This window comes from Panthera leo, chromosome F2, assembly GCF_018350215.1.
Source record: "Panthera leo isolate Ple1 chromosome F2, P.leo_Ple1_pat1.1, whole genome shotgun sequence".
NCBI classification, from domain to species: domain Eukaryota; kingdom Metazoa; phylum Chordata; class Mammalia; order Carnivora; family Felidae; genus Panthera; species Panthera leo.
Window position 1 is genome coordinate 61,065,904 of NC_056695.1, and position 72,089 is coordinate 61,137,992.

Below are 72,089 nucleotides of genomic sequence, written 5' to 3' on the forward strand. Positions count from 1 at the left end.
ATTTATTTTTTTCTGACTTATTTCACTTAGCATAATGCCCCTGAGGACCATCCACATTGTTGCAAATGGCAACATTTCCTTCTTTTTTTAATGGCTGAATAATATTTCATTATATACACATACCACAATTTCTTTACGTATTCATCCATTGGTGGACACTTGGTTTTTTTTTCATATTTTGGCTATCTTAAACAATGCTGCAAAAAGCATGGGGGTTCATATATCTTTTTGAATTAATTTTCCTATTTTCTTTGGATAAACAAATTGCTGGATCACACCATAGTTCTAGTTAAATTTCTACTTTATTCCATGGTGGCTCCACCAATTTACGTTCCCACCAACAGTGCACAAGGGTTCCCTTTTCTCTACATTCTTGCTAAATTTGATATTTCTAATCTTTTTGATAATAACCATCCTAATACGCGTGAGGCAATACCTCATTGTGGCTTTGATTTGCATTTTACTGATGATTAATGATACAGAACATCTTTTCATGTACCTATTGGCCATCTGTATATCTTCTATGGGAAAATGTCTATTAAGACCTTCTGCCCATTTTTTTTTTAATTTTTTTTAACATTTATTTATTTTTGAGACAGAGAGAGACAGAGCATGAATTGGGGAGGGTCAGAGAGAGGGAGACACAGAATCCGAAACAGGCTCCAGGCTCTGAGCTGTCATCACAGAGCCTGACGCGGGGCTCGAACTCACGGACTGCGAGATTGTGACCTGAGCCGAAGTCGGCCGCTCAACTGACTGAGCCACCCAGGCGCCCCCTTCTGCCCATTTTTTAATGATTATTATCACCGTTTTTGCTATTGAATCACATGATTTCTGTATATATTTTGGATACTAGCCCCCTGTCAGATACATGGTTTACAAATATCTTCTCCCATTCAGTAGGTTGCCTTTTCATTTTGTTAATGGTTTTCTTTGCTGTGCAGTAGGTTTTAAGTGTGATGTAGTCCTACTTGTTCATTTTTACTTTTGTTTTTTTGCTTTTGGTGTCAGATTCAAAATATCATCACTAACACCTATGTCAAGGAGCTTACTGCCTATATGTTCTTCTAGGATTTTATGGTTGCAGGTCGTTTGTTCAAGTCTTTAATCTATTTTGAATTAATTTTATATATCGAGTCAGATAGTGGTCCAGTTTCATTCTTTTGCATGTGGCTGTCCAGTTTTCTCTGCACCATTTATTGAAGAGATTGTCTTTTCTTCATTGTATATTCTTGGCTCCTTTGTGGTAAATTAATTGACCATTGTGTGTGGGTTTAATTCTGGGCTCTCTATTCTGTTCTACTCATCTATGTGTCTGTTTTTATGCTAATACCACAGTTTTAATTACTATACATTTATAACACAGTTTGAAATCTATATTAGAGTCTAATCTCTATTGGATTATGTGATGCCTCCAGCTTTGTTCTTTCTCAAAATGGCTTTAGCTACCTGGAGTCTTTTGTGGTTCCATACAGATTTTAGGACTTTTTGTTCTATTTTTGTGAAAAATGCCATTGGAATTTTGATAGGGATTATGTTGAATAGATTCACTAGGTAGTATGGACAGTTTAGCAATAGTAATTCTTCTAATCCATGAGCATGGGATATTTTTTCATTTATTTGTGTCTCCTTCAGTTAATGTCTTATAGTTTTCAATATACTGGTCTCTCACCTCCTTGGTTAAATTTATTCCTAGGTATTTTATTCTTGTTGATGCAAGAATGGGATTGTTTTTTTTACATTTAGTTTTCTGATAGTTCATTATCGCTATATAGGAATACAACAGATTTTTGTGTAGTGATTATGTATTGTACACCTTTACTGAATTTTTTTTATTAGTTCTAACAGTTTTTTGCCGGGGTCTTTAGAATTTTCTGTATATAATATCATGTTCTCGGCAAATAGTGACAGTTTTACTTCTTCCTTTACAATTTAAATGCATTTTATTTATTTTTTCTTACCTGATTGCTCTAGCTAGGACTTCCAACACTATGCTGAAAGAAGTGGCAGACTGAACATCCTTGTCTTGCCCCTGATCGTAGAGGAATAGCTTTCAGCTTTTCATCATTAACGGGCTTATAATAAATGACCTTTATTATGTTTAGATACACTCCCTCCATATCTGCTCTTTTGGGAGTTTTTAATCATAAATAGATGTTGTATTTTGTCAAATGCTTTTTCTGCATCTATTGAAATAATCATGATTTTCCCTTTCTTATTCTTTCTTGTACCTTTCTTATTCCAATGCCTTAAAATCATGGCTTGGGTCCTTGGAAGCCTCTCTTGCTTGCTAAAGTAAATAAAATAAAAAAGAGAGACATATACAGTTGTGAGAATGTGAAGCCAGAAGACAACTACTTTGGAGTTTGCAAGACAAAATAAACCATACCTATTCTGGAAAGTGCATTTAAGGGTTAATTAGTTTAAGACTGAAGAGTGCTTGTAAAAGGCATTGTGGTACATGGAGGCTAATCAATAAAATATATATTTCATAAACATTTTGACCACCTAGTCCCAGTACTCCTCTCTACCAAAACAGTGCTAGTTTATTTTTGTATTATTTACTTGCATCTATCAGGTTTAATAAAGTACTTCTTTTATTGTTTCAGTATCAATATTTTATCAAGTTTTTCTTTTTTCAGCAAATACAAATTGCATTTGCACTGAAACATTTCTATAGCTCAATCTTTTTAAAAATAAAAATGGCAAAAGAAAGAGTTATATAGTCCCAATTTATCAAGAAGAAAATAAAACTCAGATGGCTTTCAGTCTATTATCACGTAAAGTATGAAATATCAGGAAATGGCTTGTGTTTTATACATGTTTACTTTATATTAAAATGAAATTTTCACAATGTTCTTTAAAATACAATCCAATTAAATTTTCAATGTCTCTGTTTTCACATTCCTGGATGGAGCTTTTGAAAAGCCCACATTGTAGTAATAACCATAAAACCACCTTGCTAAGGAAATGCTACCAAGCTTAGAAATAATATCTTTATAGTCTGTGTGGGAATACAGAAGTCTAGAATCTTCAGCAGGTGATTACACTGATTGAGTTCTCATTTCCTTCCTGTTGTGTCCTTTTTTATGGAGGACACATTCGGAATTGCACTTGGCTGCTAAGTGGGTAGAATGAGGGAGGCATGAATCTATTTGAGAAATCACAAATCACAGATTATTTGAGAATATTGAGCCTAGAGAGTTTGAGGGATTTTCCCCAAATCGTAGAGCTGACAACAGGTTCAAGTCCCCAGGTCTTCTTTGCAATAACTTCTACTTCCTTGATGATTTCTTCTGTTCGTGAGTAATTCTTAGCCTTCTGCTAAGACTGGGGCCAGTTTTTCAGGGACAGCCAAGACATTTTACTTAGACATGGTCAAGTCCATAGCAACTCACTTCTATATGACACTGGTTATATGGCAGATATCATGCTAAGAACTTTTATAGACATTGTCTCTTTTACTCTTCATAAGCACCCTGTAAAGAGGGACTCCACTAGTGTACCATTCTACAGATGAGAAACTGAAAACCACAGAGGCCAGATAACTTGTTCAAAGTCACACATGTATGGAAGTGGTCAAACAGAAACTGAAACTAAGTCATTCTGATTTGAAAGCCCATGCATTAAACCACTTTACTACATTGCCTTTCCACACAAACAAGAACATGCCAAACAGAATGAAAATCCACATTATTATTTTAAAACAAGCACATTTTCATGTCTATTTTTAAAAGACAGGTACATGCGAACAATGGCAATATGAAGTGTTTCTGAAATATGAGTTCAAATTTTGGGAATGCACATCTCAAGAACTCAGTACTTTATTTATTAAATTTTTTTTTCTTTAATGCTTATTTATTTTTGAGACAGAGAAGGGGGGTAGAGGGAGAGAGAGAGAGAGACAGAGAGAGAGACAGAGAATTAGCAGGGGAGAGGCAGAGACAGAGGGAGACACAGAATCCAAAGCAGGCTCCAGGCTCTGAGCTGTCAGCACAGAGCCTGACAGGGGGCTTGAACTCATGAACTGTTTGAGATCATGACCTGAGCCGAGGTCAGACGCTCAATCGACTGAGCCACCCAGGTGCCCTGAGAACTCAGTACTTTAGTGTCTAGGGATGCTCATGGTGGTTTTACATAAATACACCCTTTCTGCAGGTAAAATATCAAATGATGTGTAAGACACATGTGTAGATTATTTTTGCACAGGTATTAGCTACTATTTGTAAAATCCTATTAAGAAATTGTTGCCAACAACAGCTAGCACTGGGGAGCTGAACCAGTTCTTTAGTCATGTCAGTGATGTTCTTGTAGCTGACAGAATATTTATTCCCAGAGGTAACTGCTATAAATTGCATTTTGCCCCTTCAGTTGCTACAAGCTTGAGATGGTGAGTAGGCGGAGAGGACAACCTGTAATTCAGGATGGTATGGAAGCTAGTTGCCTAGGAAACTGGGAAAAGTAACATCATGCACACCAAGACTGTCAACAGGAGAAAGGATTTTTTTTTTGATCCATGTTGCTTTCCAAATACATATTTTGTGACTTTTGTGAGTCTGATTAGGGCCATTGGTCCTTGGTGGGCAGTGCACGCCAAGTGGGACAAAGGTTAGTCAGAAAGGACGGGAAATTCTTTATAAATATTGTGCTGACAGAATACTGAGGGGGAAGAGATAATGGTGTAGTTCAAATGAGTTTATAAGATGACAAAGTTATCAACAGGTGAATATTTCACACAATGTGACATGCAAGCAATTCTTAGTCATAATTTACATCTAAATTTATAGCAGTGAAAACTTACTTTTTTTTAACATAAAAGTTTTATTTGCTGCAACCCACTCTTTGCTGCTTTTATGCTACTTACACCAGAAATTTTGGTTTACAAGGGAGTAGTTATTTTCAAGGGTAGCACTTGGAAATTCACAAATATTTGATGAAAATAATTTCTTAATATTTTAAAAATATGCATATTTAATTTTTTGTTTTTAAATGTATCACACATGTACACATATACATTTTATAAGTGTGTATATATGTGCACACTATTTAAGTAAATCATATGAAATTGCTGATTTTAGCCTATATTGGGTCTATAAAAATGACAATTTTATATATTTCAACTTATAAATAAATAGCAGAGATCACAGAAGGTATTTTTTTCTTGTCCTTCTTTTCTTGGGTCCCCATTCCCTCTTTTTTCACCTCCACCTTACCCCTACCCCATATCAGTACTACCCTACCCTTCTCATATATCCTCGCCCTATTCTTGCCTCACATGAATAACCTAGTATACATCTCTGGGCTCACAGAATCATGACCAGGTGCAAATATGCCTGTGCATCTATGTATGTGTTAGTGACAAAAACTTACGGTGTAGAATCTTAGGCTTCCAGATTAATTTTTTCCCATTGATATTTATAGCTAAATATTCTCTTTCCTGTATTTGAATACTGCTTATCTTCTCTTCCTTGCACTTATTCTTAATGAATCTCAGCCTAATTTTAAGTAGTTTCTTCACTTTTGACATTCATTCACTTGAATTCTATTTCTCTCATATGTGGTAGCAACAGCTCACAAATGACTCAAGCTGCAAAATGTGGCAACGTGTCGCACAGATGGATTAGTAATTATTTTCTGGTTTCCGGCTTTGCATCCACAGAATAACCTATTACTTTGTAAAGTAAAGAGTAAGGAAAAATGAAAAAGAAATACTTTGGATTATTCAACTGACCCTAGACCCAGAATTTCTCCTGCAAGGAAAAATGTCTTCCTCCAGCCATTTATCTGGTTTCCATCTGTCAGAACCAAGTTAATGATTGGTTAGGCAATGGAGTCATATGAAAAGACCTTAGAATTTATGTTATGGATGACACTGTTTGAAATCTTAAAGATGTACAGCTTCACTGAAGATGTGATAGGAGACCTGATGCTCTCACTGTCAGCCAAAGATGACTCTCCCTCCCTGCTACTGCAACTGCCATTGAATCCCATGTTCGTCTTCAGAGACAATATTTATTTTATTAGGCCATTGTGGCAGATTTCTGCTCGGTATGGTGGGCAGATTCCCAAGATGCTGGGCAACTGGGCTATTCCATGACTACCCTACTCTGAGTTTTCTTACTAGAAAGTGAGTGTTGACAGAAGGAGAAGGAAATGAAGACTCAGTGGTTGGAGTTTTATGCCCTCTTCTCCAGTCTGCACTCACCCTCACCCCTCACGTGCATCTGTTCCGGTCCAGGATGTTCTTTGGCCTCCACACAAATGCTACCACAAAGGCCTATTGCCCTTGGGCTACAGTCACTTCTCTTACTTGGAAAGGAAAGTGCTGTATAATGAAATAAAATGTGAATTCCTAGGAGTTTGGGGGTTGAAGTTCTCTTGGGATTAACTCAGAAGATGCCATTCCTGAGTTGTCATTTGTTTGCCTGATAGAGTTTCTTGAGTGAGTCTTTTATCCTTAGCAGAGGATACCCTGGCCAGGGAGAATACGGATCATTCCAGTTCTTGTAGGTATGATTGAGGGCTGTTACGTATTTAGAAGCTGAGTCTGCCCTTTACCTGCCTGTCAAAAGGGCTTCAAAGCTGCTGCACCAGGAACTGTTTCAGATTACAGACTTCGGTAACTAATGACCCATGTCCTCCCTTCAGTCGTAAAATCCCAAAATGGTCCTAGGAGAGGAGAAGTAAATCCTGATGGCTGCTGAGAGGTCATCTTAGAACTAAATCTCAGGAGAAATGCTTTTAGGTTGAGAGAGAGAGGGCCCCCTCAAAAAAAGGAAAGGAAAAGAAAGGGGAAACATGAGACTAGTATACAGAAAGGCGTTTGCGGTTCACCCAGGTGTATTCTAAAGACCAAACCCCCACATCAGCAATTAGCAGGAAACCTTTGAGCTCTTCTACCTCTGAGGAAGCACGATGGAATCAGATAGCATGGGAAGCGTGGGCACACACACACACAAACACACACACACACTTCACCTGATTCTACCTGCCTGTCTCCATAGGAAAGGAGTTTCTGGGGGAGAGAGAATGAGACCAGCTGACAGTCCAAGGAGGCCGTAATTTTAGCAGACCTACCAAGAACATTGATGTAGGAGGCTTGTTATTCTAAATCCCGGAAGCCTTTTTATTTTTTCTTTGGAAAGTACGTGAAGGGTTGTAATGCTGCTTTGCCCCCCAAACTGGACAGCGAGGTAAACAAGAGCAGCCACAACAACAGCAAGGAGCAGAAGCTCTCATCCTGACCACCATGGAGTTTCTTGAAAGAACTTATCTTGTGAATGACAAAGCCACTAAGATGTATGCCTTCACCCTAGACAGGTAACAGACATCTGTTTCTGCTTCACAATTTTCTGTCTTGACTAATCAGTAAACCCTTGGGTCCTACTGCTTCAAAATTGAGAACTTTTGCTGTGCAACTCAGAGGCATTTTGTAAAATTTGGTAAACTTTTGACTGACTTGTATAATTCAAATCCTGAAGAATTCATGATTTAATTCCTTAAATATCCTAAGTGCACAAAGGATACATTTTATTAATATATTTTTCATCTGTAGTTTATCTTCCAGAAAATAGGCATATATACGATCCAATGTGTTTACCTTTCTTTTCTTCAAGTTATTCCATTTTTAAAGTCCTAGGTAAATTTTACTAAATTACATTTAGAAAAAAATTAAGGCTTTTAAACTATGTGACTGAATTGTGATTATACTGATCTTTAAATTAATTGCTATTTTCTTAATCACAAAATAACATAATCAAATATATACAACTATAATAAATATAGCTGAATTTAATGTGATATATAGTTCTGGTTCCATTTAATATCTCCACATTACTACATGCAATATATTCATTCATTTTCCCCTTATTTAACTACTATTGATTAAATACACCTGGATATATAAGAGAAAGAAGATATTCCTACTCTCAGATCTCTGTCCTCTTGAAATTTTGAGTCTAATGTGGAACCTATATAGGGAATAGGCAATTACAAAACATCATGCAAGTGTCATTCTGGTGGTGTTTAATGAGAATATCTCAAAGAAAAGGTATTAGCTAGGCTTTAAGGGTCAGAGAAAGCTTTTCAGAAGTGCTAGAGTAAGAACTGAAAAATAAAAAGGAGTTAGAGAGTAAGGTTAGGAAAACTCCACAGAGAAAATAGGGTTAGAGAGAGGGAGGCAAACCATAAGAAACTTTTAACTATAGAGAACAAACTGAGGGTTACTGGAGGGGAGGTGGGTGGGGGATGGGCTAAATGGGTGATGGGTATTAAGAAAGGCACTTGTGATGAGCACTGGGTGTTATATGTATGTGATGAATCACTAAATTCTACTCCTAAGACCAGTCTTATAGTATTTGCTAACCAGCTAGAATTTAAATAAAAATTTGAAACACACACAAACACAAAAGAGAGAGAGAGAGAGAGAGAGAGAGAGAGAGAAAATAAGGTTAGGGGACATTTTCCAGACTGAGATAATTGCCTGGAAAAAAACAGAGACATATAAGAATAAGAGTTTGGTGTGTTTGAGGAGTTCAACCTGAATGAAGAGCAAAGAGAAACATGCTTAGTACATATGGATGAATGAATGGAAATATGAAATGAATTCATGTTAGGAGCAGAGCTTAAGAGAATACATACCCACTAATAATATGTATAATGTTTTTGTTTGTTTCGTGGAACCAAATTAATATTCTGAAGAGTAATAACATTGTGTTTGAGAGCATCAAATGTTTGAACAACAGTAAAGGGACTTTTTATAGGACATTTATAATTTTGGTTTAAAAATACATGATAGATTCTAGCACATCTATTATCTCACATTATAAAAATTATTTTTCTTAGAAAAATAATATTAGATGTGATTTATTAAGACCATAAATAACCAAACCTCATTTTAGGTCAGGCAGAAATTAAATTTTTTTTAACTTTATTCATTTTTGAGAGACAGAGAGAGACAGAGCATGAGCAGGGAAGGGGAAGAAAGAGAGGGAGACACAGAATCCGAAGCAGGCCCCAGGCTCCAAGCTGTCAGCACAGAGCCCAACGCAGGGCTTGAACTCATGAACTGTGAGATCATGACCTGAGCCAAAGTTGGACGCTCAACTGACTGAGCCACCCAGGCACCCAGGCAGAAATTTTAGACAACCAATTGTTAACACTATGGACACTATTAATAAAGCATCTCTATGTTATTAAAATAACACTATTTCCCTTCTCATTAAAATAGACCATTAACACTCTGTTACACAAATAAAGCCAATCATTTATAGTTACAGGGTCTCTTTCACTTCCTAAATGGGTATGATTTTCAGGATATGGTGATGATAAAAACTGTCAAACTCATTTTAATTTTGTTTTCATATAAAAACAGTTAAACCTGGGAGAGATGATTTATCCTGATTCCTGATTTATCAGTTAGGAACCTGAATGCCAAAGAGAAAAACTGCCTTTCTTAAGGTCAGATATCTAATTATGACAGAGTTGGGGTCTGGATCCATGCCTCCTGTTTGTGAATTCAGTGTCTGCTACCTCCTCCATATCTCCTGCACACACACACTTTCATCTTGTGCCCTCCTGAATCCTTAATCTATTTCCTCCTGAGGTCACATAGACTTTGATTTCCTCAACAATCATTTTATTATTCGTAGTTCTGTGGGTCAGGATTTCCTCAAGGCCCCATATGAGGTCAGTGAGGTTTGCTCATGAGGGTGCATTCTGCTGGTGTCTGAACTGTGCCAAAAGATACAAGATGGCTTTGCTCACATGTCTGGGAGCTTTGTGTCAGCTTTTGGTTAGTCTTCATTCTCCTTCCTATGGCCTTAAATATTCCCTCCCTGTAAAGGAGCCTGCTGTGGACTGGATATTTGTATCTCCCCCCATCCCTCAAATTCATATGTTGAAGCCTGAACTCCCATGTGACTTTCCTGGAGACAGGACTTTTAAAAGGTGACTAAGGTTAAATGAAGTCATTAGGATAGAGCCCTGATATGGTAGAACTGCTGCCCTCATAAAAGAGGAAGAGACACCAGAGATCTCTCTCTCTCTCTCCACCACGTGAAGATGTAGCAAGGCAGCTATCTATAGAATAGGAAGAGAGCTTTTGTTAGAAACTGAATTTTCCAGCACTTTAATCATGGACTTTCAGACCATGAGAAAATAAATTTCTGTTGTTTAAGCTACCCAGTCTGTGTTATTTTGTTATAGCAGCTTAAGCAGACTAACAAATGGTCCAGCTTTAATTGGATGGGATTGTGGAGAGATTTATGCCTCAGGGCATTGTTGAAAACACTAATCAATAAATGATTACATAGGTCAACTGTTAGATATGATACCCATTTAAGCAGAGTATCCAGAAGCTTAACAATGAGACCATGGAAAGAGACAGTCACAGCAAACATGATTAAAAAAGATCAGCATCCCTGGGCTGGGGTGGGGGTAGGAGGTAATGATGACTGTGTGCATCCCCAAGGCTGCACCCTTTTGCAAATGATAACAGAACCTGTACATGTAGGGGATGTCAGAGGAAATAGATTCCACTTAAGTAGACAAGTCATTGCTAAACAAATAAAAAAGCAAACAAGTAAACAGCAGCAACAACAGGCCCACAGGAGATCAATATCCAGAATTGCTATAGTGTATTATCTAAAACATCCAATTTTAGGCAAAATATTTTAAGACCTGCAAAGAAACAGTGAAGAATAACCATAAAAGAGCAAGTAATAGAAACTGCCTTTGAAAGGGCCCAGAAATGGAACTTAGAATTCAAAGATTTCAGAGCAGTCATTATAAATATGAGTAAAGAACTAAATGAAATCATGTTTAAAGAATTAAAGAGAGGTATGATGCAATGTTTCATCAAGGAGAGAATGTCAATAAAGAGACAGAAATCATAAAAAAGAAAAAGAACCAAATGGAAATTCTGAAGTTGAAAAGACAGCATTACCAACAATAGCCAAATTATGGAAAGAGACCAAATGTCCATCAACTGGTGAATGGATAAAGAAGATGTGGTGTGTGAGTACAATAGAATACTACTCGGCAATGAGAAAGAATAAAATCTTTCCATATAAAACAACGTGGATGGAACTGGAGGGCATTATGTTAAATAGAATAAGTCAGTCAGAGACAGACAGATATCATATATTTTCACTCATTGAGAAACCTAACAGAAGACCATAGGGGAAGGGAAGGTGAAAAACTAATTTCAAACAGAGGGAGGCAAACCATAAGAGACTCTTAAATACAGAGAACAAACTGAAGATTGATGGAGGGGTGGGAGAGAGGGGAAAATGGGTGATGGGCATTGAGGGGGGCACTTGTTGGGATGTGCACTGGGTGTTGTACGTAGGTGATGAATCATGGGAATCTACTCCTGAAGCCAAGAGCACACTATATACACTGTTAGCTAACTTGACAATAAATTACATATTAAAAAAAATAAAAGGACAGTAAGTAGAATAAAAAAAATGTTAAAGGGGCTCAGCAGTAGATATGAGCTGGCAGAAGAATGAGTGAGCTTGAGGATAGATCAATAGATATGCAATATAAAGAACACAGAGAAAAAATAAGGAAGGAAATGTAACAGAACCTCAGGGAAATGTGGAAATCATTAAGTGCCCTAACATAAGCATAATGGGAGTACCAGAAGGAGAGGGAAAAAAAAGGAGGAGAAAAATATTTGAAGAAATAGTGGCTGGAATTTCCCAAAATTTGGTGACAATATTAATCCACACATCCACAATGGTCAACAGATTCTAAGAAGAATTAAGGAAAAATGGATCTACTCTGATATATCACAGTGAAAATGCTGAAAGGAAAACACAAAGAGAAAATCTTGAAAGCAGCAAGAGAGAAGAAAAAGATTCATCATGTTCAAGAGCATCTCAGTAAGATTCACAGCTGACTTCTAGCAGAAACAAAGGAGCTGGAAGGTGGTAGAATGTCATATTTAAAGGGCTAAAAGAAAGGGCTAAAAGAAAATGACAAAAAGGGCTGTCAACCAATCATCTTATATCCAGCAAAACTATCTTCTAAAATGAAGGTGAAATGAAGACATTCCCAGGTGAACAAAAACAGATGTTTTTTTGCTTGTAGACTTACATTTCAATAAATAGTAAAGAAAATTTTTCAAGCTGAAAATAAGACACCAGACATTAACTTGAATCAACACATAAAAACCAAATAGCATCAGTAAATGTAATTATAAAAGATAGTGTATTTACTTTTCTTTCTTCTCTTAACTGATAATAAATTGCATATATAAAATGTATATAATATTAGATGAAATGGAAAATTTATACAAAGATACAAACTACCAAACTAACTCAAGAGAAAATAGAAACTCTGTGTGGATCTATAATAAATAAAAATAATGAATTAGTAATAAGGAGATTTCATGCAAAGAAAATCCCAAACCCAGCTGTCTTCACTGGTGGTTTTTACCAACATAAAAAGTAGAATTAATACCAATTCTTCACAAATTCTTCCAACAAATAAAAAAAAATGAGCATTTTCCAATTCATTTTATATTTCAATATTTCACCAATAGCAAAACACAAAACTATCACAAGAAAATAAAACTACAGGTCAATATACCTTATAAATATAGATTCAAAAATCCCTGCTCTTACTACTAACAAACTGAACACAGCAAGATATAAAAAAATTATAAACCATGGCAAAGTCAGATTTATCCCAGTAATGAATTCTTGATTTAACATTTGAAATATAATCAAAGTAATATACCATATTAATAGAATAAAGGACAAAAACCACCATATGATTATCTCATTAGATGCAGAAAAAGCATTCAACAAAATTCAACAGCCTTTCATTACAGTGTTCACCAAACAAGGAATAGAAGGTAACTTCTTCAACTTGATAAAAAGCATCTATGGAAAATCTGAAGCTAACATTATACTTAGTGGTAAGGCCTGAAAGCTTTCCCCTAATATCAGGAACAAGACAAGGATGCCCATTATCACCATTTCTACTCAGCAATTTATTGAGTGTTCTAGCCAAGGCAAACAGGCAAGACAGAAATAAAAATGAAAATAAAAGCCATCCAGATTGGAAAGGAAGACATAAAACTTAACACCACGTGCAGATAACATCAACTAGTATATAAAAATCCTAAGGGATCCACTAAAAATCTTTAGAGCTAATGAACAGTTTCAGTAAGGCTTCAGGTAGCAAGATAATATCCAAATAATAAATTGTATTTTTATATGGTAGCAATGACTAATCTGAAAATTCAATTAAGACAACAATTCAGTTTATAATAGCATGAAAAAGAATAAAATACTTAGGAATAAATTTAACAAAGTACAAAACTTGTACACTGAAAATAACAAAACACTGAAATTAAAGAAGATTTAGATCTTTATTTAGATCAATGCAAAGATATCCCATGTTTGTGTATTGAAAGACAATTTTAAGATGGCAATATTCTCCAATGTAATGTAGAGGTTCAGTGCAATCAGTACTAAAATCTCATCTGCCTTTTGAAGAAATTGACAAGATAATCCCACAATTCATATAGAAATAAAAGGGGCCTAGAAAAAGTGAAACACACTTGAAAAAAAATATTTGAAATCATTTCCTGATTTCAAAAGTTAATATAAAGCTACAACAAATGACAGCTAAATGTAAGAACTAAAACTATAAAACTCTTAAAAGAAAACACAGGCATAAAACCTTATGACCTTGGGTTAGGCTATGGTTTCTTAATATGGCACCAAAAGCATAAGTGATAAAAAAATAGATAAATTACAGAGCATCAAAATTAAAATCTTTTGTTCTGAAAACAATACAACGAAGAAAATGAAAATACAAGCCACAAATTGAGAGGAAATATTTGCAAATTAAATATATCAGAATATATAAAGGACAATTACAACTCAATAATAAAAAGATAAATTGGCCAATTCAAAAATAGGCTTTGGATAGACACTTCTCCAAGAAAATATACAAATGTGTAATAAACACATGAAAGATGTTTAACATCATTAGCCATCAGGGGAAATGCATGTCAAGACCACAATGAGATAGTACTTCATACCCACTAGGATGGCTATAATCAAAAAACCAAAAACAAATGTTGGTGAGGGTACAGAGAAATGATAGCTCTCAAGTACTGAATGTGGGAATGTATAATAACATAGTGTTTTGAAAAACATTCTGGCAATTTCTACAAAATGTTAAATATAGAGTTTCTTTATGACCCAGGAATTCTACTGCTAGGTATTTTTTCAATAAAAATGAAAACATACTTCCAAAAAAGCTTGTATACAAATTTTCATAGCAGCATAATTCATTATTATGAATAAAGTAAAAACCCCAAATCAAAACCACCTAAATACCCATCAAATGACTAAAGAAAATGTTGTATATCCATGCAATGGAGTGTTATTTGAAAATAAAAAGCAATAAAGTACTGATGTATTGATACTTTCTAAAACATGGATAAACCTTGAAAACATTATGCTAAGTGAAAGAAGTCATTCATAAAAACCACATGCTGTATGATTCCATTTATATGAAATGTCCAGAATGGGAAAATTTATGGAGGCAGAAAGCAAATTAGTGCTTGCCTAGGGTAAGGTTGTATGTAAGGAGATTGGGACATTGGGGAAATATTGCTAACGGGTACAAGGTTTCTTTTTGGGATGATGGAAATGTTCTAACTTATGGTGATGGTCGCACAACTCTGCAAATATGCTAAAACCCATTAAGTTGTATACATAAGTGGGTAAAATGTGTGGTATATGAATTATACCTTAATAAACCTGTTTCAAAAAGGAGAGGGTAACTGAATTCCTGTTCTGGGATAAGAAATTACATCTGATGCTGCAAACATTTCTATTCTCCACTCCCTCTAGCTTTCCCCTCAAAACACTTCTTCACATCACTCATATATTTCATAAACATCGAATCAAGTATAATCTCAGCAAATATGTACTGATATTTACTGTGTTCAAGACAAGGTCCCAGGAGCTGAATACTTAGGACTCTTTCTAGTGCAGACAGAGCACAGTGGTTGATAAGGGGAAACGGGCCAGGAACAGCTAAGGGATTTATGACTGTTTTCTCCTTCTTTGACATTTATCCTCTCCTTAGGATTAGAGAATCAAGCCCCGGGGTCAATTAATACAAAACTGATGATTTGTATGATTTATTGTCATTGGAGTAGAATCTAGAATGATAGATGTGGACAAAGGGGCAACAAAAGAAAAGCCTGCTTTTTGTTTATTCAAGCTCTGTTATAAAAATGCTTAGCCTAAAAGTTATTTCACAGTAAAACTTGCTTTATTCTTTCTCAAGAACAATGACAATAATGTAGTTTGTGAAAATGGTAGACTAACTTAAAAATTCACATTTTTTGGTGCATTTACCTTGTTCCAAACACACTTTGAAATATTTATATGAATTAACTAAAATATCACAGCTGCCCTGTGAGAGAGGTGTTATCATTATCACCATTTTGCAGTGAGGAAATTGAGGCACAGAGAGGTTAAGTCATTTTCTTACAGTCATATGATTAGTGAGTGGTAAAGCTGGGAGGTGACTTAGCAATGGGATGTCAGAGCCCAAATTCGCAGCCCCCTCGCTGTGCTGCCAGTCACTCAGCCCATCTCTGCAACTGGTATTCCCTTATCCTAACTGCTGTAACCAGAAATCCATGAGCCATCCTCCGGTCCCTCCCCTTCCTCATTCCCCCTTAACTGATGCTATTGATTAGTATGTCCTGTGGATCCTACGTCCCAAATAGCACTCAAATATGGCTACTTCTTCCCATTTACTTTGTCACCGCACTGGTCCAAATCATCAGCCTCTCTGCTTCAGCCAAACGTGGTCTCCATGTTTTGCCCCTTTATACTCAAACCTTCCAAGCATCACCCAAAGTGATCATTTTAGAAATGTGAACCACCTAATGTTACTTCCCTGCTCAAAACTTGCCAACTTCCTTCCTGTAGAATTTGAAGAAAAGTAAATCCTTTTTTATTATTTTTTAATGTTTATTTTTCAGAGAGAGAGAGAGAGAGAGAGGAGAGACAGAGACAGAGCATGAGCGGGGAAGGGGCAGAGACAGAGGGAGACACAGAAACAAAAGCAGGCTCTTGGCTCTGAGCTGTCAGCACAGAGCCTGACATGGGGCTCGAACCCACTAACTGTGAGATCATGACCTGAGATGAAGTCTGGCGCTTAACTGACTGAGCCACCCAGGTGCCCAAGTGAATCCTTTTTTAATGGCTCAGAGTTGTACATGAGCTAACATCTGCCTACTTCTCTGACATCATCCAATGTTACTCTTTCTTCACACCACAGTGACCACATATGTAGTTCCCTTTCCGTCAAGCCAAGCTTTTGAACAAGACAATCTCTTTCTTGCCTTTGTGCCCTTGCCCCAGCAACACCCTCCGCTTGATGTTTCTCTTGCATGTAGGTCTACTCCCGGTTACCCTTGAACTCACCATGGCAGTATCTCTACAGAAGTGCACCCCCATTACCACTCTGTTTAAAGCAGCCCCACCTTCCCTCACCCAGTCACTGCCCATCATACCACACAGCCTCTGAAACTATCTGCTGGCTTACAGTTTGTGTCCCTCTGCTAGGATACAAGCTTCTTAGGTCAGGAGCTTAGTCTCAAAGACTATGGTGTCATTAGCACCTCTGATAGTGGAGGCATGCTGCAGGCATGCAGCACTTATCTGTTGAATGAATGAATGAATGAATGAATGAATACATGAAGTGTGGGAAATGCATGGTGGGACCCAAGCTTTCATCTCCTGTTCTAACAGTCATAGTGACTGGAGGTTCTTGGGAGAAGTGATGTGAAAGTACAAAATGGGATTGATTTTATATGGTCAACATATGAAATAAGAGGGTGAAAAGTATTACCAGCTCTATTTTTAGAGACATAGAATAAAGGAGTTTAATGTCTATCATCAAGCAAAAATGAAATACAAAAGAAAAAGAGAGGCTTCCCCAAGATTACAAAACAAAGCTCCATTTTCTAATTCATATTTTAAGAAATAAACTCAAATTTGTAGGCTATTACAAGAAAAATTTGGAATATTTCCCTATTTCTCCTGTTTTTCTCCCCCATTTTTTTTCTTTGATACTACAGTAAATTTTTTTGCTCGGGTCTACTATTCCTATCCTTCTGAGCTTCAACCATCTTTGAATTTGTGGGAATCTATGGTAATTTATTCAGAATTCGTTTTTTGATGCATCATAGCATTTGCTTTTTAGAACCTTCTTAAAATTCTTAGGATTCACATCATTTTTTATATCAAGAGCCTATTCTGCATCTATAGGTACCCAGGCCATTTTGCTCTAATGAGGTGATGAGAAATGTATTTTAATTTTGGATTTCAAGTTTGGGGAGGATTATGGACCCTTTTAGGAGCCCAGAGAAGACTGTGGGATCCTGCATCCCCTCCCCCCACCATAAAACACACACAGACACACATATGAACACATTGCATCCAATTTCAATGGACCCTCTGAAGCCCACCTTTGGATCCCCTGCTTAGTACCTCGAAGAGCAATCTCAGCTCAGAGTAAATCCATATTGGTTAATCTCAGAGTCTGGGACAACAAAGCAGGGTTTAAAAGTAAGATTGGCCAGATTCCTTGTACTTTTCTTCTTGTGGCATTGCCCAGAGGCTGCACCCTTAGTGGGATTCCTGCCTTGGTCTGCCTTCTGCACTGCTCCAGAATAAGTTCTTTCTCCTGGTCACCACCTGGTTTTCTCTGACCACAAGATTCATGAAAAGTATAAAATAAAGCAAAGCTTCCTATGGCTTCAGCAAATCATATGGTCATACGAACAGTGCCAGAACAATTGGTGACCTTGTCTCGGTCATGTTGCCTTCTCTGCACAAAGGAAGGGAAACTTCTATCATGCTTCCTTTTTAGTTCTCATGCTCCTCTGAGTTGATGGCCATTGGTGACCCACACTGCTACATGACATGTTTTTTTTATTATTATTATTCTAAGGGTATGTATCACATTACAAAGGCAAAGACTTATAGATATAAATATTCTATGTGCCTATTGCCAAATGGCTCCTATTCTAAAAAAGGAGATTATTTGGAACTGTTCAAAATCCTGAATGCTATTAACATCATCAGAATCCCAGTTCTGCTGTTTGCTGGCTATTTGGCCTCAGGCAATTACTTAACCTCTCTGAACCTTAATTACTTCAGCTAACTACAAATCAAAACCACACTGAGATATCACCTCACACCAGTCAGAGTGGCTAAAATGAACAACTCAGGAAATTTCAGATGCTGGCGAGGATGTGGAGAAATGGGAACCCTCTTGCACTGTTGGTGGGAATGCAAACTGGTGCAGTCACTCTGGAAAACAGTGTGGAGGTTCCTCAAAAAATTAAAAATAGATCTACCCTATGACCCAGCAATAGCACTGCTAGGAATTTACCCCAGGGATACAGGAGTGCTGATGCATAGGGGCATGTGTACCCCAATGTTTATAGCAGCACTTTCAACAATAGCCAAATTATGAAAAGAGCCCAAATGTCCATCAACTGATAAATGGATAAAGAAGATGTGGTTTATATATACAACGGAATACTACTTGGCAATGAGAAAGACTGAAATCCTGCCATTTGCAGCTATGTGGATGGAACTGGAAGGTGCTGAGTGAAATAAGTCAGTCAGAGAAGGACAGATATCATATGTTTTCACTCATATGTGGATCTTGAAAAACTTAACAGAAGACCATGGGGAAGGGAAAGGGAAAAAAATGATTACAGAGAGGGAGGGAGGAAAACCATAGGAGATTCTTAAATATAGAGAAGAAACTGAGGGTGGATGGGGTGTGGGGGAGAGGGGAAAATGGGTGATGGGCACTGAGGAGGGTGCTTGTTGCCCTGGGTGCAAGCGATGAGCCACGGGAATCTACCCCAAAAAACAAGAGTCCACTTTACACACTGTATGTTAGCCAGTTTGACAATAAATTGTATATATATAAAAAAAGAAACTATGGGATTGACTAAATGGTATCTATAATCTTTCCATCTATGAAATGCTAGAATTCTATTCCAGCCTGTAAATAATGCTTTATACTTGAGAAGAGCTGATATATACTGCCTGCTTTAGGAAGTGTAAGTAGGTTCAACTCACAATACAGCTTTGATAGATTGGTAGAGAGTGTGTGCAAAGCTGTGTTAAGAAGGATTCTGGGGGTCAACAGGAACTCAACAGGAGAAAGTGCTGTGATCTATTAACAGTGCTGGTGTGGAGAAGAAAGGAAGAGTTTGGGCATGTGATAGTATTTGAATCTTCAGACTGGCTCATATGCACATACCTAACATTGCTCTTCACCCCTGCTTTTTAAAATTTGTAACACAGGGTCCAAAATCCTTTCAAAGTGGAGTAATTTGTAAGGAAATGCATCAAAATGTATCTGCTTCCTTTCTCCTGTTCCTTTAACATCTCTTAATCACTGCTGGTATAGCTTGGCTGAATAAAAAAGCAAAACCTTTAGTAGTTGAGACTTCAGAAGGAAATTTCTTGCTTGTTCCTTACACTTGATATTTCTTATAGAAGGAGCTGTGAACTGTAACTTCCTATCTAGTTAGCAAATGTCCTTCTATCAGTTCTGAGAATGGGTAGGGCTGTCAGTGAGGTATTTGTTTGCAACCGTGTTCACTTCTTGCTTCTGTCAAACTCATCCATAGTGTGGAACTCCAGCAGAAATCCTTGAATAAAAATCAATGTCCTGGAGAGAAGCCAGAGGAGCTGGACTCAGGAGCCATCTATCACTGCCACAGCAACTCCAAGGCCACAGACAACAGAGCAAGTGAGCAAGTCTATGCCAAGTGGAAACTCTGTGCTGCTTCAGGAATATGCTTCGTTTTCATGATTGCAGAGGCCGTGGGTGAGTATTATTCAAAAAGACTTCTCTGATTAAACTAGCAAACAGACAAAACCCCACATCATTGCAGGAGGGTTACATAAGTTCTTCTTTTAAAGAAAGATTTCATATTTTCTGTAAGTATGGAGTAACAATATGCTCATTGTAGATAAGTTGGAAAATATTAAGAAACAAAATAAAATTCATTACCATCCCACATTCGAATACTAACCTCTAATAACATTGTGGAGTATTTTTTATACAATATATTTTTCTATTCAGAACTCAGTTTTTAAAATATAACTGAGGGCATACTGAATGCTTTTGACCACGCCATCAAATATCCTTCAAAAACATTTTTATGCCTGAACAATATTCTATAATATGCTCCACTGTAATTTACATAACCATGTCTCTACTGTTAGAAATTTAAGGAGTTTTTTTTTTTCCCCCTGCTGTGAACAATGCTGCAATGAAAACTCGTGAATAAAACTCCACCTGCCTCTCTGGTTAATCCCTTGAAAGAGATTCCTAAAAGTGGAAAAATTGATTGAAGGATATAAATATTTTTATTACTTCTTGATTCATACTGCCAAACTGCTACCCAGAAAGCTTAAAACAATTCATATGTCTGCCTGCTGTACATGAGCATTACTGTCCAAATCTTTATCAAAACTTATTTTAATCTTTTATTTATTTTTTAAGCTTATTTATTTACTTTGAGAGAGAGAGAGAGAGAGAGCACAAGCTGAGGAGGAGTAGAGAGAGGGAGAGAGGGAGAGAAAGAGAGAAAGAGAGAGAGAGAGAGAGAGAGAGAGAGAGAGAGAATATGAGAGTCCCAAGCAGGCTCCACACTGCCAATGTGAAGCCCAAGGTAGGGATCGAACTCACAAACTGTGAGGTCATGACCTGAGCTGAAACCAAGAGTCTGATGCTTCACTGACTGAGCCACCCAGGTGCCCCTTAATCTTTTATTTATTTATTTTTTAAAGTTTATTTATTTTGGGGGGGGGGGAGGAGAGAACATGCAGTAGCAGGGTTGGGGCATACAGAAAGGGAGAGAGAACCCCAAGCAGGCTCTGTGCTGTCAGCGTGGAGCCTGACATGGGGCTCAATCCTGTGAACCGTGAGATCATGACCTGAGCCAAAATGGGGTTGGATGCTTAACTGACTGAGCCACCCTGGTTCCCCATATTTTAATCTTTTAAAAATCTTTATTCACGTATAGATGAATATGCTTTATTTTAATATTCATTTCTTTGTTACTGTTAGAATATTTTTTGCAAGCTTATTAGTAATCTGTATTTCACTTTGTTGATGCATTTCCTGCTTGCCTCTTAATGTCTCCTGATCATTTGTTTTTTAGATAATTTATAATGTTCTGTTCTGATCTCTGAGAGCTCTTTATACTGTTAGGATATTGAAATTTTTATACTTGTTATAAGTACTTTTCTAGTTTTTTGTTTACTTTTTAGTTTTTGGTTTGATGTGGGTAAGTTTTAATGTTTTATGTATGTAATTGTATGAAACATTCCATTTTGAGCTGATTTCTTTTATTGCTCTCACTACTTTAGTGCTTTGGTTCCTGCCTACTGAGAAGACAAATACCATGTTGTTGTTCAATTTTTTGCATGTAATTTCAAATTATTTTGTGAGATTAAATATTCTCTAAGGACTAAAGATTCTTTTTCTAAATAGTTAACAAAGTTTTCAGCATTATTTATAGAATAATTAATCACTCCTTCCATTGATTTTTGATGTTTTTTTTCATCACTTATCAATATTTTATAAAGAACAGGGTTTGGTTCTAAGGTGGGTTTCATCAATCTGTATTGCTATTCTCTGTTAATAGTAACATATTTAAATAATGTACATTTACATGTTATAATATCTGTTCTTTCCTTATTATTCCTTGTTTAATAGAAAAAAGGAAAAGGCTACTTATTTCTGTTTATTATTCTAATTGAACACAAGAACCATTGTATTCTGTTCCCTCCAAAATCAAATTATGATTTTACTGGTATGTAAGTTGATTTGGAAACAAAGGTCTTTTAAAAATACTCAGTTTTCTCTTCTAGGAACATGGAGTTTCTCCATTTATCCAAATACTCTATGTCTCTCATCAATATCTTGCAATTTTAGTTTGCTTATTTGTTTGTTATAGTACAGGGACAGCCTGTTTCTTGCTAAGGTTATTTACATGTGTTTGTTTTATTATATTTCTCTTTTTTTCAATAAAAATATGTTTCATATTTTTACCATGTTAAATAATATCTTATGCTAAATCAAATCTTATGTTCAAATAGTTAACTGTTAAGTGAAATGCTTCCTGAGAGGTTAAGTATTTTCACTATGTTAATGAAGTGGGTTTTTTTCCCCTTAGTTTTTAAACGATAAACAAATAATCAAGGATGCTTGTTGACTTTTGTCAAGTAGCTTTTCTTTTAAACATATTCTGTTAAAAATTTTTTTGACACATTGCTGGTGTGTGTTATATTCAGAGATTTCCTAATATAGTACAATCTCTGCATTTCTGGCATTACGATGATAATAACTAATATTTATTTAATACTTACTATGTGCCAGAAACTGTGATGAATGCTTTCCATCGTGTTACTTTACTTAATCCTGTTGAAATCCCTGAGAGGTAGGTCTATTATTATTTGTACTATGTAGATGAGGAACCTGAAACACAGAGAGTAAAGGTCTCTACTGGAGTACCACAGCTCGTAAATAAGTGGGCAGGCAGTCTGAATTCTGGGGCTCATGTTCATAGGCTCTCATTACATTGCCACTCAAATGGACTGTGGTGGACCATTCTTTCAACGCATTGCTCAATCTGGGCCACTCATATTATCTTTAGGATTTTTTTTATCTTTATTGATAATTGAAATTTAACTATAGTTTTCTGTTATGGGGCTATTTTTCTAAGTTTTTGAATTAGAGTTACACATATGAAAATGAAAAGTTTAGTTTTAATGACACTTTTTATAAGAAAATGGAAACCATTTTTGTAACATTGTAACTATCTCTTCCTTTTTAAGAACTACCTGGTAAGTTGTCTAGCTTTGGAGACTTTCTTGGAAATAATTTTTAACATATGTTTGTTTGCTTCTTCCTCATTTATTGATGTACTCAAAATTTCTACTTCATGAGTAAGTTTGGGTCATTTGTGTTTTCCAAAGTCAGCCATCTCAATGAAATTTTCCATCTTATTATCATACAATGGAACATGACAATTTAATACTAAAACTCTCTAACTTATTCTACTTTCTCATTTTAATATTGTTTAAATATTTTCTTTTCCTTGATTTAACTTGGTAGATGTCTAATTTATTGATATATCTATTTATCGAATATATTATTATCTAATTTTTTTTATTTTTAATTCATAATTTTGCCTTTAAAAATATTTGTTACTTCCTCCATCTTTCTTCAATGTTGTACTCTTATTGCATGTTTTAATATCTTGAGTTATATCCTTCTCTGATTATTTTTATCCCATATTTTTTTTATAATCCCATATTTTTTTATTATCCCATATTTTTATTAATAATAAAATTATGTTTAGCTATGCAATTAGTCTAAAAGTTTTGACTTTATTATTTATTTGGCTTAATATTTATTTATTTTAAATTATTTGAATTTATATATTATTTTTGAGTTTATTTTATTTTATTTTTTAATGTAAAAGGAATACCAGAAACTACCTGGCATATAGTATCATAAGCTATGACTACCCTATTACCACTATTACCGTTATACTGTTACTAATTTTTTGCCTTCATTTTCTATTACACAAGAGGTGGACCAAATTAGTAATTATTTGAGACTGGAAGAAAACAGAACTTGCTAACTTTTTTTTGTTTGTTTGTTTTTCTCATTTTTGTTTGTTTTTTGTCTTTTGCACTATCATAGATAGCAATCAGAATTAATTGGTTTCTTTTTTTCTGCTTTTTGCATTTATATTTTTTTATATTTTTTTATATGAAATTTATTGTCAAATTGGTTTCCATACAACACCCAGTGCTCATCCCAACAGGTGCCCTCCTCAATGCCCATCACCCACCCTCCCCTCCCTCCCACCCCCCATCAACCCTCAGTTTATTTTCAGTCTTTAAGAGTCACTTATGGTTTGCCTCCCTGCCTCTCTAACTTTTTTTTTCCCTGTCCCCTCCCCCATGGTCTTCTGTTAAGTTTCTTAGGAACCACATAAGAGTGAAAATATATGGTATCTGTCTTTCTCTGTATGACTTAATTCACTAGCACAACACTCTCCAGTTCCATCCACGTTGCTACAAAAGGCCATATTTCATTCTTTCTCATTGTCAAGTAGTATTCCAGTGTATATATAAACCACAACTTCTTTATCCATTCATCAGTTGATGGACATTTAGGCTCTTTCCATAATTTGGCTATCGTTGAAAGTGCTGCTATAAACATTGGGGTACAAGTGCCCCTATGCACCAGCACTCCTGTATCCCTGGGGTAAATTCCTAGCGGTGCTATTCCTGGGTCATAGGGTAGGTCTATTTTTAATTTTTTGAGGAACCTCCACATTGTTTTCCAGAGTGGCTGAACCAGTTTGCATTCCCACCAACAGTGCAAGAGGCTTCCCCTTTCTCCACATCCTCTCCAACACCTATAGTCTCCTGTTTTGTTCATTTTAGCCACTCTGGCGTGAGGTGATATCTGAGTGTGGTGTTGATTTGTATTTCTCTGATTAGGAGTGATGTTGAGCATCTTTTCATGTGCCTGTTGGTCATCTGGATGTCTTCTTTAGAGAAGTGTCTATTCATGCCTTCTGCCCATTTCTTCACTGGATTATTCGTTTTTTGGGTGTGGAGTTTGGTGAGTTGTTTATAGATTTTGGATACTACCCCTTTATCCGATATGTCATTTGCAAATATCTTTTCCCATTCTGTCAGTTGCCTTTTAGTTTTGTTGATTGTTTCCTTTGCAGTGTATAAGCTTTTTATCTTCATGAGGTCCCAATAGTTCATTTTTTGCTTTTATTCCCTTGCCTTTGGAGATGTGTCAAGTAAGAAATTGCTGTGGCTGAGGTCAGAGAGGTTTTTTCCTGCTTTCTCCTCTAAGGTTTTGATGGTTTCCTATCTCACATTCAGGTCCTTCAACCGTTTTGAGTTTATTTTTGTGAATTGTGCAAGAAAGTGGTCTGGTTTCATCCTTCTGCATGTTGCTGTCCAGTTCTCCCAGCACCATTTGTTAAAGAGGCTGTCTTTTTTCCATTGGATGTTCTTTCCTGCTTTGTCAAAGATTAGTTGGCCATACTTTTGTGGGTCTAGTTCTGGGGTTGCTATTCTATTCCATTGGTCTATGTGTCTGTTTTTGTGCCAATACCATGCTATCTTGATGATTACAACTTTGTAGTAGAGGCTAAAGTCTGGGATTGTGATGCTTCCCACTTTGGTCTTCTTCTTCAATATTACTTTGGCTATTCGAGGTCTTTTGTGGTTCCATACAAATTTTAGGATTGCTTGTTCTAGCTTCGAGAAGAATGCTGGTGCAATTTTGATTGGGATTGCATTGAACGTGTAGATAGCTTTGGGTAGTATGGACATTTGAACCATATGTATTTTTCCAATCCAGGAGCATAAAATGTTTTTCCATTTCTTTATATCTTCTTCAATTTCCTTCATAAGCTTTCTATAGTTTTCAGCATACAGATCTTTGACATCTTTGGTTAGGTTTATTCCTAGGTATTTTATGCTTCTTGGTGCAATTGTGAATGGGATCAGTTTATTTATTTGTCTTTCTGTTGCCTCATTATTAGTGTATAAGAATGCAACTGATTTCTGCACATTGATTTTGTATCCTGCAACTTTGCTGAATTCATGTATCAGTTCTAGCAGACTTTCAGTGGAGTCTATCGGGTTTTCCATGTATATTATGTCATCTGCAAAAAGTGAAAGCTTGACTTCATCTTTGCCAATTTGGATGCCTTTGATTTCCTTCTGTTGTCTGACTGCTGATGCTAGAACTTCCAACACTATGCTAAACAACAGCGGTGAGAGTGGACATCCCTGTTGTATTTCTGATCTCAGGGAAAAAGCTCTCAGTGTTTCCCCATTGAGGATGATATTAGCTGTGGACTTTTCATAAATGGCTTTTATGATGTTTAAGTATGTTCCTTCTATCCCAACTTTCTTGAGGGTTCTTATTAAGAAAGGATGCTGAATTTTGTCAAATCCTTTTTCTGCATCGACTGACAGGATCATATGGTTCTTATCTTTTTTATTAATGTGATGTATCACATACATTGATTTGTGAATGTTGAACCAGCCCTGCAGCCCAGGAATGAATCCCACTTGATCATGGTGAATAATTCTTTTCATATGCTGTTGAATTCGATTTGCTAGTATCTTGTTGAGAATTTTTGCATCCATATTCATCAGGGATATTGGCCTGTAGTTCTCTTCTTTTGCTGGGTCTCTGTCTGGTTTAGGAATCAAAGTAATACTGGCTTCATAGAATGAGTCTGGAAGTTTTCCTTCCCTTTCTATTTTTTGGAACAGCTTGAGAAGGATAGGTATTATCTCTGCTTTAAATGTCTGGTAGAATTCCCCAGAGAAGTCATCTGGGCCTGGACTCTTATTTGTTGGGAGATTTTTGATAACTGATTCAGTTTCTTCGCTGGTTATGGGTCTGTTCAAATTTTCTATTTCTTCCTGTTTGAGTTTTGGAAGTGTGTGAGTGCTTAGGAATTTGTCCATTTCTTCCAGGTTGTCCAGTTTGTTGGCATATGATTTTTCATAGTATTCCCTGATAATTGCTTGTATTTCTGAGGGATTGGTTGTAATAATTCCCTTTTCATTCAGCACCAGGAGGAAGGCAGGCCCGTCAGAGGGATGGATCCACAGGAGCACAGTGTTGGGCGTTTGCGGGGTGCAAGCAAGTTTGGTGACAGGAACTGGTTCCCTTTGGAATTTTGGCTGGGGGATGGAAGAGGGAGATGGCACTTGCCAGTGCCTTTGTTCCCCCTTGAGCTCAGTTCTGTCTCCCGGGTCTCATCCTCTCACCCTCCCCGCTCTCCGAGAGCAGAGCTTTTGACTTGTAACATTCCAGATGTTAAGTCCTGCTGGCTGTCAGAACACACTCCGTCCAGCCCCTCAGCTTTTGCAAGCCAGACTCGTGTGCTCTGCCTTGCCAGGCGGGCTGCCCCTCCACTGCCCCAGCACCCTCCCACCAGTCCATGTAGCGCGCTCCACCTCTCTGCCCTTCCTACCCTCTTCCGTGGGCCTCTTGTCTACGTTTGGCTCCACAGAGTCCGTTCTGCTAGTCTTCTGGCAGTTTTCTGGGTTATTCAGGCAGATGTGGGTGGAATCTAAGCGATCAGCAGGACGAGGTGAGCCCAGCGTTCTCCTACGTCACCATCATCTCTCTCCCCCCAGAATTAGTTGGTTTCTTAAACCTATGGAGTCTAATGGCTTGTGTACTCGTATTCAGACTTTTATTTATTTTTTAAATGTTTATTTATTTTTCAGGGAGAGAGAGAGAGAGAACATGCACAGGTCAGAGAGGAGCAGAAAGACAACAGAACAGAGGATCTAATGTGGGCTCTGTGTTGACAAAAGAGAGCCAACATGGGGCTTGGACTCAGGAACCATGAGATCATGACCTGAGCTGAAGTTGGACCAAATGAGCCACCCAGGCACCACTTTTTTTTTCTCTGACTTTTTTGTTTTGTTTTTTTCATTTATTTATTTTGAGAGAGAGAGAGAGAGAGAGAGAGAGAGAGAGCCCATGAGTGGGTAGGGGCAGAGAGAAAGGGAGAGAGAGAATCCCAAGCAGGTTCCATGCTGTCAGCACAGGGCACCACTCAGAGCTTGGACTCATGAACCATGAGACCATGACCTGAGCTGAAATCAAGAGTTGCGTGCTTACCCGACTGAGCCACTAAGTCACCCCTTTTTCAGACTTTTATACTTTTGAAAACTGGAAAAGAACTTCAACTCATCCAGTCCAAGACAAATCCAGGGTTGGCAAATAATTTTCTAGTCAAAGATTATAAAATTAATTGACACCACACAATTTCTAGATCCACAATAAGTCTTTTGAAGGAACCAACTTAATAGCTTGATGAGGTTGCAAAGAATTTACTTTTAGTAGTTCCAATTAGAAAATTCACTTGGAAAAGCCGCTGACACACATGCCAGATGTGTATTCTTTTTTAATCATTCAAATTCATAAGATCATGGACAATACTCTGTTGCTCATATAAGAGATGGACAAAATGGAAAATCTAAAAAACAGAATCCATTCAAAATGTGATTGGAGGGGCACCTGGGTGGCTCAGTCTCAGTCGGTTGAATGAGACTCTTGATTTCGGCCTGGGTCATGATCCCAGAGTTGTGGGATTTAGCCCCACGTTGGGCTCTGTGTTGACAGTGCAGAGCCTGCTTGGGATTCTCTCTTTCCCTCTCTCTGTGCCCTCCCCAGATTGCATAGGTGCTCTCTCTCTCTCTCTCTATTTCAAAATAAATAAACTTTTAAAAGTGTGATTTTAAAAGGTGATGTTCTGGAAATTCATAGCTTTCCAGATAAAGTACTGACACCACCCCATGCAAACACAATTCGGTTAGATAAACTGGCTCGTTTTCTCCATTACTTTCTTCCTCTGCTTTCCCCTGAATCCAGGTAGATGGTGAAAACAGATGGCATCTTCTTCCCAGTATGTCTAATCAACAGTCTGAAATGAGATGGTCTCCCATTCATAAAACTCACTTTTCTCCTCATACCTTTCCTATGCCCTGGCATTCTGCTTTAAAATGACATATTTCTAGGAGAGGAGGGAAGAAAAACTATTCACTTGGAGTGAACAAATCAATCTCCCTCTTCCCTCTCATTCTTAATAATTAATTCATCTATGAGTTCTAATCTGGATGTTGTCAGTAAAGGAATTAAATGGATACTCACAGAATCATTTGGAGTTTGAGCTGCATTGATTTTAGGTTGATTTTCCTAAAACATTGCTCTCATCATGTTAATTCTGTCTCCAAAATTCTTTAGTGGCTCCTTCTTGCCTAATTCAGTGCTTCACACCCTTCTCCCTATCCTGGCAAGCACAGGAAATTTTACTGATGACTGGGGTACACCCACAAGGGTGTTGTAGCAGGAAGAGGCTGCTTCAGAGGCTTCCTCTGTGCTAGGTCCCACTTGGCTGCCCCATGTGAAAAGAGATCGGTATGTTCGAAAGCTCTGGCACCCTGGACAAAATGAAAAATTCTTACTTTGACTTTCAAGTCATTCCACCATGTGGCTGCCAAACTGACTATTAATCCTTTACTGCTTCACTACATGACTCTTCTGTTTCAGCTGTTTATTCATTCTATGCAAAATAATCGTGGCACCTTAAAGTCTCTGTAGCTTTTGCTTATGTCTTTTTATCTGAATGGAAAAGGCCTCTCCTCATGCCCCACAATCATCAAAACTCTGCTCATCATTCAAGACCCCAACCAGACCTCACCTCCTCCCTAAAGCCATTCTCAATCAGGTCAGAGAATGCAACTGTTATTCTCAGGTTACTTTTGGGAATCTAGGATGTCCACATTCAGGATATAGGATTTGAGACAGGACTTGAAGTTTGTGTAGGAATTGAGGGGTGGCTAAAAGAGGGAGGTAAAAAGAAGGCCTTGCAGAGAGAGGTCCCTGACTATTGCTGTGGTCCAGGAGGTAGTAAATACCAGCCTTGCCTGGAAAGAGTTTAAGTGGGTAGGTCTCAAAAGGACAGGAAATCTGTATTCTTAGAAAGTAATTCAACTGAGGGGCACCTGGGTGGCTCAGTCAGTTGAGCATCCAAATTTGGCTCAGGTCATGATCTCAGGGTTCTTGGGTTTGAACCCCACATCATGCTTTGTGCTGCCAGAAAGGAGCTTGCTTCAGATTCTCTGTCTGTCTCTCCCTCTCTCTCTCTCTCTCTGCCCCTCCACTGCTCGCTTGCACACACACTCTCTCTCAAAAATTAATAATCATTTAAAACAATTAAAAGAAAAAAAAAGAAAGCAACTCAAGTGATTCTTGATGCCACTGTAGTGGTAAATATTGCCTATTCAGGAAGCTTCTTCCTACTCACTGTGCTAATTCCATTTCTGGTCCTCCTGGACCAAAAACCTCATGCTCACAGGCAAGGCTGGGTATGAGATTCCAAGCTGGATTATTCCGTCTCTGGGTCTTTTTATAGGGAGGATAGATGGGGGACTCTCTCTATCCTCTGCAAATACTATGCTGTAATGCTATAAACCTGGAGCTTCCAGAGGCCAACCTTTCTTGCTAAGGGTAAAGTAGTCTATCTTCAGTAGGACAATAAATAATAATAGTTAGTGACAGAGCAGAGTCCCTCAAACATTATTTGAACCTTAGGATTAGCCTGCACTAGATCCAACCCCACCCTGATTTGTTCTCAGTTATTTGACCCAATAAATTATCATTTGGTTGTTGTTGTTGAAGCTAGTTTGAGTTAGGCATTTATGATTTACCATTAAACCTATCTAAGAATCTATCTAAGTCAGCGATGTAAGATAAAACACAGTGAATGGAGAATAAAACTAGACTGGTAGTTGGGGGTTCAAGAAAGAGGGTGAAGCCTGGCTGGGGAATCCGGATTAATTCTATAGGCCTTGTGGAATAAGCTGGCATTTAGAACAGGGGAGAACCAGGTCATAGGGCTGTGTTTAGAGAGAGAACTGGTCATGGAGCAGATTGGAGGAAGGAATTAAGGAAGGCCATACGCATCAGCGTGTCCACTCCTAATGGGCCTTTGAGCCTGTTGAATTGGGACTCTTTCTGACTACTTGTGAAAATTACTAGTCATGGAAAGGCCCTAACATGCACATGTACGCATGTATCCCTATTTGAAAAGGCAGATGTACAGACACTGAGACCTCACAGAAATCAGCTCAAGTATGGCTATTACTGGCAGCAATTGGGAATGGTCAGAGAGAGATGCCCCGATGCAGGACTGTTTAGAGTGTAAAGAGTGATGGAGAATGCACGACATTGCTAGATTGGAAGAAAGCTGGGGGCTGGCTGGGGAAGACAGTAAGTAGCTCAGCGTACAAAAATTCTCTTAGAGAAAGCTATGGCTGGGGGGTTTGATACCCACAAGGTTTACTGATAAGGGCGCTGGCTTCATACTATAGTCATGGTGTCTCAGAGCCTTAGGCTACTTATATTCTTTGAGGTTCTTGGTATTAAAAATTTAAGAAGTGTCAAAACACACCTATGTAAACTGTGGTGTGTTTTAATTACTTGTTAAATAATAACTCCATGTGTTTTTGATATGCCACATTATATAGTATAATAATGCTATTCATAAGATAGTTAAAGGATTTTAGAAACATGAATTAATAGCATACAGTAGTTGTCCAGTAATAGGACACAGCCTGATGATGTCAGAGAGACATTTGCTTCTTTTGATCCTGTCTCTGTCTCCACACAAAATGTTATGTGTATGTAATGCACACCTTCTGGAGCTGAGGTGAATATGAGACCCAGGCCCAGTGGCTCCCCTGATGACCTCCTGTCCTGAAATCCCACAGGCCCTAATAAGAAAGTGTTTCTAGAAGGTAGTCCTTAGTGCCTCTTCTATCTTGTTACCAGTGCATTGCTTTCTACATCTTGCCATATCCATAAATGAGTGCTGCTGTCTTACTTCATGACTTCATGGCATTTTCTTGGCTATCACTGTTGTGTCTTAACCTCCAGTTCCTTCTCCCTCTAGGTCAGCCTCCACACTGCTGGCAAAGATGTCTCTCTTAAATACAAATCTGAGCATGTCACAACCTTATGCCTCAATATCACATTAGATTCCCATATCCCATATCCTTATCCATAGAATAGCATTCAAATTCTTTAGCATGACATAATTTCCTATAAGGGGGTCCCCCAACCCACTTTTCAACTCTCATTTCTGGTTTTTCCTCCAACATTCCACACCTCTTGCTATTCCACAAAAGTGCCATTATCTTTTTTTCTGTTTTTGCTCCTGTTCTTACCTCTTCCTGAAAAACCCTTCCCTTCTGGCACATTCTTACCCTTCTGTCCTCTGAAAAGCTCCTCAATGCTGCCAAGGAGGGCAGCGTTCTGATCCTCTGGCCCATTGTACATGTCTTCAATACAGAGAATGTTAACAGTGAGACCACTGAAGGGAGGGACTGTGATTTGTTTAACTTGAGCAGCACAGCAAGGGCTCAATAAATACTGGCTGGATGACTGTGTTAATTGTTGGTAATACCCCATGCTTTCAGAAGCAAACACAAGTTCAGTCAGAAACTACCTCTTGCAAACAGTTTTATCCATAAAATTCATCTCAATGGCTCACAGTTTTCTGGACTATTCTTATATATAAGCAAGGATGGTTGCAAAAAAGTTCTCACTTCCCAGACCTCCATCTAGGTATGTTTCTTCCAAAGTAAGCCCTTTTTCTCTCTCAGTTGCCTCCTCATTCAGCTGAGCCTGTTGAAGGACCCCTATAGGACTTCATTTCCTTGACTTAGGCTACAATTTGAGCCCAGCACATGGAATCATCACCACCATTCGTTGTTGAGATTGCGGCCGACTATTTATCTATATGTAGTCATTCTCTGTGTAAGAAATAATGCATTATTAACACGACTTTATTATCAGACCCAAGTTTGGCAGATAGAACAACATTAGAGGGTAATTGGAAGAAAAGCTGATTTGTTAGCAAAATGTTGCCTTTTGGCTAATGAATCATTGTGATTTTTTGCACTGACAGCTCAGTAACAAGCTTGAAGACTACTTTGCTTCAGACCATTAAACTTTGACAAACCAGTGATTAACTACAGCTAGAGCCAGTGGTCTGTGGGGATTATTGCAATTATGAGCCATATCTATAACTTTTCAAAATCATTAGTTGAGACAAGGTGGGTTTGATGATGGAGGGGCTACTGACGGATAGGCTCCATTGCCTCGTCGTACACAGGCAATAAACAGCTGCTGGAAGACAGTCAGTCAGCAACAGCTCTGTTTTGGGGGAAGCTCTAGTGAGAGCAATAAAGACTGCTTTCAGAGAATGAGCCCTGTTTGGGAAGGAAGAGACAAGAATTTCTTCTGACTTGTAGTTGGAGGCTGGAGGTCTTTTCTCTAAGGAGAACTCAAAGGCAGTAGAGAAGGCAAACCAAACAGACAGAAAAGCAAGGTGGGACCACCATGGCTTGGGTTCTCTTCCTATGCTTCATTGGATTGTTGTTACACTCAGGGGCCCCAGTGGAAGGTGCCTGCCCTTTTCTTTACTGTTCCCTACTATTCATAATAGGGATCTTGAAATAAGGTGAATAATATAAATTAGTAGGGCAGAAGGAAGTGGTAAAAGAAACTGTGGTAAAATTGCAAGTCAAATACAAACACAGCTGTGGGCTGTGACTCCTGGGTTACAGGCAAAAGTCCAAGTCCTCAGCCTTACGTGTAAGACTCTTCAAATCCAGCCCTCACGTCTCCAGCCTCATCCTTTTGTATTTTTGAACTCTTATGTCCCAGTCCAACTGTGATGTTCTCTAAATGTGATGTGACCCACACTTTCCAATCTCTGTACCTTTGATCTCCCAGGAATGGCTGCAACCTTGAAATTCATTTCTATTTGTTCAAATCCTATCCACTCTCTGGGTATCTGTTTCTTATAAAATTGGGAAGAAGAGGTGGATTAAATCAACATTAAGACCCTTTCTCTGATCAAGTTTTGTGAGTCTGTGGCATATTTCACCAACTACGGTTAATATGCATGTGAATCTACTTGCATTCTGGGGCCCTTAATCCCATGTAATGTTCTGTATCCCCCAGGTGGGCACATTGCTGGGAGTCTTGCTGTCGTCACAGATGCTGCCCACCTCTTAATTGACCTGACCAGTTTCCTGCTCAGTCTCTTCTCCTTGTGGTTGTCATCAAAGCCCCCTTCAAAGCAGCTGACGTTTGGATGGCACCGGGCAGGTATAGTTCACCCACTGAGCATTAATGTCAAGGTAGTGCTGCAAGGTCAAACCAAGGATAAAGACAGAAGAGACAAAGCAAAGCCTTGTTCAGAAATCCCTTAGAGGCACGTCTGATGTTCAGGATAAAAAGGATGTGTGTTCTCAAGGGCACTTTGGCAACAAGCCAGATTAATTGCGCTACCTCTATTTCAGTGGAATAACAGGAACACAGGTATCACTTCCGCAACCGCCCTGGCCCAAGGGTAACAGCCACGATACCATTCATCAAGTTACTCTGCATCTGGGAGGGAGGATGGGATAAAGCATCTACCATTTTGCAAAGTCAGGCACAGAGAGCCCAAGAGAGTTAGAGAGATTGAAGAACTTCTCACAGGTAAGTCGAGAATAGAACGTGAAGGAGAATTTAGGGCAGAGCAAGGGTGGCCGACATGCTGACACGGTGGCCAGCCTTCACTGGTGCCTCTAGATACAGACCACAACTTACACACTGACAATTGTGGGCTGTGGTTTTTCAAGTTTAGAATGGTAGGAAGTTCTCGTTTCACACGAAACAATTTATCATAGCAAGTGTTTTGGATCGCCTTTCCTTTAACATTCGGTGGTGGGGGGAGAGAGAGAGATGAGACAATAAACATCAATAAAAAGAATTTGTGACAATGTGACCTGAAGATGCTTTTCAGTCCCTGAACAGTGCTCCACTTGGGAAACATGTATATTTGGCTGAGCGCCTGTCATTTGTACACATTTTTACACGTACTCTCCCCTTTCTGGTACTATTGGTCAAAGCTCTTTGGTAAACATGGGATGTTTTATAAACACAGGCACAACCCAGAATTTAGAATACTGCTTGTACTTTCTCATCTTGGTGATGGAAGCTCATGAGCATTGACGCTGTAGAAAATCAGGGCTGTTCAGTAGCATTCTCTGCTTTAAGACAAATGTTCTATGATACAGAGTATGATGTGGCCATAGAGCACTTTAAATGTGGCCACTGTTACTGAAGAACTGGATTATTTTATTCTATTCTATTTTATTATATTATATTTTAGAGAGAGCACATACCTGCATGTGAGCAGGGGAGGGGTGGAGGGGGAGAGAGAGAATTTTAAGCAGCCTCCATGTTCAGTGCAGAGACCCCGACGTGGGGCTCAATCTCATGACCACGAGATCGTGACCTGAGCTGACATCAAGAGTCAGACATTTAACTGACTGGGCTACCCAGGCACCTGGAAGAACTGGGTTTTTAATTTTTTAATTTAAATGGATACAGCCACATGTGATGATGGTTACTGTTTTAGGCAGGACTGCTTAGACACACAGGTGAAAATGAACTAGCTTGTCAAATAGGTAATTTCATGGATGACTTTGTTTAGGAAGAAGCTAAGTATAAAAAGTGAATTTATTTAAAAAAAGTGTGAAGTGGCTAATAAGACAGGTGTCATGTGGACAGGTTGCATGTAAATGATTGAAGTCTGGGATACAATAGCCCCACACTGGGAAACAATACTTTACATTGTTCTGCTTTGACAGGGGAAAGATCAAAAGTAGGGAAAGTCCCCGGCAACGGACTCTCAGAATACTTCTGTGCCCTGGAAGGCTTTTAGTACCTGCCTACAAGGTTGAGTTAAAGATCAGGGAGAGGTGTTAAGGAACTCCACAGTGAGCAAATGTGCTTTACTCAGCCTGCAGACTGAACACTATCTTATCTTTAAATATTAATATACATGTCTCTGCTCTGATACTTCTTTTCGATATAGTTGCTCTTAAAATGCAGTTAGAGTGTTGATATACCTCTGAGCTTGCCTCTGTGTTTATAATATGTTGGGTTGGCAAATGAAACTCATTTTCATCATGTACCCTCCGAAGCCCTCCCTTGTTACTATTTTATTCCACACAAGGTACCGCTACTGGCAAATTGTAAATGTTTTATGGTGAAATTAAGAGTTTCTAAATACATTTTACTCTTTGCCTCTCATTATTTCATCTCCTAATAAGTTTCAATCATTTTAGCACCTGTTTAAATTAAAATCCCCGAGGAAAATAGCAATGGCAGATAGCAATTAATATGCTTTAAAAATTTGCTAGAAATTACTTACTAATATGGAGCATAATGAACTCAGATGCTGGTGTTTAATGAATGCAACACTAAAGTGAATCATCTTAGTGCTAAAATCCATCCACACATTTGGAACTAGTTAGTTTAGAGCCTTTTTTCTCAGGGGGACAGGTTGGGGGGAAGCAAGGAACATCAATGTCTTATGACTCTCGGGAGATCAAGGTGATCCACAAATTCTTTGTGTATGGGTGTCTGTGTGCTCGAATCCCTAGAGATCCTTGGTGCCCTGCTGTCCATCCTGTGCGTCTGGGTGGTGACGGCTGTGTTGGTGTACCTGGCATGTGAGCGCCTGCTGTACCCTGATTACCAGATCCAGGCGACTGTGATGATCATCATTTCAGGCTGTGCGGTGGCAGCCAATATTATGTAAGTCACCCCGCCCATAAAAGCTTGTTTTTAACCCTGTGTGGACATAGACAGTGGGGTTTTTCTTGATGTTCGTTTTTGCTTGATTTTTCCATTTGTGGAGATGGTGAATTGAATAAACTGCCAATGAGGAAGTGCAAAGGCTGGGATCTGAATCTAGACCCAAGAGGCCCAGGATTGAGCTCCTAGCCAGTCTGCGCTCTCATACGTATTGATGGTTCCATATGGGAAATGACTTACTCCTATTTATTTAAAAAATTTTTTAAAAAATGTTTTATTTATTTTTGAGAGAGAGAGAGAGAGAGAGAGAGACAGAACATGAGTGGGGGAGGGGCAGAGAGAGAGGGAGACACAGAATCTGAAGCAGGCTCCAGGCTTTGAAGTGTCACCCCAGAGCCCGATCCAGGGCTCAAACCCACAAACCGTGAGAGATCATGACCTGAGCCGAAGTTGGACACTTAACTGACTGAGCCACCCAGGTACCCCATCCGATTTGGTTTTTGTTACATGATCACATTATGGGTTCCCAGAGTGCTGGGTTGGAAGAGATCTTAGATTTTGTTTACTCCAGTCCCCTTTCTACTTTTGAATTCTCTTTTGCAACATCCCCATAAAATAAATAGTCATTAGTGTCATATATTTTAACAGAACTAGTAACAGGGAATTTGTTCCTCTCAAAAGCAGTCTATCTTATCTTTGTATCATTGTAAGACTGCCTGAAAACTCCTTCTTAAGCTCTATTAGCTAGTCGCTGTCTTTAGTTTCCACCTTTTGGTCCATTCTCTTATCCAGGCAGTCTTAATTCATTCTTATGAGACATGTGATGTTACTGGACATGTGATCATTTCTGTATTGGTCTGCTCTTACCCAAGTAAGCTACTTGATTGTTCATGACAAGGGTGTGGGGTGGGTGCTGTTAAGGCCAGGCCTTTGGTCTTTTTTGGTTGATTTACTCCTTCCAATCTGATAGCCTGATTCTGGGCAACCCGAATTAAAACTGCATCATCTACCTACCTACCTACCCTACCTATCAATTATCTGTGGTGAACAGAATAATGGCTCAAAGATTTCCTCAAAGATTTCCATATTCTAATCCTTGAAACTTCTGAGTATGTTAACTTACATGGTAAAGGAACTTTACAAATGTGATTAAGTTCAGGATGGATCTTGAGATGGGGAGATTATCCTAGGTTATCTAGACAGGCCAAATGTAACCAGAAAGATCCCTGTGAGAGGGACACTTGATGTCAGAGTAAAGGGAAGATGCTGTATTGCTGGCTTTGAGGACAGAGAAAGGATCCTGGAGCTAAGGAAAGTAAGTGACCTCTAGAAGCTGGAAAAGGTAAGATAATGAATTCTCTCCTAGAATCTCCAGAAGGAATGTAGTCCTGCATACCCATTTTAGAACTATAAGACAATATATTTATATTGTTCTAAGCCACAGAAGCTTTGTAATAATTTGTTATAGCAACAAAAAGAGACTCATATACACTATCTGTGTATCATCTATCTATCTTGTGATGCAACATGATACATGCTATGAGATAGGCTTATACCTGAAAGTGAAGAAGAATCACATTTTAAACAGTGTCTTTTAAGGAAGGCACAATGCAATCTCAGATATTAGAGGAAAATCCGAATGTGTACATCTTGAAAACGCTCCTCAGGTCACTCTAATACCCATACCTTTTGCCTGTGTCAGTTCCTCACCTCTTAGTGTGCAAACTGTTGCTCGAAATATCTAAGCTAACCAATTAGAAGAGTGGTATTTGACGCTATTACTGAGTAGATCCCTATTTCCATCCAGCTAACTTGAAAATGTGTTTCATATTGGCACTGGGAGAAAAAGTGTGTAGAGTTCAATGCAAATCTATCAGCACAAGGAGACAAATAAGGCAGAGCACATGTGTTGCTGACTGGGGTCAATAACATTATCTTTGCATAAAGAGAACAATATGTCCCCAAGACAGCAGGGACAATGAAAATATTAATAATTTCCCAAGAGGCATATGTCACATAGGTTGTGTCGATGCTACATGAATATGAAGGATACAGCTAGCTAACTTCCCCATAAATCTAGAACCTTGATAATCGAGTTTGACTTTCTAAATAGATGCCATCCAAATTTTCTTCCTACAGCAACTGCTTTTGAACTTTGATCTTAACATTGCAGGTGCTTTTCCTACTTAGAAAGATAAGGAAATTGAAAAGTGGTGACTTCCCTGTGCAAGTAGGTAGTTATTTATAGAAAAAGATATTGAGTGACTATAATGTTTCTCCTAGAACTGGGATTATAGTTTCAAGTGCTGCTAGATGCTGTGTTGTCTGAATACAGAAATATCAGAACCATAATTTGGGAATAAATCAAATCCTTGCAGACTCCAAATCAGGACAGAAAGTTCTAACAAAAGTTGCAAAGGGATTCTAGGATAAAGATTACTGACAGAGCCTTAAGGCTATTGCATGCTAAGTTTTCTCTGCCTGAAATATTCCCTCCTCTCCAGCCTGTAATTTAAATCTAACATAATCTTTCAAATTCAACTCAATTACTTTGTTTAACTAAATCAGACTTCCCTGTTATATTATCTATAGTACCTGTTCTTACTAGAACATTTTAATAATGAGAATTTCCCACTTATGGGTGTCTTTTTAAAATCTATGCTATCTCCATCATACTTAAAGCCACACCGGGGAAGGTTCACGTCTGTTTCATTCACCTTTATACCCCAAGCATTTAACAGTGGCTGGCACACAAGAGTCCCTAAGTTGTTTTTTTTTAATAAAATGAGTAAAAGAATGAATGACAAGGTGATGAGCACACATGGATAGATCTAGAAAGAGAGTATGTTAACTGCCAGCCATATTAAGCTGTCTGAGGATTCATAAATGGTAATTATTAATTAAGGGTGAATTTCTGTCCAAACAGTGACCATCTAAAAACTGTGCATTATGTAACGATCAAATATTGCTGGATAGCAGTCATTCTACTTTGTGGATAATGACCTTGGGTTTCACAGACACTTTACCAGCAAATAGACTGGGATGTGTAGTACTAAATAATATTTTTTTAAAACTTTTGTTCCAAAATAAAATCAGGTGCATAATTTATATGCCTAATACTTATTCTTTGACTTGGGTAGGAGATGTTAAATTTTGTAATATGTTATCTATAGAGAGAGAATGAGGCCACAGCTCATACTCTTAGGACTGTATATACATATGTGTTTATATATATACATTTATATATACATTTGCATATATATACATTATTATATATTTACACACATATATGTGATACATTAATATATTTTAGTTTCTTGTTAATAGCTAATATACACAAATGCATCATTGGCCATTAAAAATTATTCAAATTTTAAATTCTCATAGAAATAAACAAAATTAAGTAAAATACAATATTTTTAAAAATCCAAACTTGATGAAATTTTCTTATTTTGTTTTACCCCTTTCTGCTGCTTTTTGTATTTGAAACCAGTACATTTAATTAATCTCCCACCAAAGCTCAGCTTTAAGCTTAGCTCAGTGCCTCGCATTCAGTAGATGCTCAATAAATATTTCCCCTCCTTATTGTCAAATAGTTTCATCTAGGAAGTGATGCTTTCCGGTTTTAACGTGAACCAGAGTAGCATTAGGTAGATGGAAGAGAAAACAGGTGAACCTTTGTTGTCTGTCCTTGTGTAAAAATTTAAAACTTGTATGATACATTTGTTTTCAAAATTAGTCCAAAATAGTACATTTTACAGCATTAATATTTCAACTATCTTCCATCTTGGATAACACATGCTCTTGTCAACTGCTTCATTATGCCGCATAGGTTTTCAATGGCTAATCTCATGTGTGCCAAGAACATGCTTTTCTCTTTCAGACTAAGTGTGATTCTGCACCAGAGACATGCTGGACACAATCACAAGGAAGTGCAAGCCAATGCCAGTGTCAGGGCAGCCTTTGTGCATGCCCTCGGAGATCTATTTCAGAGCATCAGTGTGTTAACCAGTGCACTTATTATCTACTTTAAGGTGAGTATGTTTGAGTTTACTCACTGTCATAGTAAGTTTATAGATTAGGTACTGCAGAAGCTGACCTGCCAGTATGAACCTAAATGAGGGTGGCCAGCCTCTATTTACCTATACCAACTACTTTGCAAGGTTTAAACAAACAAACAACACATATTTAAAGCCTGAAACCTTAGACTTTCCAGATTCATAAGTACTATGTCTCCAAATGTAGGGCTGCCAGTCTTCCAAGAAAGTAGTTCCTTTTGTCATGGAGTTAAGATGAACAGCAATGGAACCATGAATACCTTAGGATTCTTGGGTTGTAAGCAACAGAAAGGATGTCTAGCTTACTTAAGCAAAAATATATTTATTAGGTGAAATGTATTGGATGTACTCTTGGATAGAAATCAAGGTAGAAATAAGGACAACATAAGGTATCTTAGATTTCAGAAACTATCCAAATTCTGTCCCAGGTACCAGTGCAGAAATGACTGCGAGTCAACCAATTTTTTTCCATTTCTTGGCATTCTGCTGGAGATTCTCTTTCTCTGGGAAAGAGAGCCCACCAGACCTAGCTTGGGTCTTGTACCTGCTGCTTGGCTGGGGAGGAAGAGCACCTGATTGACTGTCCCACCAATATCACCCCCCAGTGGGGGAAAGATAATTCTCCCCCTGCCCCCAACAAATCAGGGTGTTAATGGAAAGTTGAGATGGATCTTGGATGAAACTCTGACCCTAAACAAACATTTACTATAGATCTGTGTTTCTTGTACCAAGAACTAACAGAAGTGGGTTGGGGTGTAGGTGGGGGAAATGGAAAAGAAGAGCATTTAGCTCTGTTGTTTGCACCTTGATTGTCCAGTTATCAAGGACTCTTTATTATTTTTACTAAAAAATGAAAACACATAAATAAAAATTATAAAGACATATCTGAATTCAATTGAGCAAATATTCACTGAAAGCTTTAAGTTTAAGGCAAAATCATTCACACTTGTCCTGGGTAGTGGAGTTTGAGAGTTTCTCAGAGGTAATGAGGCATGGACTTTTCTGTGGGACAAAAATTCATCAAAGGCAGAAGGACACGTATCTCTTCTGGAGCTAATGGCTCCAGTGGTGAGACAGGGCAAGAATGAGGCCTCAGCTCATACTCTTAGGACTTAATCAAAGATGCCTGTCTCAAACATTTCTCCAAAGAAGACATCCAAATGGTCAACCAACACATGAAAAAATGCTCAACATCACTCATCATCAGGGCAATGCAAATCAAAACCACAATGAGATACCACCTCATACCTGTCAGAATGGCTAACATTAACAACTCAGGCAACAACAGATGTTGCCAAGGATGAGGAGAAAGAAGAGCTATTTGAACTGCTGGTGGGAATGCAAACTGGTGCAGCCACTTTAGAAAACAGTATGGAGGTTCCTCAAAAAATTAAAAATAGAACTACCCTACGGTCCAGCAATTGCACTATTAGGTATTTATACAAGGGATACAGATATGCTGTTTTGAAGGGGCACATGCACCCCAATGTTTATAGCAGCACTATCGACAATAGCCAAAGTATGGAAAGAGCCCAAATGTCCATTGATGGATGAATAGATAAAGAAGATGTGGTATATATATACAATGGAGTATTATGTGGAAATCAAAAAGAATGAAATCTTGCCATTTGCAACTACGTGGATGGAACTAGAGGATATTATGCTAAGCAAAATTAGTCAGAGAAAGACAAACATCATATGACTTCACTCATATGAGGATTTTAAGATACAAAAAAGCTGAACATAAGGGAAGGGAAGCAAAAATAATATAAAAACAAGGATAGGGACAAAACATAAGAGACTCTTAAATATGGAGAACAACAGAGAGATGCTGGAGGGGTTGTGGGAGGGGGGATGGGCTAAATGGGTATGGGGAATCTACTCCTGAAATCATTGTTGCACTATATGCTGACTACTTGGATGTAAATTAAAAAAAAAAAAAAAAAGATGCCTGTCTCGAATATGTGCCATCCTGAGGAGGGAAAGAAAGGAAACAACCCCAGTCTGCCATGACCAAGCTCCAGCTGGGCCTTGGTCATGTGCAACCTCTGGGCAGGTGATACCCTTTCTTCTCATCATAAGGAAGGCTGAAAAGCCATTGACTATTATATAAATGTGTGCATATTTTCATCACATACTCTGTGCTTCTATTAACAGAAAAGTCAAATCAGGCCTTTGGAAAGAACACTCAAGGCCCCTCTCCTTTATGTCTTAAATTTAATTTTTAAATTTCTTCAGCCACTGATAGTTTAAAGCTTAAAAGAAGGATTGAATCTTCAGGAAATCTTGCCTCTGAGTTGGATGTCAAGTTTCAGGGAGGTGAAAGGGTGATAGAGAGAAAAAGAAGCAGGGAGGTTTAGTCATTTTATTATAAATCAGAATTTCTGCATGGAAGGCCTGAATTCAGTTAACCTAAGTCCCTATATTTTCTAGCCAGACTATAAAATGGCTGACCCAATCTGCACATTCGTCTTTTCCATCCTGGTTTTGGCCAGCACCATCACTGTTTTAAAGGACTTCTCCATCTTACTCATGGAAGGTAGGAGTGATTTTATTATTATTTCCAGGATCAGTGTTTCTCTTCCCTATAATCACAGAAGGGAATGGCATCAAGGCAAATCCACTGTTAATTTGCATTATAAGGAAAATCTAAATTTATAAGGATTTTTTGTGAAAACAAATATTATGATTTTTCTTCATATGGGAACAAAAAGAATTGCCTTCTCTTTTTTCCTCCAGCAACTATTAAATGATATGGCATACGATAAAAACAATATGTACAAATAATAAGGATAGGCACTGAGGGAGATATGGAAAAGGCCTAAGAAAAATTGAATAAGCTATCTCTTAGGCAGCATTATAGTTACTATAAAGGGCTTGTCTAAAACTCTTGTTAGATCAGGCCAGCACTCAAACTTCAAGGCATCAGAATCACTTGGGGTCTGTTAAAACACAGATTTCTGGGCCCATCCTGATAGTTCCTGAACTGGTGGGTCTGGGGCAGCAGCTGGGAATTTGCATTTCTTTTTCTTTTTTTTTTTTAATGAAATTTATTGTCAAATTGGTTTCCATACAACACCCACTGCTCATCCCAACAGGTGCCCTCCTCAGTGCCCATCACCCACTTTCCCCTCCCCCCACCCCCCATCAACCCTCAGTTTGTTCTCAGTATTTAAGAGTCTCTTATGGTTTGTCACCTTCCCTCTCTGTAACTTTTTTTTCTCCCCTTCCCCCCGCCCCTGGTCTTCTGTTAAGTTTCTCAGGATCCACATATGAGTGAAAACATGGTATCTGTCTTTCTCTGCCTGGCTTATTTCACTTAGCATAACACTCTTCAGTTCCATCCACGTTGCTACAAATGGCCAGATTTCATTTTTCCTCATTGCCAAGTAGTATTCCATTGTATATATAAACCACATCTTCTTTATCCATTCATCAGTTGATGGACATTCAGTCTCTTCCCATCATTTGGCTATTGTTGAAAGTGCTGCTGTAAACATTGGGGTACAAGTGCCCCTATGCATCAGCACTCTGGGAATTTGAATTTCTAACAAGACGCTGATGCTGCTCGTCCAGGGACCACACTTCGAGAACCACTAGAATGACCTTTTCACACTACTGAAGGATTACTACACAAAAGGCACAAGAATGGAACCTAGAAAAGTCCATCAGAATTAGAGGTTTGCATCATATCAAGCAGTTGGATGATCAAGAATATCCAGACATTGGCTTGAACTTTTCTTTTTTGTCCAGCACATTTTGACGTAAGGCAGACAGAGTCTCAGAGTGCACGTGCCTTCACAAAAGCCCACATTTCCTTAGTGTTCACTGCTGAGTACACGTTTAAGAGTTTTGTTCCTTTGGGCACTATAAATTTGGAGGATGATGATGCTGACAACGGTGAATCACAAGATGGAGTCAAGCGTCACTAACAAATGAACGTCCTCTCTCTGAAGGTGACAATATTTGGTTTGTCAAGTCACAGATGCATCCATTTCCTTTCCTGAGGGCCAAGCACTGAGCTGCAGCTGTTGTTCCTATTAAGGAACTTTGCTGACTTACAGGTGGATAAAAGGCAAATGGGTATCCATCGGAGATGAGTATTTTCCATCCCTGTCTGGCAGCATAGCTCTTCTCAGGTGATTATCTCTTCTTATTTAAGGAAAATGTAGCTAACTTAAAACAACCTTTGTAAACATTTATTTTTGAAAGAGAGTGTGAGAGCGAGTGGGGGAGGGGTAGAGAGCGGAAGACAGACGATCTGAAGCTGGCTCAGACCTCAGGAGCTCTGAGTGCAGTATTCGAATTGTGTGATCATGACCTGCGCCGAAATCAAGAGTCGCTTAACTGACTGAGCCATCCAGGTGCCCCAGGAAAATGTAGCTAATTATTGAAGCTGGCAGGTAACTCCTACCTGGAAGATGCTTTTTTTTTTAATGTTTATTTATTTTTGAGACAGAGACAAAGCATGAACGGGGGAGGGTCAGAGAGAGAGGGAGACACAGAATCTGAAACAGGCTCCAGGCTCTGAGCTGTCAGCACAGAGCCCGACGCGGGGCTGGAACCCATGAACCGTGAGATCATGACCTGATCTCAGACCTTAACCAACTAAGCCACCCAGGCATCCCATTTTTTAAACTGGGTTTTCAAATTACATTAGCATACAATAATACTTGTACTTAATAAAGTTTTATAAAAATATAGAAAGGAATAAAATTACAAAAAGTCTTTCCATTTTTTTACCTTTGAATTTTCAGTCCCATTCTTCAGAGGTAATGCCTACTGATAAGTCATCCCAAAATATCTGTGCATTCACACACACACACACACACACACATCTTTTTTTATACAAACAGAATTTTGCATTGATACATAATTTTGCTCTGCACCTTGCTTTCTTTACTTGGAGGTCTTTCCATATGAGCATATATAGAGATACACCCTATTCCTTTTCATGGTACAAAGTATTACACTGTATGCATGTACTTGCTTATTGTGATATTACAAATTATGGTATAATTACCATGTGTATATATATATATATATATATATATATATATATATATATATATATGTATATGTATATATATAGTGCTTGTATGTCTGTGGCATAACTCCTAGAAGTGGCTTTGCTATTTCAAAAGTTATGTGCATTTAAAAATTTGATAGATGTTGCCATTTCTACCAAAAACGCCGTATCAATTTCTTTCCCACCAATAGGATTTGACATTTCCACACATCCTCACCATCACTGAGTATCATCAAAATGTTGATTCTTTTGTAATATGATAGGTGAAATACTATATCTTATTGATTCCATATGCAATTCTTTCATTATGAGAGATATTGAGTGATTTTGCATATATTTATTAACTTGGGTAATTATTTTTTAAATACTAATTAGCTATTTTCCTGGATGCATTGATATTTTGCAGGCTCTCCCTCAGGAAAAAAAGTTTCTAGTATATGATGAAGCACTGAAGCCAGTGGGAACATATCTTCTTGTTTGTTGATATTATTTTACAGAGTAAAATAAGTAACAGTGGACTTGTGTTCTCCATAAAAGTAAAGAGATAACAGAGGCAAGAGAGAAGGGGGTAGTGGAATAGTGCGATTTCATCTCAAGGGTCCTAGATGAATGACAATAGGTCTTCAAAGGGTCAAATGAAACTCCTCAGAGGTGACACATTAGGCCTATTAGTCAGCTTTGGGTTGGTATACTTAGAGTCTACTATTTGCGTAACATTTCACACTGAGAGCCTGTTCTTTAGAGTCTGACATCTCCCTTATCTATATATCCTAAGCAATGCTTCTTAACCTCTCTGATTCCCAATTTCCTCTCCCCAGTGAAATAGGAATTGTAACATTGATAATTAGCTCTTAAAGTTCTTAGAACTACTAAGTAAGATAATCACTATGAATACAGTACTTAGCACAAACCTTGACATATGGCAGTTTCTCAATAAAGGTGTGTTATTATCATTATAATATAACAATTTACAATATAACAATGCCACCCACGAATCCATTCTATGGCTACTCTGAGAACTCTTTCAATTTGTTTCTAATGCCTGAGTTCACAGAGTAAAAGAACATGTTGACCAGCTCTTTGTTACCCCATGAAACAATATGAAGTGGGATTAAACTAAACTCAAACTGTACAGAATTTTAATATTAGCCTCAAGGAGGAAGTCTCCATGAGCAAGGTTCTTAAATCCTGAAAAAAGAGGGTTAAGGATTCCCTATTCCTTTAGTCCTTTAAAGTTATTCTTGGGGCACCTGGGTGGCTCAGTGGGTTAACTGTCCGACTTCAGCTCAGGTCATGCTTTCATGGCTTGTGAGTTCAAGCCCCGCTTCAGGCTCTGTGCTAACAGTTCAGAGCCTGGAGCCTGCTTCGGATTCTGTGTCTCCTCTCTGCCCCTCTCCTGCTTGCACTCTGTCTCTCAAAAATTAATAAACATTAACAAAAATTTAAAGTTATTCTTGACTAGCTGCTCATTATAATCATTTGGGAAGCTTTTTAAAAATACTTGTGCCTAGGCCCCCCATACCCAGAGATTCCAATTTAATCGACTGGGGTAGGGACCGGTTTTGTGTTTTTTAACATGCAGCCAAGCTTGAGAACTACTGCAAGGCACAGCTGCCCAGTGGCTCTTAATGTTAGTGCAATGGTTCTCAACCTTGGTTGTACGTTAGAATCACCGAATGAGCTATAAAAATACTGATGCTTCATCTTATCCCCAGAGGGTCTCATTAATTGGTCTTGGGTGTAATCTGGTGATCAGGATTTCTAAAATCTCCTCTGATGATACTAATGTACATTCAAGTTGGAGAGCCATATCAACTATATCGAAAGTGTGTCGATTTCAGAGCTCATGCATAGAAATTTTCTTTAGGGGGACTGGAATGAATATATATATGTATGTATATATATGTGTGTGTGTGTGTGTGTTATATATATATATATATGTATATATATATGTATATATATATATATATATACATATATATATACATATATATATAACAAACACACCAGGTGTTTGTATTGTGTCTATATTATTGAAGTAGAAGCTAAAAGGTGGTCATCCTTAATAATCTTTTCATCCTCTTTGGGTTAGTTGGCAGGGATTTAGTTATTGCATCAAATAGCCTTATCATTGTCATTCTGGTTGAGTTGATTTTAAAAAAATAGCTTTATCATCGTTATGCTGGTTGAATTGATTAAAAAAAAACAACTTATGTTAAACTGATGTGTTTTCCAATCCTAACGACCCATTAACTTGCCCTCTCTCTAGGCAAGGCTAGGACCCTTAACACTTCCATATCCTCTCATCTTCCAAATGACAGTCCTTGTAATGTTTGAAGAAAGTGATCCTTCTTCCCTTAGCCTTCACTTCTTCAAGCTAGAGAAACCCCAGTTCCTTTAGTCCAAAAGAATAGCTGATTGGCTGCCAGGGTCCCTCCCTCCCTGTGTGCCCCGTACTATTCCTTTAGAAGCAAGGATGGTGTCAAACTTTGATCTTATATGACCCAGACAGTAAACCCTGACTAATGTACCTAAATAAATAAGAATTCTATAAATAGATGGTATTACAATGTTAGGATCATCTATTAACTCAGTTTAGTTAGTGACCTGTCAGATAACTACTATTATGTAGCATTGCAGTATACAAAGAACAGATATTTTCCCATTTTCTCCTCAAAGAATTTAGTGTACATATTGCTCTTATCACCCCTCTTTTACTACAGATGTGCTGAGGATCAGAGAAGTTCCATGATTTGGGTAAATTCATGGTAGTTGTGGTCAGAGTGCTAACCAGGAATTATTTGATTCCAAATCCCACGTTCCCTCATTTTGCTTTTTAGAGCGTATGCAAAGATAACTGGAAAAAGCTCAGTTGGTTTAATAACACACCCTGAAAACCAAGAATGATTACTATTGTTGGTTATTGCATAATAAAGTCTTTCATGTTGAACCCTTTGAAAGAGTCAGGTGAATTTAATTTGTAAACATCTGAAGTAAGAAACCAGAAAAGCGGAAGACAAGTTGATAATCCTGGGGAAAATTTTGCAGCCCCACTTAGCCATGTTAATGAGCTGTATTTAGTTAAATAACAAAGAGCCTCCCTCCCTTTCCCCTTGTCAGGTGTGCCAAAGAACCTGAACTACGATGATGTGAAAGAGCTCATCTTAGCGGTGGATGGAGTGGTGTCTGTGCACAGCTTGCACATCTGGTCTCTAGCAATGAACCAAGTGATTCTCTCGGCTCATGTTGCTGCAGGTCAGTGAGTTTTGTAAACACCCTGCTAAAATTCAGTCCTTGCCCTGTAAACTCAATAATTTCCCTCCTTTCTGTACAGCTGCCCTTCGTGTCTGTTGCCTGTCAAAACAACCGTGGAGTGTTTCCTATTACCAAAGCCCTTTGAAAAAAGCCCTTGTCAATGTTATCATGGCAACAGTGATACTGAGGACATCCCTTGAGGCAGACTGCAGAGGGTAGTGGGTAGAATGAATGGCTAAAATGCCACCCAAAGTTCAAGGTCTTCAACTCGGAAAATTAGATCTCACCTGTTTGACTTGGTGCCCGATGAATTAAATAATGGGATGAGCTCAACAATAAACTTCATTGAATTATTTCCTGTGTCTGAGATGCTCTGCCTATTACAGAAGATTAAAAAAATGAAGGAGACCTAGGTCCCATACTTAAGATTCTAACAGGTTAAAAGATGTGCTAGTAGGAATTAATGGTGATTCCCTCACTGGATGGTTAGAAATTCTGTAACCATGTGAGATAATTCTTAGGATTTGGGGGTTTATTCTAAAAAAGTGCTTTCTCAACTAGAATGTGATTTGTGCACCATGTGTCCTAGAGCTGGGGAGATAGGCAGTGGGGGAGGGGAAGCCTCTCACTGCTTCAGGAGACAGCTCAGGCCAAATGATATGTTAGGCTGCTAAAAAAATAATTCAAGAAGTTACTTAGAGGCAAGGTACAGGATCACTGGCGACAGGCATTTGAGGACTATGCTTTCTCCGATATCCTCGGCTTTGCTGAGAGGCTCAGATGTGGCTACAGGTAATTTATAGCATCTACTACACCAATATTTCACTGCAGATGGAAGAATCTAGTAAACAATCAGGTTACTATGGAGGGAATCTTACAGCTTCCTGATATCTTTTGGGACAAGAGAGAAGATGGCAGTGAGGTTCCTGCTCAAAGAAGAGTCTGTAGGGAGCTCTAAATGCTTCCCTGTTCCTATCACTAGTCTTGGTATAAATGCTGATTAGATACAAGAGCTTCAACGCAAAGATCTCTGGGGACTGGTGGGAAGGGCTGTATAAAAAATCAGAGCTTTGTCTTGGCTTTTTTCAGGCCTTATCTCCCCTTCCATGGTCAGGTTCTAGGAGGGCCAGACCCAACAGAGAACTGTGGGCAGGAAGAGTTTCCATAGTGATGGGTACTTTGCTGCACTAGAATTTCCCCCTGTCTTGTCTGTGTAGATATAGCTGATTATCAGAGCCAGAGTGCTTCCCCTGAGTGCTCCGCCTATGGCCCTCCCCACCAGGTTAAAGACAAAGTGCTTGAGGCTGGAAGTTTAGCCGTCACCCATGTGTGTACAATCAGTGCCCCTCTCACTGTGGTTCTTTCTCAACAGCAGCCAGCCGGGACAGCCAGGTTGTTCGAAGAGATATTGTAAAAGTCCTCAGCAATAGCTTTACTGTGCACTCACTCACCATTCAGATGGAATCTCCAGCTGACCAGGACCCTGACTGTTTTTTCTGTGAAGGACCCCGGGACTAGTTCAGTCACAATGTCAACTTCCAGAGTTCAACGGCCTACTACACACTGCTCTGCAGTTTCTAGAATATAAGAAATAAAGAACCAAAGGAAGAAGTTTGAGAAATTCATGATACAGTACAGTGCACATTTTATTCTTCTTTATTTAGCTCCATCCACCATGAATGAAGATGCATATAGATTCATTAATCAATTGGATTCTCAACTCATCAGTAGCTGTGTTCAATCACAGGAATGTGTGTATGGACTATTCCTGACTGGGGCTGAAGTAACAGCTGTTTGTAACCATAGGCAATAAAAAGTTCATCTCCCTTCAGTGATGTATCCTGAGGATGAGTGGGTAAAATTGAACTTGGGAAAGTCTTATTAGGAATCAGTGCCCAGGAAAAGTCACAAAATTATGGGAGAAAAAAGCAAACTAGGAAGAGCTTAAGTTAAAAGAGATGCTGGAAGCTTAACACCCCACTAGAACTTGACTCTCTGGCCAGTTTATAATAGGATTTGGAGCAGTTTCTTTTTACTCCCTATCAGCATCACCATTCCCTAAATGGGGTAGAAATGTCCTCTTTCCTTCTCACAAATTATGTTTTAACATGTCTAAAACTATTGAATGGTATTTTGCTTCTCTGTGTAAAAGCTCTGGACAAATGAAAAATTATGAAATTGCTGCTTTTTGAGTATTTTCACTTGGTGTGACCTAATAACAAAACAAGGAGGCACAGAGCATCAGAGTTCTTATTCCAGATCATATGGAAAATAATTTAGTCAAATAATTAAGAACTCCCAGGTCTTAAATAATATTTATGGAATACCAAGTATTGTCCAGGTATTGTACTAGGCTTTTCAGATGTGTCACCTCATTTCATTTGAGTGACAACTTTGGAAAGTTGCAATTAATACCATCGTTATATAGACAAGGACATAGGCTCGCAGAAGTTAAGTAATTTAACCGATATCATTATTCATTCATTCAAAAACAATTTTTCAGAGCACCTGGGTGGCTCAGTCAGTTAAACATCTGACTCTTGATCTTGGTTCAGATCATGATCTTACGGTTCATGAGATGGAGCCCTGGGTCGGGCTCCAAGCTGACATACTGGAGCCTGCTTGGGATTCTCTCTCCCTTTCTCTCTGCTCCTCCTTCTCTCTCTCTCAAAAATAAATAAATAAACTTTAAAACAATAGATAATCTTTCAATACAGGTTATGAGCTAAGCATTGGTGAACTATGTCAGTATGGCCTTTGTGTTCATGGAGCTCCTCCCCTTTTGTTGGGAAGACAGGCATTCCACCAATAAACACCAAGAATGTACTACAAATAGTGGCAAATGATGAAAGGAGAGAGGCTGATTTAGGTTGGTGGAGGTCGATGGGGAGCCTCTCTGAAGAAACAGCACCCAAGTTGAGACCTGAACAGTAGGTGGTAGCCAAATGAATTGTAAGAACATTCTAGATGAAGCAAGAGCATGAATGGATACCATGAAGAAAGTACTTGGTGTCTGGGAGGAAATGAAGATGGCCATTGTGGCTGGAGGGCAATAAGTGAGGGGTGAGTTAGAAAAACATTGAGGACATGAAGCAGGAGAGAATGACAAGTCCGCTGGCAAGGCAAAATTCTCTCATTCTGAGTCATTGATTGTATAATACCATGCTTCTAGCGCTGATTGTAACTCAACATCACTTGTAGAGAGTAAAATAAAATAAAGATGTGCAGGCCCACATCCTGGAAATCCTGAATCAATGGATCTGATTTGGAACTTAAACTTCTATACTTTTTTTTTTTTTTTTAACATACCCAGAGATGTTTTAAAGAACAGCCAGGGTCTAGAAGAACTTCAATCAAAAGAGGTCACTGAGTATGGGAATTCAGACACATAACCGGGATACCTACAATAATATCTTGAATTGCAAACACATGGATGGGGCACAGAAAAAGTGATGGGCATTGCCGTGTGGGCATGGCTGTTGAGGCTTCATGTCATTGAGGTGACAGTCATGTTGGACTTTGAATAGATCTGGAGTTTCTGTAGACAGATGAAGAAAAGGGCATTCTAGACAAAGGGAAGACTGTATGGAAGGCATACTCAGGGTTACCTGTTAGTTTTTAATTTGAAAAGCAGAATATATGTGGCAAAGGAAACTTTCAACTCTGATTTTAAAACTATATACTTTTTACCACTTTACCATTATTAATATTGTAGAGAATAAGAGTTATGTCTCTGATGATTTTTATGTCACTGTCAGCATCTAGCAGGGTGCTGGAAACCTAACAGGCATTAAATAATTGTCGAGACAATGACTCTGGGGCCGTTCGTGGGTCTTGTCATTATTTTTCATTTACATTTGTATTTTTCTGGAAATTTGAGGGCCAAGAAAACATTGACTTTGACTGAGGAGGTCACATCTGTGCTATCTCTGCAAATCAATCAGCACTGCTGAAATAGCTACTTAGCATTCTGCTGACAGCTCGCCCTGCTCAGTGGAGACAAATAGACTTGTCCCCCACCTCAGTGAGCACGTTTAGGCAACCAGAATTAGAGCCACTAAGGTTCCTAATGTCTCCTGCCTCAGCTGGCTCTCCAAATTCGAGGGATAGTTCATGCCAAATCATATCTCCTGTCTCAAAGACCATTGAATGGTTTTGCTTTTCCATATTTTGTGTAGGACAGAGCCCTTAAGACTTGGCAAACACACAAATTCTGGTGTAATTGTTCACTCTGCTTTCTTTTCAAAATCTCATTTATCTTTTATGTCAGAAACACACTGAATGCCAGGTAATCATAAGGGAGGGGGATTTGTATGTCAACCAAAGGAATTGCCCCATGGCTCCTAGCCATTTCTTCTGTCTCCCTGAAATTCTACTTCTTTTGTTGGCTAGATTGAAAACTCTGGATGGTAGATGTTTTGGGGATAAAGTGCAAGACAATCTGCAATGGGGATTTTAAGGATTTGCAGATGAAAGGGCAGATGACACCAAGGGACTTTATGCGCCATGTGTCAGTTTTGAAAGTCTGCTTCCCCCTTTGTCTCTTCCCTGCAGTTCAGGATCATGAACTCTAGGCCACTGACATTACTGGAATAGTGTAGTGGAATTCTTTACTTTATGCCATTGCATTCTCTCTGCCTGTCAAAACATCTTTCAAGTCATTCAAAGCAAGACGCTTTATTCTTCAGGCCAACTTCACCGCCATCCTCCACATCTTTAATATGCTTCTCTGTCATCCAACATCCAGTCAAGATTCATCTAGGACTCTATGGTGATGTTAGGGCCCATAAAAGAAATTGATGTGTTCCATATGTTTGGTTACAGATGGGAAATGGGAATGTCGAAGGACATGAAGGAGAGAATGTTTGCACTTTGAACATCGTGTTTGTAGTTAGATTGCCTGAATTTGAATCCTAGCTCTTCCCATTATTAGCTCTGTGGCTTCAAGCTGGTTACTTAAATGCTCTGTCCCTCTGTTTGCTGATCGGTAAAAGCTCGCTATTCAGATGTGTGAGAATTTAATAAGTTAGGACACTTAAAGACATTGGACTTGTGCATAGCATGTGGCTAACACTCAGTAAATACTAACTTCTATTTATTCTTATTTACAAAGGGAGTGCATATGAATGTGTGCATGAACACAGATTTATATCATCCTGGCTTTTAAAAGGCTTTGAATCTTCAACACAACTCCCACAAGAGAGTGGCAGAATTATTGGTGAGAATTGAACAGCCCTTTCTCTCATGGAGCAATTGATGCTTGCTGAGATAAAGGTGTCTACTGAGAGCATTGCCTAGTGAGGGAGGCATGGAGTCATTAAAATAAGTCCCTTTCTGACACACTCTGAAAACTTCTACTTTTATCTTTAAAGTAAACGCCTAATTAGTCACTCAAAGTACATTTATTAATAAAATACAGCTGTCCAGTTCAAGAAGGCAGAGTCACAGATCTCCCAGCCCTCTTCCCCTGCTCCTGAGATGTATCCCTTCCTTGGTTTCTTTTTCTCTCCCAGCCACAACTTGGCTCTAGCCATGTGTGTTTCCTCCTTTTGGTTTCTAAATTGTCATTAGCATGTAGGCACCATTTCCTTACCTGTTAAGTTTGGCAGAGCCAACAAAGACCTTTAGCACTCAGGTGTCCCCAAAAAACACCTGGCACATGCATTTTATAGATTTTTGGAGAACACGGCTCTCTAGCTATAGCTCCACCCCGTGAACTATGAGCCAGAGAATCCTACACAGAGACAAGCCTCATTTTCTGCCATTAGGTTTAAAGTACCTTCAGGAAATGATTTTCTCAGCTCATCTCCCTGAATTCCCTGTTTTGGATCACAGGGCAATCTGTTTAAATGACTAATTAGAGAAATCATTAAAGGCACCAAGCAAATGTCTTTGAATACCCACATCCCAAGTTTTACAAGTCCTGCTTGATGTGACAGTGATAAAACCACTTAACAGTCCAGCACAGGCGGATATTTAAAAAAAAAAAGAAAAGGTGACCATATGTAGCTCAGTTTCTTAACTTTCAGATTTCACACTTAACGTTTGTCATTCTGTTATTGGGCACCTGTTTGAATTCTATTTTAAAATGTTAATGTATGTTGTTTAAAACAAAATCAGGAAAATGAGAGAGTTTGGTTAAGTCATCATCTTTCTGTCACTAAAATCATGGCATAAAATATTTCTCATAACACCAGTCAAGGCTGTAATGAGAATATATTCTTCCACTCTCAATCTTTTATTGGAGGATAGAACCCATTGAGGAAACAGATTGGTCTAAGGGAGATGGAAGATGATCTAAGAATTGTGGGCACTGTTGAAATCATCTTGGTCATTGGTATGAAACTCCAGTGGGGAAAAAGATGGTGGTCAGAGACAGTAGTAGCCCTTGACAGTTGTAAAAAACAAACATACTTGTGCTTCTTCACCCATAAAGGCCAGGAAGCGATGAGAGATGTTGAGCTGAATTGCACTCCTTTCAGGTATGTCAATCAAGCCCTAGGAGACAATGTTTCAGTATAATTGCCCTATATTTCCTTTCTTCAAAGGGATACCCATTTGCTAAAAACATAATTATCCTATTTGAAGCCATTGAAACCATGTGGTTGTTGTACACAGTCCAATGGTCCCTTCAAGTGTTATTTTCCTAGATCGTAGAGTTTAGAAGGTTTTGGGGGTATTACAGAAGAAGAAAGGGCACCAGCCGTACTGAAGAGATTATAAACCACGGTGAGTTAGCTTGTACAAAAGAATCAGGATCAGATGTGACTTTGGGATCTTGTTCAAAGTTGAACAGCATTCTTCAAATGGGAATCTGTAGGCACTTAAGAAGCTAATGCCCTGTTTCTTTTCCATCCTCTCTTTCATTTTTTCAGATGAAGAGTGGATTTTATCTGGCATGTACAGGAAAATGATGAACAGTAATTTCTGTTACTGTCCCATTCTCCACTCCACATTTGTCTTTGACATGAAAGAAGGCTATAGTCAAAAAATATGAGTACCCTATGTTGATATTTCTTTAGAGAAATACTTTCTATGAATAATTAATGGCCTAGACAGATTTTTCTAGTTTCCACTTTCTCATAGAGTTTAGCACCTTGTATGAATTTGGATGGGGAAAGGACAGTTCAGATTTCCTCGGCTCCATGAGCTCTGAATTCATAAACAAGAAGCAGATTCTCTTTCTATTCAATCTCTAATCCTTTATAAATATAAAGACATAAAGAAGATTTTTTAAGATCTTAGATTAGGTCATCTTTAATGTTGACTAAAGGGAAAATTCTGAGGGAGGCACTATGATCAAATGCAGTTGATGAAGACATCTCCTTCTCCTCCTCTTCTCCTCCTCTTCCTCCTTCCCCTCCTTCTACTCCTTCTTTTCTTTCCCTTCCTCCTTTCTTCTTCCCCTCTGTTTTCTCCTCCTCTATTATAATTATTATTTTCATAGCTTTTAAACACTCTGGAATTTACCATTTATACCCCAATGATGGAGAATGTTTTACTTAAGTACAAACATTTGCACAATAGTAGAGACACTTCAATATACAGAGTTTGAAGAATATGACTAATCTCCTACCCTGAGACTTCATTTTATTAATTTTTAACTCATACAATTTATTTTCCAACTCATTTTACTAGTATTTATTGATCAACTACATGTCAGACACAAGGTCAGAGAGTACAATATTGCTTTAGATATGTTTATGTTACTCTAGAAGACTTCCATTTCTATCACGAGTTAAGAAATGACTGCATTACTAAATGCTGAAGGTCCTAAAAAAATTTATACTCAAATGCTACACATCAACTCTGAGAAGTAAACGCACCTGCATGGCTTCTCCCCTGGAAAATATATTTCATAAAGGTATTTCTCAGGTGCAGTCAAGTCATGAAATTAGTCACATTTCCTGATGAAATCTTACTGATTGTTCCAGAACTTGAAGTATTTCACTTCACTTCTTTCTCCAGTTACTGAGATATCAGTGTGTCTCATTGTATAATAGCAAATATTGGGCAATGACTTGAGGGTTAGACGAGCTTGGAATGTTAGTACTGGAACAGGTAAGATTAAATAGGAAAAAAATTAACAAGAAGGGAAATAATGTGCATGCTGAAGACAATATGGCATTGATGAAAATTGAAGAAGACACACACAAATGGTAAGATACCATCTGTTCAGAGATTGCGATATTGTTAAAATGTTTATGCTACCTACCTAAGGCGATCTACAGATTCAATGCAACCTCTACCAAAATTCTAATGACATTTTTCACAGAAATAGAAAAAACAATACTAAATTCATATGGAACCATAAAAGATCCTAAAAAGCCAAAGCTATCTTGAGCAAGAAGAACAGAGCTATAGGCATCACACTCCCTGATATCAAAATATATCACAAAGCTACAGTAATCAAAACAGTATGGTATTGGCATAACAGCAGACATATAGACCAATGGAAGAGAGATCATAAATATAAAGCCATGCATTTATAACCAAATGATCTTTGACGTGGGTGCCAAGAACACATAATTGGGAAAGGACAGTCTTTTCAACAAATTGTTTTGGGAAAACTGGATATCCACATGCAGAAGAATGAAACTGGACCCCTGTCTCACACAGTGTACAAAAATCAACTCATAATGGATTAAAGACTTAAGGGTAACACTTGGAACACTAAAACTATTTGAAGAAACCTAGGGGAAGAGTTTCTTGACCTTGGCCTGGGCAATGATTTTTTAGATATTACCCCCAAATCACAGGCAACAATAGCAAAATAGACAAGTGGGATTACATCAAACTAAAAAGCTCCTGCACAGCAAAGGAAACAATCAGCATAATGAAGAGACAACACATGGAATAAAAGAAAATATTTGCAAACCATAAATCTGATAAAGGGTTAATATCTAAAATACATATGGAACTCAAACAACTCAATAGCAAAAATCAAATAACATGATTGAAAAATGAGCAAAGGGTCTGAATAGGTATTTCTTAAAAGAAGACATGCAAATAGCCAACAGGTATTTGAAAAGGTGCTCAACTTCACTAATCACCAGGGACATGAAATCAAAACCACATGAGACATCACCTCACACCTTTTTGAATGACTATTCAAAAAGACAAAAGATAACAAATGTTGGTGAGGATGTAGAGGAAAGAGAACCCTTGTACACTGTTGGTGGGCATGAAACTGGTGCAGCCATTATGGAAAGTAGCATGGAAGATCCTCAAAAGTTAAAATAGAATAACCCTATGATCCAGGAACCCCAATCCCACTTCTGGGTATATATCCAAAGGAAATGAAATCAGTATCTTCAAGGGATATATGCACTCCCATGTTCTTTGCATCACTATCAATAGCCAAGATATGGGAACAACCTATGTTGTCTGCTGACAGATAAATGGATAAATAAAATATGGTGTGCACATGTGCACATACTCACGTGTGCGCACACACACACACACACACACACACACACTGGAATATTATTCAGCCTTAATAAAGGGAAATCCTTCCTTTTGCAACAGCGGGGATGAACCTTGAGGACATTATGCTAATGAAATAAGCCGGACACAGAAGGACAACTACTACATGGTGCCACTTATATGTGAGATCTAAAAAAGTTTAATTCATAAAAGCAGAGAGTAGAATGGTGGTTACCAGGGGCTGAGGAGTGGGGAATGGGGAGATGGTCAAAGGGTACAAAGTTCCCATTAACGCAGGATGAATAAGTTCTGGATCTGATGTACAGCATGGTGACTATAGTTAATAATACTATATTATTTATCTGTAATTTGCTAAGAGAGCAGATCTGAAGTGTTCTCATCACACGTACACACATACATGGTAACTACTAAAGTGATGTAAATGTTAATTGGCTTGATTGTAGTAATGTTTTCACATAGTCAAAAAATCAATGTGCACATCTTAAATATATACAATCGTTATTTGTCAATTATACCTCAATAAAGCTGGAAAAAAAAGAAAAAGAGAATGGGGAAAGCTGACAGGGTGGGGTGGGGTAGGACTGGGAATCTTGAATTATACAATTTATTAAACAAAAAAGTGAATGGAGCCCCTGGGTGGTTCAGTCAGTTAATTGTCCGACTTCAGTTCCAGTCATGATCTTATGGCTTGTGAATTTGAGCCCCACGTCGGGTCCGTGCTGGCAGGGCAGAGCCTGGAGCCTGCTTCAGATTCTCTTTCTCCCTCTCTCTCTACCCCTCCCCTGTTCGTGCTCTGTCTCTCTCAAAAGTAAACATTAAAAAATTATATAAACAAAAAAGTGAAGATGTCAAATAGGCAGTGCTTATATGAGTCTGCATTTCAGGAAATAAATCTGGGCTACAGTTACAAAAGTAGTGGTTTTCTGGCTCCACATGGTTATACAGGAGGCTATACAGGATGGCCATGAAGGCCATCTTATAATGGTGCCATGTGGAACATTTAGTCTTTGTGGTAAAGGGGGAGAGAGAGGAGAGATATGCTTGTTTTTAACCACATCTTAAACTTGTCACTTGCAGTGCCTTTAAACTGACACATCTCATTTCTGCCTTGAGTCCACTGGCCAGAATTCATCCCAACCCAACTGAAAGGAATCTGGGAAGTATAGGGAAGCACGTGGATTATTTGTACTAATGGTCACTCACTCAGAGAGAGGAGACAATTGCTAGAGTGGTATACGTGGATAAGCAGGAGAGGAAGGATTCTGTGGTGCAAGTGTTGGGACTGGCTCTAGGGGGGCACTGGCTAATTTACCTACAAACCCGAGATTGTACAAGAACAGAGCTCTGCGGGTTGGTGGGCAGATGTGGTGGAGGCAGCCTGGCATGTTCTTCTGGTTGCTTCAGTTTTCTAAGTGAAGGAGGAAGAAAGGTCATTAATAGAGTGTGACAATGGAGGAGGAGGTATTGGGGATTTAAGGCAAGAGGAGGAAGAGTGAAATAGTCACCAAGGACGGGGAACAGTGGAAGGGCAATGATGAGAGAATGACAGTGCTAAGCCTTTGTCTCTCAGCTCCCAGCTGTCTACACTTGGCTTCACGATGCTGGGGTAGGGATGGCGTTAACTACACTTCTGCTTTGTGGGCTGCTTCCTGTTCAGAGGCCCTGGAGGGGGACCAGAAGCCTGCAGGGAAGAAAAGGAGACTTTCTTCTTGTTAGCTTCCTGCCTGATTTTCTCCTGATCAGTGTCAACCAGCAATGCTTCTTTAGCCTGGCTGTGGCAGTTCATTCTGGTTGCAGCGGTATTTCCAGTTTACATTTTATCCACCACTCACAGAACCAGCCTCATCACAGAAACTCAGAGCAAAGCAGCAGCTTGCTATATTCCTTCCTCAGGGGTCTAGACCCCAGCTGCACCATGGCCACCCCAGGCTAAGACACCAGCATCAACTGCTCAGTGCCTCCATCTCAAGGCACAGAGTTTTAGTTTCTTGGGGGTTTCCTTCTCTAGGTCTGAGCTCTATTAGTTTCCCAAGTCCTAAAAGTGTCAGCTGCTTATGGGGTTCTGTGTTTTATATTTTAGTGTTCTCTTTTTGCCTTCCAGTTCTTCAATACCTAGTTAATATATTTATATGAACCATAAAATAATAGAGAATAACTAATGTGGTCTCATTGGACCCTGATCGACACAATGGCTGTCTGACCACGAGAAAGCTATTTGACCTACCTAAGCCTTCATTTCATCACTGATAAATGGCTTAATAATACCCACTTTATTTTGTTAGTCATGACAATTAAATGAGTTGTGAGGATTAAAGTACTTAGCACATTGCACTACTTGGAGTAAGTTCTCAATAAGTTTTAGTTTTTTGAACTAAAATATAAAGTTTACTTTTTTTGGGGGGGGAACCTACTTAGATGGTTCCTTGTCCGGAAAGCTTTCCCTGACAGTCTACCCAATGCCAATCTCCATCTTCAGTGCTATACTTCCAACTAGATACCTGCTTGTGCTTTTGCCTTTGACTCTCTGTATCGTGTCTGTGGTGTTTATATTTGTTCCCCTCCCTGTTAATCATATTTATGATGAATAATAACACCTAGCATATGGCCTAACACAGAAAAGTCTTCAGTGAATTACCTTATTCAGAGTAACATACCCTTGTCCAGCAGACTTTAATGGTTATTAATTAAGATGGCAAAACACTTAATTCTTTCATATGTTTTCTTTTAAACACTAAATATGTGCACTTAAATTCTAGCCTTGGATTCATTCACTCCTGGTTCTAATCCAGTACATTTTTCTAGCTGTTTTGACTACATCATGAAGTAAAATTTCTCACAATAAAATGGGGATACCGACACCTATACCACAAGGTTGTTGTGATCATTAGATAACTAATGTGACATCCTCATTGTGGCCTGCACATAGTATGGACTGAGAACATAAAAAATTTCCTCTTTCTGTGAACTAGAAGCCTGCTTTAAAGATAAACTTGTTGGGGCGCCTGGGTGGCTCAGTCAGTTAAATGTCCAACTTCGGCTCAGGTCATGATCTCACAGTTCATGAGTTTGAGCCCCACGTTGGGCTCTGTGCTGACAACTCAGAGCCTGGGGCCTGCTTTGGATTCTGTGTCTGCCTCTCTCTCTGCCTCTCCCCCACTTGTGCTCTGTCTCTCTGTCTGTCTCAAAAATAAATAAACATTAAAAAAATTTTTAAATGAACTTGTAAATAAGAACCCTGATGCAGTGTCATAGAAGGTATGGGTTCTTTATTTTAGAAAAATTAACGTGGACACCTGGGTGGCTTAGTGTTGAGCATCTCACTCTTGATTTTGGCTCAGGTCATGATCCCAGAATCTTGGGATCAAGCTCTGAGCTGGGCTCCATGTTAAGCGTGGAAACTGCTTGGGATTCTCTCTCTCTCTCTCTCTCTCTCTCTCTCTCTCTCTCTCTCTCTCCCCCCTGCCCCTCTCCCCCACTCGTGCTCTCATAAAATAAAATAAAATAAAATAAAATAAAATAAAATAAAAAAATGAAAGATTAATGCACTCACTTAAAGTATCATATGATCAAAATATGCCAGAAAAAAATCTCTGGCCCATATCAGATGACCTTTAAAAATTAGATTAGTTCTGTTGAGTAAACCATTATTTTAAGGAATTGGTAGAAATAAATAGGAAGTGGAAAAATAGAAGGGAAGAAGGAGTTTCCAAACAAAAAGAGTGAGGCAGTTACAGTGCAAACTTGTGGGATCTGACAACATTTGGAAGAATAGATGGAGAGCACGGAAATATGGGGTGAAGGATGGGGTGTGGGGTAAGAGAGAAGGCTAATAGGTTGGGGATAACAAAGGAAAACTGCTTTCTAAGTTACATACAACCTGACCAGGGGACATTGAAATAATGTGATGCAAGGAAGACGAGATGGCATTTCCCTCCATGATTACTGATGTCAAATAGATATTAGGTATTTGAAACACTAATGCTGATGTAGGGCAGAATTTAAGTCACCCTAAAATTGTCTTTGCTTTTTCATTCATTTGTTTATTTAATGACTTTTTGTTTAGTGGTTGCTGAGTATGTGCTAGGCTGTGTGGTAGGCATGGGATCCGAGAGAACCGTGACACTCACTCTCTAGTGGGGAGTATGGACAACAGACCAATCAATGAAGACTTTAATGAGAAATTTTCACATAACAATAAATGGTGTGAAAATAGATAAAGAAAACTTCATTTAAAATGGAGTCAGAAAACCCTGAAGTGGGAGATCTCACACACACGTGGTCCTCACTGCAGCCTGCATCACCAACAGGAAGGAGGAAGATGAAAAATATTTCAACAAGGGAGGGCACTTCTCACATAGGAATTCATCTCCTGCCTTTACAAAAAGGCAGGAAGATCCCTCCCTGCCCCAGCAACAACACACTACTGACCACCTGCAGCCAATGAGCAGCTGCACAACCTCAAACTATTGTTCTCCAATCAACTTTTGTTCAGAATAACCCTCCCCAAGTTTCTCCTAAAACCTAATAAAAGGTGACCTTCCCCTTTCTCTTCAGACTCGCCTATGTTTCACCATAGTTTGCTTTCCCTGAATTACAATTCCTCTGTTATTCTCAAATAAACTCTTTTTTTTTTTTTTTTACTTAAATAAGATTGATCTTCACTCTGTGTAAAGTTAGCAGTGGTAAGAAGAAAACCAAATCAGATGATACAGTAATGAGTGAGATGGCATAGAGGGAAGGAGTTATCTATACAGCATGGTTACATAGGTCCTTTACGTTAGATGACATATGGGATGACCCTGAATGTCCAGAAGGAGCCAGTCTTGCAAAGGAGCAGAGGAAAAGGGAGGCCAGCTTGAGCAAAGGCCTGAGGTAGGAAGAGCTTGACAGGCTTGAGGAAAAGAAAGGCAGTCACTGTGCCTGAGCCTTGTGAGCAAGGCTGGGGGAAGAGGGACAAGTGGGGCTGGAATGGGTAAGGTCTCTGAAGGCCATGGCAAGGAACTGAAATTTTAGTAAATGCAAAGCTCTCCACTGGATAGAAGGGGAAACTGCAGAAGCTTGGCAGGCTGCAGTTGGGTAGGTTTGTATTGTTTTGGCAAAACACATTTTCAAATAAATTGATCAAAGATTGACCAAGTACCCTAAAACCCCTTATAAAGAAAGTCTTTGTTTTTAACACATACTCAGACTGACACACACACACACAGTAAAGCACCACTCTCGGGGAAATATAACCCATGATCAGTGTCAGGAGAATCACCAGGTGGAGGTGGGGGGTGACATAAGTAGTCAATCACATCTCCATGCTCCTGAGATGCGTCTCTTGTTTGGAGTCCCCACCATTTAAACAAGATAATTATAAATAAACCCGTACTTGGCTATCTTTCCTTTTTGGCTATGATGCCCTGGCTTCCTCCTCTGGGTCTGCAGAAGCTGTCCCTTTTCCTTCAAACAGACACCAGGGAAGAGCTATGGTACCCAGTTGATCCTTACCATGGACTTTAAGACCCATATCCTATCCACACCTGATCTGGGACAATCTTGGCCTCCCTCCAGAGAAGGAATTTTAAAATTTATTAACCAAGTACATAGGTACAACACTTATTTACAAATCTTGTGCCTTTTTAAAAATTAAGTTCTGACAATATACATTACACACAGGATTAAAACCTAGACTTCTCATCTGACATGATTTCATTTTCCAGTTTCATCCACTATCACTCTTCCCAAGCATCCTATACTTGTGGCTCACTGAGCGTCTCAAATCTGTTCCCAAGTAGGCCATTCTTGTTCATGACTCTGCACTCTGGCTCACTTCCCGTACCTAAAATACCCTCTCTTCTCTCCTCCTCCTCCTTAAAATCTCGTATTCCGCAAACTTCAAGTTCTAAGATAAATACATTTCAGGGATGTAATGTACAGCATGGTGACTATAGTTAACAATACTGTATTGTATATTTGAAAGCTGCTAAGACAGATCTTAAAAGTTCTCACCATAAGAAAAACAATTTTGTCAGAGTAACGGATATTAACTAAGCTTACTGTGACAATCATTTTACAATATATACATCTATCAGTTCATTATGTTATACCTTAAATTTATACAATATTATATGTCAGTTATATCACCATAAAACTAGAAGAAAATAAAAACTCCTATTCATCCTCTCAGCCCTCGCCAAAGATCACATCTTTCCGAAGCTTCTCTGACTTCCACCCTCAGAAGACAGCTCCTCCACCTTCTTTACTTATTCAACACTTTGTAGGCGTTTATTATATTCCACAAAAAAATATTTCTTTCCAAATCTGATTTTCCCAGTTAGGCTTCGAGTCCCTCAAAAGCAGTGATCTTTATCTTGTTTAGCTTTTTATCCTCCCCTAGAACCCACTCTTGTGCCTGACATCCAAGTAATCACAGGATTGCTTGTTGAACAAATAATTATTATAATAATTATACCATATTATATTATATTATATTATATTATATTACATTATATATCCTACATTAAAATATAGGAGTGGGTCATGAATCCCTGCTTGAGCCTTTAAGGAAGTGGGGTGCAGGTAGCAGATGGGAATAAGGGGTGGCAAAAATAACAAGACAGGTGTTGACAGAGCCAATTCTATCATTGTAAGTCATTCATAGATAACTCTGGAGCTGTGTCACTACAAGTAAAATGAGGATAAGCATCTTCTTGACCCTTTTTACCCCTGCACTTGTTGTGGAGATCAAATGGGAAATCATAGGAAAAAGCACGTTGTAGACTGTAAACTATCATATAATCAGCAGTTGTTATTATTATTATTATTATTACTAACTGCCATGAATTCTGCATGGCACTACCTTGTAGAAATTGTATTTTATAGATTTACCTCTTTTCATGGGAGTGTAGCTGCCCCTTCTCCCCTCCTCAATGTTCAACACATCTAAAACTCACACAGTCATATACACACTATTTGCTTCTCTGAATTGTGGAGAATTGCTTATTGAGGTCTTCCTGTAAGACCACTTAACCATGAGGTTGCAAATACATATCCATTTAAGCTGCAGAATAATTATTTTGGTAGTAACAATTGTGCTCTGTTCAGCAAACATTGACTGAGCAGCTCTTATACGCCTGACATTATATCTGAGAAACTTAAAGTAATTCATGGAAAATGAGGCAGAGGTTCTGATCTGAATTTTCCCCCAGCACTGTAAGTCAAATTTATAAGACAAGGTTTTAATAGGAAGGTCTTGCTTAGCTTATTGGGGAGTGTGGACACAGTTAGCCTTCTTGGAATGCCATTTACCTGGCTTAAGCAGATGATAAAGTAAAGAAAGCAAATGCAGGATGCATTTTATGACTTAGAATAAAATCCTGGTACTAATTAATATGTTGGAGGAGACAGCTTCTGTACTGGTGTTATGTTGGAATTAAGGACATCCTTGACCTTCCAACAATTTTTGGAAGGGTTGGAGGTCAAGGACTGCATGGTTCTAGAAGGCACTATTGGCCTGGAAAAAAGCCTGCCCATTTTCCTAACAAGAAAGGGAATCTGTCATCTATTCCAGAAGAAGTATTATTAGAGTGGCAAAGCCATAAACTCCCAAATGTGTTTAGACCTCTTAAAGTGAGGGTTTGGCAGTGGTGTTTATTCAAATTAGGGATTTGATTTATTATAAGGGAAAAGTCTCTATTTTCCAGTGGATCAATCCAGCTGACAGAAGTGAGATGGGGCAGAAGAAAAAAGCAGCAGGCTGATTGATACGGGCTCCTATACATCACAGACCTCTTTATGAGAAATTAGCATCTTAGACAGGAGGGCTTGGAGAATTTTAATGTTAAGTTGATTAGAAGCCAAATAATTTGGTTTAGTCAGAGGCCCCACAGGTTTCTTGGGAGCCCTGATTGCTCTGGTCCAGATGGTCTTTTTTGGCTGTGCTATTCCCAGCCACACACCCCGCCAGCTCTATGCTCCCAGCTCTTCTCAGAGCCAGAGAGGCTGTCCCCACAAATGCTGTAACTTCTCAGTGCTCAGTGAATACTAAATAATAAAAATAGCATTAATAGCTCAAGCTGGCATATCCCTTCAAAAGTCAGACAGAGGTAAGGTACTATCTTGAACTGGCTGCTAGAGGGAGAGAATAGGGTCCAACGTGTTCCTCATTATAAATGATTATCATGATAGCAATATATTATTTTAAAAATTTTTTAAATGTTTATTTATTTTTGAGAGAGAGAGAGAGAGAGAGAGAGAGAGGGAGGGAGAACAAGCTGGGGAGGGGCAGAGAGAGAGAGGGAGACATAGAATCTGAAGCAGGCTCCAGGCTCCGAGCTGTCAGCACAGAGCCTGATGTAGGGGTCGAACTCATGAACCATGAGATCATGACCTCAGCCAAAGCCGGACGCTCAACCGACTGAGCCACCCAGGTGCCCCTCAATAGCAATATATTATTGATATAATATCAGTAATAATGATAATAGTAGCTGGCCAGGTGTCAGGCACTGGATGAGAAATTAAACACATTTTCTTATTTAACCCTTAACAAACTTCATGATGTACATATGATATCCTTCACATTACAAATGGGAAACAGCTCAGAGAGGTGAAGTGATTTGCCCAAAGCTAGTTAAGTAATAGAGAATGACAATTCAAACCCAGGTTTCTGTCATTCCCAAACACATGCTCTAAAACTTTATTCTATACTCCTTATTTCTCATTGTGGCTACATGCATAATGTGAAAAAATAACTTGGGGGGTCAAAGGTCAATTCCCTCATTTGGCACCAAAGGGGCAAAAGAAGTTGAGATGACAAGGCGGGGGCTGGAGAAAGCCGACTCTAGGTGAAGTGATGCCATTCTTGCTCATTCTGACTCCTGAACCCCCTACTTTAAGGAGAAATGAATCTTACCTATTTGAGAAAGCCAATTGTACTAAAAATGGTGATGGTAATGGCCACATAGCTTCAGTGAAAATTCTCCTAACTGTTGGATAATACCCAAAATGTTATCAAAGTTCATTAGCTGTAGAACTGTAAATGCAACCCACACATGCTATGTCCTGAAAACATTGAATGTCCCAGGAAACTCATTGGTTTTAAATATGCCTCAATTTATTCTACTTAAAGAATGGGAAGTAGACTTTTATACGTATATAAATATTTATGTATTTTTATATGTATATAAATATTTTTTACTGGGATGGATGGAAAATTGTGTTTGTGTTGTGAATATATTACTTATTTTAAAAATAAATTTTGGGGGCACCTGGATGGCTCAGTCGGTTAAGTATCTGACTTCGGCTTAGGTCGTGATCCCCCAGTTTGTGGGTTGTGAGCCCCACATGGGGCTCTGTGCTGACAGCTTGGAGCCTGGAGTCTGCTTTGGATTCTGTGTCTCCCTGTCTCTCTGTGCCTCCCCCACTTTCACTCTGTCTCTCTCTCTCAAAAATAAGTAAATGCTTAAAAAAAAATGATGAAAATAAATTTTGAAAAACAATCACCTTCAACAGCTTAAAATAATTAATACACACTTAATGTAGCATTCTACATCTATAGTCTCTGAATTTTCCATATGCAATAATACACAAAACAATTAAATGATTGGCTGTTTCTACTGTATTCCCCTTGTTTCTCATACTCAGGATTTGGGTGGGGCAGAGTTTTATTTAGAACTTAAAAAAAGACATCTTTGCATACGAGGGTGACCACTGCTCTCTTGTACAAGTCTTTTGAGGGAAAGAGAAAGTCAAAACTTTCACCACGTTCTAGCCATCATTAAAGGTTGGTTGTAGTTGGTAAATGATTCACAACCACCCAAGAGCCCAGGATATGGGTTTGACCTTGTGCATCTCACATTAAAGTAATTAGACTGTGCTATCAGGAGCAGACTACAGGATGGCTGGGCAGGTGAAGGGGGAAACTTCCACTAAGTAAAGAAGATATTAATCCAAGGCTTGCTATAAGGCAGGAAATGCAGGGAAGGTATATGACAGCTTAATGGAAGTTGCTGAAATATGGACTGCTTCCCATTTTTGCAGAGCCTCTTAAGTGCAAAATGTCTTATAGGTGCAGAAAGTACTTCTGCCAGTGATGTTCACATTTTTCAAAAGGCCTCCTCCTGCAGTACCTACCCAAGGCAGATAGATGACTAGTGATTTCTTCTTGAAATCTTACTCTACTTTCATTCACTCATGAATCCGACTGATATAATTGATGTTTGAAACACGCTTATCAATCCACTCTCCTCTGAAACACAAAGCTAATCATTAGAGGCAATGTCAGGTAACAGTTCCGGGGAACTGGAGCCAGATTGCCCAGGTGTGAATCCCAGGTCAGCTTTTTGCTGGTTGTCTAACATCAGTTATTAAAACTTTGTATGGCTGAACTTCCCCGTGTATAAAAGAGGGATGCTCAAACTATCTGCCTGGTAGGGTTGTAGAGTTAACACATATAAAGTACTCAGAAGAATTCCTGGCTTGTTATTATTATGTCACACCCCAGCTTGACATCCTTCCAGTAGCTTCTCAGTGCCCTTAGAATAAAATTTGAAATACCAACTACAATTGACATGGTCTTCCATGACCCATCTCTACAGTCTCATCTGGCAGCTCTCTTCCTTCTGTGCTTACTCCAGCCACATTCCCATTCGTCGGATGTCCCAACTTTCTCCTTCAGGCACTTGGCATATTCTAATCCTCTACTTGGAAGAGTCCCACCTTCTGCTTTACAGAATAAGGGCTAAATTCTCATTCAAGTCTTGATTTAAATGACACACAGTTAGGCCTGGTTTAGATCCCCTATTTTGCTCTCCCATAGCATCCTGGACTTCTCCTTTGTGGCACTAATCAGATTTATAATTAAACACAGATTTTCTGCATTTTTAAAATACCTGTTCCTCCACCCTATATTGACATAAGTATTTGCCAGTGATGAACACAGTCACTGCCATTTAATAAGAGGCTCGAGAAATATTGGATAAATAAACTGAATGAAAAAAATGCAAGCCTACCATGGGTAATGTTTGGTACCTTGTGTTACCTAATAATAAACATGGTTTGCAGTTTATCAATGTGGGCCTGATTTCACAAGTCTTCGTAGAAACATTTTGAGGTAACAGGTAGGTTTACGGCATAGATTGTGGCAGTGGTTTCATGGGTGTGTACTTATCTCCAAACTCATCAAGTTGTATCCATTAAATATATAGAGCTATTTGCACGTCAATCATAACTCAGCAATGTAGTTTTTTTTTTTTTTTAATTTTTTTTTCAACGTTTTTTATTTATTTTTGGGACAGAGAGAGACAGAGCATGAACGGGGGAGGGGCAGAGAGAGAGGGAGACACAGAATCGGAAACAGGCTCCAGGCTCCGAGCCATCAGCCCAGAGCCCGACGCGGGGCTCGAACTCACGGACCGCGAAATCGTGACCTGGCTGAAGTCGGACGCTTAACCGACTGCGCCACCCAGGCGCCCCAGCAATGTAGTTTTTAAAAAATACTCAACTATGATAATTCTAGACTGGTTTTTAAATAGATTCCACTAGCTGTTCATGTGCCTATCTCCCCATGAAATTCTATAATCCTCAAAGACAGAAACCAGTGGCTGAAACATACTGAATCTAACATAAAGCATGTAGATATTACTTAACTAAAAATAATAAACCAAGATTGGCTATTCTGTACAACAACAAGTATTCACTATTACAAATGTACGTGTAATATGTATGAACTCAACTGGAAGTTGACACTTTAGGGGTGTTGTTACTTATAATGATCTAAGCGCTGATGATACCCAAGGCTAGGAGTACAGCACCTGACCTCTCTGTGCCACATTCCAGATAAGCAGCTATGCCTTGCTGTGTGTCCCCTGTCACTCTGTTCTCTGCTCCTTTGCCCTGGCGGCTGTCAAATGCTCTCTTCTGAGAGTCAGCGTATCTCAAGTTACCACATACTCCAGTTTGTGTCTCTGCCAAGAGAGGGTTTAGGCTGCATTATGTTGCTTCAAGTCGGCTGTACGGATCTCCCACACCGGTGTTTTGGCCTGTACTGTATATTGTGGCTTCTTTATGAGCTAGGCTTGAGCATCTGCAGGTAAAGTACCAATAATCTTGGCCCAGTGCTTTCAGCCTAGTACTTGTGCAACAGGCAAGCCAGCATGTTTTAGCTTCTCTAGGAACGATACAGAGAATTAGTTAAGAGCATGAACTTTGGAGTCAGATGGACCTCTGTTCAATCCTGCCTCTGCGATGTATTAGGCGTGTGGTTTTTGAAAACTGGATCCAGTTTCTTCAGCTTTAAAAAAAAAATGATCTCACAGGTTATCATAGGACTTAGTGAGGCAATATCTATAAAATGATCAACATGGTGGCTACTATTATTACTAGTATTACTAGTATTAGTATTATTACTAGTATTACTCATGGTACCATGATTATTTTTTCAAGCTAACCGTGAGGCTGAATTGAATTTCACCAATCCATGTGGCATAGGGCAGGTGTCCAGAGACCACTGTTCTACAATTAAAAGTGCATTAACATATCTGAATGGATGGTTCTATACCCCTTTAGGGAAGACTCCAGGCGCTTCTTTAGCATCTTCATGCTGATGGAACCGCTGTGGTTCAAATAATGTTGAAGGGAAGAAGGACCGATAAAAAGTGAGGACAGATGAAAGACGTGTAAATTGAAAGTTATACTTGAGAATCACATAGAAGCCCTTGCTATCTATTTTGCAAATTAGTTTTCTTTCTAAACTTCCAAAAAGCTCAGCTTCCGCAACTAGCAAGTCACCAGGAAGCAAAATTTTGGTGAGTTTCTTATTTTACACTGCATGTTCTCACTAATTCATTTCATAAAGTATATAAACACACATATAGTATATCTTTATGAACAAATGTTAAGGCTCCCGTTTGGAGTTTACTTTTAAAATCACCATTTGTTTAAAACAAAAAAGCGGGGGGGGGGGGGGGGGGGGGGGGGCGCGGTGGCACCTGAGTGCCTCAGTCGGTTGGTTAAGCATCTGACTCTTGATTTCAGCTCAGGTCATAATCTCAGAATTGTGAGATTGAGTCCCTTGATGGGCCCCGTGCTGGGCACGGAGCCTGCTTAAGATTTTTTTTCTCTCGCTCTCTCTCTGCCCCTCCCCCACTTGCACGTGCTCTCTCTCACTGCCTCTCTCCATTTGTTGGCAGCAGGCAATTTTGTCCTGGGGCTATTGGGGTTGGGGGGAAACAACCACAGAGGTATGATGAATTTCTTTAGACATGGGTGTTATCCCTGCCCTCTGAGAAACTTCCTGTAGCTATCAAATGGAGGCCCTTCCTTCTGGTGACAAGGCAGGTCCAAGCAGCAGTTCAGGCTGTTGGAAAATGAGTAAAAAAAACCCCAAAAAACAAACAAACAAAAACAAAAACAAAAACAAAAACAAAAACAAAAACAAGGGGGCTCTTTCTTATGGAATATCCAGGAAGGGGGACATAGACATGTTTTTCATCTTGGATGGCTTTTTTGGAATTTTATTTTATTTTGTTGTTGTTGTTTAGAATTTTAATCTATGCTGATGGGCATGGGTATGATGATAATGTAATCAACCCAAGTCTTTAATACCTATTCCAGGTGCTAGATTCAGGGTAGGGTCAGATTTACCGTATTTGCCTGTGGGGCTTTTCTGCTTACCTTCTCAGGACTTGGGACCCACTGCCATGCTGACTTTTACTTCATCTTACAGGTAGCTTTTATCTCAGCAGAATTTCAGCCTAAAACTTATAACATATTTAGAAGTATCTGCAATCATTGCAGGTAATTTATGGAGGTGTATTTATGACACATGTAAATACATATGTGCATGGATATACACACACACACGTATATGCAAGTATAACATATCTATACAAACAAAAGATGCATACATATACATACATAAATGTGTTATGTGTGTGTATATATATATATATGATGTCTAATATAAATATGTTGATATAGTT

The 72,089-nt window shown here is 38.7% G+C and overlaps 1 protein-coding gene across 2 annotated transcripts; it reads left to right on the forward strand.

Moving 5' to 3' along the window:
- The first annotated feature begins 7,249 nt into the window (after window positions 1-7,249).
- SLC30A8 (solute carrier family 30 member 8) lies at window positions 7,250-50,359 on the forward strand. Of its 2 annotated transcripts, XM_042924337.1 has the most exons (9): window positions 12,896-12,925; window positions 13,766-13,807; window positions 19,710-19,911; window positions 33,706-33,852; window positions 36,183-36,336; window positions 40,220-40,370; window positions 42,828-42,933; window positions 48,544-48,678; window positions 50,051-50,359. In XM_042924337.1, exons 1-9 carry the CDS (start codon window positions 12,896-12,898, stop codon window positions 50,194-50,196), a joined length of 1,113 nt encoding a protein of 370 aa, XP_042780271.1. In that variant the 3' UTR covers window positions 50,197-50,359. The 2 variants fall into 2 exon arrangements, with proteins under 2 accessions (XP_042780270.1, XP_042780271.1); XM_042924336.1 differs by lacking the exons at window positions 12,896-12,925; window positions 13,766-13,807 and adding an exon at window positions 7,250-7,320 and having other exon boundaries at window positions 19,712-19,911.
- Window positions 50,360-72,089: the final 21,730 nt, after the last annotated feature.

Bases quoted from the DNA above. Each gene is read 5' to 3' on its own strand.
- SLC30A8 (XM_042924337.1), top strand. From the start codon at position 12,896: ATGGAAAATCTGAAGCTAACATTATACTTA. The intron at 19,912-33,705 runs GTGAGTATTATT...TGTATCCCCCAG, and splicing joins CATGATTGCAGAGGCCGTGG to GTGGGCACATTGCTGGGAGT. The intron at 33,853-36,182 runs GTATAGTTCACC...TCGAATCCCTAG, and splicing joins GTTTGGATGGCACCGGGCAG to AGATCCTTGGTGCCCTGCTG.